This window comes from Cornus florida, unplaced genomic scaffold (genome assembly GCF_030987335.1).
Source record: "Cornus florida cultivar Cherokee Brave unplaced genomic scaffold, ASM3098733v1 CherokeeBrave_3.0.0_Hap2_Chr02, whole genome shotgun sequence".
Lineage (NCBI taxonomy): Eukaryota > Viridiplantae > Streptophyta > Magnoliopsida > Cornales > Cornaceae > Cornus > Cornus florida.
Window position 1 is genome coordinate 77,881,817 of NW_026775572.1, and position 62,972 is coordinate 77,944,788.

Below are 62,972 nucleotides of genomic sequence, written 5' to 3' on the forward strand. Positions count from 1 at the left end.
TGGATCATGATACTGAAGTAAATAATGATGTAATATACTGAATTGAATGGTGTTAATTTAGGTAACCTCGGATTTGGGTAAGGACCTGGTTAACGGTTTGGACTTACGGGTTTTGGTCGTTACAAAATTGGTATCAGAGTCATGGTTCGAATACCATTAGGACGATGGGTAGAGGCCTACCTGGGATTACATGGGGTGTTGAGTTATTTGTAATTGCTTAAGTGCTTATGTGATTGCATGTTTATGTGCTTATGTGTTAAGTTGTTTAATTGTTTAAGAAGCATGCTTGATTGTTTAACTGTTTATGTGATTATATGTTAATCGTTTTAAATTGATATATATTACTAGCATGATCATGCTCATTATTGGTTGGGTGTTATGGGAGTATGGAAAATGTTTACGTGTTATCTTTTCCTATTGAGTTATTTGTGTGAGGACTCTGTTCTCGTGCGCATTCTAGTGTCATTATTTTTAATCCATCCTCTCATTTTATAGCGTCATGCCACCACGAAGGGATCCCGGTTAGAGTTCTAGCTCCAATCCCACGAAGAGGGATCAGGAGCAGGTTGGGGAGGATATTTTGTTGCGAGATTTGATTCTGCCAAGAAGGGAACAATCGAGGGGGACCGTTGATCCACCTCTTCAGATAAATGAGGAGCAGTTAAAGTTGGCCGTTTAGGCAGCTATTTTCGATGCATTTCGGCTGGCAGGGGCGTCATCGTCACAGGTTGTGCCACCACTGGCACCACCTCCAAAGAAAAATGAGTCAGATGATACTCTTTACCACATTGCTAAGTTCGTGAAGTTGATGCCGAATTTGTTTGAGGGCAGTCCAGACCCGTTCGTTGAGGATAGTTTCATGGATAGGGTGGAGAAGCACCTTAATGCTATGAATTTGGCGATGGACAAGTTGAAGATCACTTTAGCAACTTACAACTTTATTGGGGATGCTGAGATTTGGTGGAAGACCATTTCTCACACCCATAATTTGGATACTATGACTTATCACACATTCAAGAAACTGTACTAAGAGAAGTATTTTCTGGCACTTAAGCAGAGACAGCTAAAGAAAGAGTTTGATGGGTTAAAGTAGGGGAATATGACAGTCACTGAGTATGAGAATAAGTTTACATCGCTTTTGAGATTTGCTCCGGGGATTGCCAATGATGAGGAAGGGAAGATAGAGATGTTTGTTGATGGCCTAGATCTTACCATCAGGCTAATTTTAGCTGCCTTAGAACTGACAGAGTATGCAAAAGCGGTGCGAAAAGCCTTAGTGGTTGAGGCTGAAAGTAAGGACAGCAAGGTTATCAGGGAGTCCTGTAAGCACAACAGAAGTATGAGTGCTTTCTCCGAGGGTCAATCAAGTAAAAAGTAGAAGCATGAGTAGTTAGGGTTCAGGGGCAACAGTCAGCCAGATCCATACCTATAGCTTCAGTGTCCATGGGGTCTTCTAGACTGAATGTTATTTGTTTTAGATGCGGTCAATCGGGACATTACAAGTCCCAATGCACTAAAGCTCAGGTGATTTATTTCAAGTGTGGACAGTCAGGGCACCACAAGTCTCAGTGTACTCAGATCCAAGTGGCATCTGATGGGTGTTTTGGGTGTGGCCAGCAGGGCCATAGGGTGAAGGATTGTCCACAGTGGGGCAGCGGTTCAGGCAGAGGTGGAGGTTCATAGCTGAGGCAGACGCAGTCCGCCACAGTTCAGTCAGGATTTCGATCGCCACCACCACCTCAGCTATCACAGCTAGCTATGTCAGCCCAGAGTTCTAGATCGGGAAGAGGAGCTTCTTTGAGTGCACCCACACAACAGTATGGTTATCAGGCAAGTAGTTCTCAAGGGCAGAGGACTCAGGGTCGTGTGTTTGCCCTCACTCCAACCGAGCCACCATCTAGTCCTTCAGTCGTCAAGGGCTCGAGTGTTGTTTGATTCTAGTACTTCCTATTCTTTCATCGCTTCATCATTTGCACAGGCGTTAGGGTTGGAGTTCAGTCAGTTAGATAGATCGCTTTGTGTTGGCATGCCTATTGGGGGTTCAGTCACTCTTGGTAGAGTTTGCTATTGATTTGATGTTTGGTACCGCGCCCATTTCTATGGCACCGTATCGTATAACACTAATTAAATTGGAAGAATTGAAGAAACAACTTGATAAATTGAGGGTGAAAGGCTTCATTCAGCAGAGTGTGTCTCCGTGGGGTGCACCAGTCTTGTTCGCTAAGAAGAAAGATGGTTCTTTGAGGTTGTGCATTGATTACCGGAAGCTGAATCATGCCACCATCAAGAATAAGTACCCTTTACCGAGGATAGATGACCTGTTTGATCAGTTGCGGGGAGCCAGTTATTTTTTTAATAGTGACTTGAGGTCAGGTTACTATCAATTACGGGTTAGGGAAGAGGATATCCCCAAAACCGCTTTCCGCACGCGGTATGGACATTATGAGTTCCTTGTTATATCTTTTGGCCTAACTAATGTGCCAACAACATTCATGGATCTAATGAACCGTGTCTTCCACGATTACTTGGACCAGTTTGTGGTAGTTTTCGTAAATGACATTCTTATGTATTCGCGGACTTAGGAGGAGCATGAAATCCATCCGAGTATAGTGTTGCAGATTTTGCGGGAGCATCGCTTGTACGCTAAATATAATAAATGTGAATTTTGGCTATATGAAGTGAAATTTTTAGGACACGTTGTCTCAGAAGGGGCAGTGTCAGTTGATCTATCGAAGATTGAAGCCGTTTTGAATTCGGAGCAACCCAAGAATGTTTTTCAGATCCGAAGTTTCCTTAGCCTAGCGGGTTATTGTCAGAGATTCATGATAGATTTTTCCCATTTGGCAACTCCTATGACTAGATTGACCCAAAAGGGAATCAAGTTTACATGGAATGAAGCCTGTGAGTCTTCCTTCCAAAAGTTGAAAACAAGGTTGACTACGGCTCCAATGTTGGTGATACCCGAGCGTGGCTTGGGTTATGTGATTTATTGTGATGTATCATGTGATGGTTTGGGTTGTGTGTTAATACAGGAGGGTAGGGTGGTAGCTTATAGGTCGCGACAGTTGAAGACTCACGAGCTTAACTACCCTACTCATGACTTAGAGCTAGTGGCAGTTGTGTTTGCCTTAAAGAGTTGGAGGCACTACTTGTATGGCGAAAGATTTGAGGTATTTTCAGATCATAAAAGTCTCAAGTACGTTTTCTCCCATAAGGACTTGAACAATAGACAAAGGCGATGGGTTGAGTTCTTGGAGGACTATAACTTTGATTTGCAGTATCATTCAGGCAAGGCAAATATGGTAGTTGATGCCCTAAACTAGAAATCTCGGGAGACTTTGGCTAGTTTAGCCATTCGGAAGTGGAAGATGCTTTAGGATTTGGCAGAGATGGGATTGTGTTATATTAATGGTGATGTCTGCCGTGAGTCAGAATTTTTGTTTAGTCTTATGGCTCAGCCTACTCTTGTCAGGCGAGTGATTGAGTCACAGAGGTAGGATCCAGACTTAGATACTTTTCACACTCTAATTTCTAGTGGTGAGACGGTGAAGGATTGGACCTTACATGCTGATGGAGGTTTACAATTCAGAGGTTTATTGGTTGTTCCTACAGTATGTCGTGAGGAAGTCTTACGGGAGTTTCACACTTCCCGCTTTGCTGTTCATCCAAGTGGTATCAAAATTTATCACAATTTGAGACGCCAATACTGGTGCAATGGAATAAAAAAGGACGTTGCACAATTTGTGGCTAAGTGCCTTACCTGTCAGCAGGTGAAGGCCGAGCACCAGAGACCAACGAGTTTATTATAGCCAATGCCGATAGCGCAGTGGAAATGGGAACAAATTGCTATGGATTTTGTGACAGGTCTTCGTAGGTCACAGACGGGAAATGAAACCGTATGGGTCATTATTGACAGATTGACCAAGACGACTCACTTTTTGCCTATTAAGGCGATAGATGATGTAGAGGCACTTGGCATACTGTATGTGAAGGAGATAGTACGGCTACACAGAGTTCTAGTAGCTATTGTTTCAGATAGGGATGCCAAGTTCACTTCAAAGTTTTGGAAAGGACTTTAAGCAGCGTTTGGTTTTTCGCTACATCTTAGTACTGCATTCCATCCACAGACAAACGGCCAATCGAAGCGTACCATCCAGATCTTAGAGGATATGTTTCAGGCCTTTGTTCTTGATTTGGGAGGTAGTTGGGAGGATCACCTTCCACTTATTGAGTTTGCCTATAACAACAGTTATCAGGCGAGCATTCAAATGGCTCTATTTGAGGCGTTGTATGGCAGACCTTGCAGGTCTCCTATTTGTTGGACTGAGGTAGGCAAGACAGCTGCCTTAGGACCTGACATTGTACTTGACACTACTGAGAAGATTAAGCTGATTAAACAGAGGTTGCTCACAGCTCAGAGCCAACAGAAGAGCTATGCGGACAGGCAGAGACGGCCGCTATCCTTTGAGGTGGGAGACTACGTCTTTCTTCGAGTTTCTCCACAGAAGGGTTGATGACGTTCGGGAAGAGTGGCAAGTTATCGCCATGATTCATTGGACCGTTTAAGATTCTAAACCTTGTAGGAGAGGTGGCCTACAGACTTGCATTACCACCACAGTTGGACAGGGTCCACAATGTCTTTCACATGTCGATGTTACGAAAATATGAATCAGATCCGTCCCATATTCTTGATTGGGTTGATGTAGATATTGATGAGGATATCTCCTATGAAGAGGGACCAATTCAAATCCTTGACACACGGTAGAAAGTGTTAAGGGACAAGACGATACCGCTAATGAAGGTTCTTTGGAGACACCACGGAGTTGAGGAGGCTACTTGGGAACTCGAACAGGAGGTTTGCTCCAAGTACCCAGCGTTGTTTTCTCCCTCAGGTATGACTCGATTTTGGGGATGAAATCCTTTTAAATTGGGGAGATTGTGATGTTTCCGTTTTTCATCATTTTCTATTTTTAGAATTTTTCCATGTTGGCAAGGGTATTTTTGTCTTTTTCCCATTTTACGTACCGGACACCATAGGGTGTGCCGGGTAGGTTAGAGAGTTGTTTGGAGTATTTCATTGAGTTCTTGACTCTTGAAAATGCAAGGGTTGCCATTTCGGCATTTTTCAGTTTTTTGGGCCGGACGGTCCCTTGTGGGACCCGCTACCGGAATTGTCGTGTACGGACGTTTTAGTTAGGTCCATTTGCATAACATTTATATTCTTTAATGTGCTTATATAGGTTTTATATGATTGTGTGCATGTATATAATTTGTGGTGGAAAAAGAATAAAAGAAAAGTCAAATTAGGAATTCTTGGTGGGACCCATTTTCCACTAAATGAATTAATGGTCAAGGGGCCAATTTAGCCCCATTCTTTCTCTCTCCTCGTAATCCTCTCTCTCCCTCTCTTGTTCTTCATTTTTCTTTTTCTTCTGCATCAAAAATTCAAGTTTCAATTAATCTCTCATTTCTTGGAGTTTTTGGGAGCTGTTTGCGGCAAAACGGAGAGCACGGCGAGATCTACGTGTGAGTACAAGCAATTTCAGTTTTTGGCCTTCCCTAAGATTTCGAATTTGAGACCCATTTTGAGGGTTTTTCTATAAATCTAAGGTAGGGGTGTTCTAATGCATGATTTCTTGTACTTTTGTGAGTTTTTAGTTAAAATTGATGTCTAACATGTTTAATTGGTATAGATTCGTGCAAAAACTTGTTTAAATGATGAACATGTGATATATGTGATTACCTGTTAGTTGTTTTATGGTAATTGACCATGTTTACACGTTTACATGAAGTTGAATCTACGTCTTATATGCTTGTTATGCAAATTTAATGTTAAATGAGAGCCTTAGTTATGTAGTTTAGAAAAGTGCTTTGTATAGCATGTATGAAAATGTTATGGTTACATTGTTGAGTAGAAGCATGAAGTACTCATGCATTCATTGGGAAAGAAAAAGGGTAAAAAGTGATTTAAAAGCAAATGAAATTGTTTTGGGAAAATATTTTTCTAAAAGTGTTACGAAAGCCGGACGCTTAGGAGGCGCCTAGTGGTCCGCGATGTTGGTGTAGTCTAGAAGGGAATGTAGTTGAGTTAACTAGGCCGGATGCGATGCCTTGGAGGTGCCTTGTGGTCATGGATAGTTAGCCAACCTTTCTTTCGTGACGCCTTAGAGCTGCCTTGAGTCGGATTACAGTAACGGTTTAATTGTTAAAACGGAATTGTTTCAGAGATGGGGAGTGGCATTTGCATAACATTGCACTCCATGGCATTTGTAGTAAACCCGTGATCGGTTAATATTTGCTATATACTTGTTGTTGTGGTTGAAAGCATGTGATACCTATGGCATGATCCCATTTCTTTTTATCTACTCATTGTATGGATTCACAGGGCCATAAGAAATGTGTCTTAGACAATTCCTACCGAGCTTATGCTCACCCCATTATTTAACATTTTTTCAGGCTCAGGTAAGGAAGTAGCGGATGACAACCCACCACCATTTTAGACGAGATTGGGACTTTAGTTGATGTTGTATTTTGTACATGCAACCTAGGCCTTTTTACAAAGTTCTAAATGAAGTTCTTGGATATATATATTTTGTAAACTTTTGTGTTTTTGCTAAGGATTGTAAAGAATCATGTATGAACATGTTGATGTTAATTCTAGACGAATGCTGTAACCTATTTTCATCATTGTTACATATGCAAGGGATGGAATTTCTCAGTTTTAGAGATTCTTAGTAGACTTTTATTATTCTCTGGTTCAAGGCAGTTTTCCAGTAGCAGGGCAGCTCGCTTGACCACTTCGGTCGACCGAAATGGCCACTTCGGTCAATCGATTCTTCTAGTGGCCACCATCATCATCTAGGTCACAACCGGCCGACCGAAATGGCCACTTCGGTCGACCGGTACAGGAGCTGATTCGGTCGACCGAAGCTCTATTTCGGTCTACCGGTTTAGCTGCTGTTTGTGATTCTTGCTCCTTCTTTTGGCTTAACTAATCTTGAGTCTTGGGAAGTCGCTTGGGGTCTTTGTGGATCATGATAATGAAGTAAATAATGATGTAATCTACTGAATTGAATGGTGTTAATTTAGGTAACCTCGGGTTCGGGTAAGGATCCGGTTAACGGTTCGGACCTACGGGTTCGGGTCATTACAGATCAAGCCCAATAAAATCATCAACAGCCCAAAGGTATTAGTGATAACCTCTTGAGCTACCATAAGACCAGTCCAGCCCACTCATATTATAATCCAAAAATGGTCTGGATTAATCAATTCCTGCATAGAAAAGAATCCCATATGGAAAGAAACTCTGCATGGGAAAAGTTCTACATAGAAACAATTGTAGAAGGAAAGAACCCTGTATCTAATAAATTGTATATGGAATGAATTCTTTATGGAAGAAACATAGAGGACAAGCATAGTGAATCTTACCATAATTTTACTTTAATTTGTATATAAATGGAGGCACAGACCTCCAATAAAGATCATCGAGCATTATAAGCTTTTCTCTGAATTGTTCTTGTTATTAATTGTTCTTTTATTTGAGTGTGTTGTATTTATTCTTTTGACTTTTTAGTTAAACGAATTTTTGCGCTTACATCGTAATCCTTTATTTTCCTCAAAATGTATCTTGCATAAAACACGGAGAAATTTTATTTTCAAGTGAAGTCAACATATTGCATTATTTTACACAACTACTTTATCGTATTTTTTTTTTTACTGGGTTTCAAAGAATTTTAGTCCAACAACTTTATCATTGATAGGATTTTCATTAATTGGACTTTCATTTTTAGTTGCTTTCCAACATATATGAATGAAATAAATAGTAATTTACAATGTCTAAATTTATTGAAAACTCCATTATTGTTTTTTTATACATATTACTAATTAATTATTATTATTATTTTAGCATTTTTATAAAATAAGAACAATTTAGGTATATAAACTATAACATGATATTTTCTTACAATTTTCTTGGATAAATTTTCATCATAACCAAATAATACTAGAAATCAATTTTCTTTTCATTCACTTCACTCTTCTTTTCATTTTCCATTTCCTTTCTTTTCTTATTATTTCCATCTATCCATACGGAGTCTTGGAAAATTGATTTCACGAGGACTTGTTTACAATTTTTATTTATTACATTTATATTTAGATAGTTACAATTTTTATATACTTACATTTGATTTTCAGTCTAATTGTTCTTATCTGATTTCAATTTTTAACCGGAAGTTGGTTTCAAATTAGGAAACTGGTTGAAAGTCACGTTAGGTTTGGACTTGAATTCGGGTGCTTAGTTTAAAAGTTAGGTAGGATTTATACTAAATCCTTAGGTTGAATGTTTTATACTTTAGGTTGAGCCTGAGTCAGCCACTCAACTCGTTCTACCCATTTATACCTGTGGAGGCAAATTTTCCCACCAATCACTGCACATCACATGTTCGCAAGATAAGAAAGACCCATAATTGGAATAACCAGCCTAGAAGTCCAATGAAATTAAGAGCTCATCAAAAGAGACACCTAACATTCAAGCCGGCCCAAACAGAGGAATGTGGCCCAGCTCAAGCTCATTCAAACATCCCATAACGCCTGTCGTGAATAGGAAATCGCAGAAAATTAGAGGACATGATTGCCCACAATCAAAACTGCTAATAACGGCCCCAATAAAGTCTCTGTATAAACATATAAATAAGGGATTAATAATCAGAGAAAAGGCATTGATTTTACCAGCTCGTATTTCTTTTGTTGAGCTTGCCTCTATTCAGTCATAGTTCTTTCACTATTATTTTCGTATTTATTTTTAAATGTCCCGGTGTTAAATTTTTGGCACCTACAATACCCAAATAGTTTTCCATCTTGATCCGATGTGGGACAAATGACCCTTATTACATCCTTCCCCACCCAAACTCACAACGCCCTCATCCGAGCCGGGCACTTGGCGTGACACCGGATCAAGGACTGGGTCTAACCCTGATACCAACTGTAACGGGTGGACGGTTGCCTATTTATCTAAAAGCTCAAGTTGTTGGGTAGTGTTGCATGCCCACCCATTTATACCCAATCACTTTCCCATCCAGATTTGACGTGGGACAAATGACCTTATTACACTAGGGCTATTGGTGATCGGAGCGTGAATGTAGTGTGTTCGTGTGTGCTAAAATTCTAATTTAAAAACCTAAATTATAAAATTTAGGGAAGAGTTAGAAAGAAAATAAATTTTAAAATAAAAAGATAAATTAATTTTATTTAAAAAGAATTTATTAAAAATAAATTATAAATAAAAAATAAATAAACATACGCTATGAAACTCATTCACCCTATAGATATAGATATGTAGTGATAGTTCTTCTAAGTCTGCTTTTAGTAAAGTATTCAAGAACTAAAATCTACTACTGCGGGGTCCGGTGTTTCGTGAGAAGACAGGAATCACCTAGCGTATTGGATTTTTTTTTTTTTTTTTTTTTGTGTGTTTATTCACTATACTCCTCCTTACTTCAACTGCTCTCCAAAATATGACACCCTTTGGATTACTCCTCCACATTAGTAGCTTTTCTTTTTCATGCCGTTCCAAAAATGTCCGAACCCCAAGATTCGTTGTCAATAATAATACTACCATATACTACCATGAACTTGGTACAAAATCCTCTCCAATTAAACAATGTCCAATTTTCTCCATTTTAAAATAAGTGGAGAAGAATTGTCCATATCACTTAAAAAATGGGGTTAAACAATTTTAACAACTCCTATTTCAGTTGTATTACATGGGTAAAAAAACTTTAACCATTATATATAAATACGATATAAGTTATAATAATATGGTATATTGTTTGGAATTGTCAATTTAACCCTTACTTCATTTAGCCCTTTACTTCATTTACCACTTATTTCATTTTCAACGAAGAACAAGGGAAGGTATATGCTGCTGTGTCTAAGGCTTAGGTCTGAAGCTTTTCATGGTTGGTCTAAAATTAAGATTGTCTGAGTGTAATTGATGTGGCTGTGTTGGGTTAAGAACAAGGGAAGGTCTCAACGAAGAACAAGGGAAGGTCTATGCTGCTGCGTCTGAAGCTTGGGTCTGAGGCTTTTCGTGGTTGGTCTGAAATTAAGGTTGCCTGAGTTCAATTGTTGTGGCTTTGTTGAGTTCATTAAATTTGTTTGTGGAAATCAAAGAAGTTGGGTCACTGTATTTTTTAGGGTTTGAAAATCACACGGTTAGTGGATGGATACCATAATTGTTGTCTTTCAAATTATGGCTTGTTGGGTTCATTAAATTTGTTGGTGGAAATTGAAGAAGTTGGGTCACAGAATTTTTTAGAGTTTGAAATGGTTAGGATGAAGAATATAGCACATAAGAAAGCAAAAGGACAAAAAGAAAATTGTACCTGTTCGAAAGAAAAAAAAAAAAAATCATCCCTGATCATTCTTCTACTCGGAAATGTAATCATTTGGTTAGTGAGGGTTCTAAAATGGCCTCTGACAATGATTATGATTATGTGCCACCTGAAGAGGCAGATAAAGATAAAGAAGAATTTTATCCCGAGGTAAACACTACGACATCCGCGAAGAGTAAACAAACTGTGCCGCGTCGTCCTGGTGGAGTGTTCATTTTGTTTAAGTAAATATTAATATTCAGTTTCTCATTGAAATCTGGTTTCAATTTAGTTCCCCTTTTCCTATCATTGGAATGAAATATATTATGTTAGCAGGATAGTTAGTTTTTTATAAATCCTAACTTCAAATAATTATATGAATTGGTCATTAATTTGAAATTGTACAATCATGAAAATGTGGGAACAAATTGGGAAGTTATATTAATTTCATAATGGAGAACATAAAAGATAACTTGTGATGTATATGTATAATTTTCAACTTCAAATAAATCTAACAAAAAATAAAGGAGCAGAGCTGGGTTATGTTAGCAAGACAATTAGTATATGTATAATTCTTAACTTTAAATAATTATATGAATTGCCTATTTGAATTGGTGATCAATTTAGAATTCTAAAATCATAAAAATGTTGGAACAAATTGGCAAGTTATATGAATTTTACAATGGAGAACATAAAAAGTAACTTGTGATATATATGTATTTAAATCCTTATGCTTGGTTTATCAGACCTGCATTTATGAAGAAATACCGAGAAGAACATGGTTTCACAGGAAAAATCAAGATGCCTTTAAAAAAAAAAAATAAAGAGTAAAATTAGGGATGCATGGAACTTAATGAGTAGTAAAGAGAAGGCTTCATATTTTGGGGAAAAAAGTCTACTTGAAATGGAATTCCGAAGGTCTATAAATTATGTTGGAAATAAATCGAGAAAAAAAGGTAATGTGTTAAATTAGAGTGTTTGTATTTATTGTATATAATATACATTTGAAAATTCAATGTTAATGTTATTAGTTTTTGAATGGTTTAGAAGAAGCAAGAATACAAGATTAAGGCAGGTTTCCATAGAAGCTCTATTCTGAAATTCATAGAAATAGTTTCGAAACTGAACTCTGAGAAGGGGAAGGTTATGGAGGATATTGGTTTTGGATTATTATTGAACCTCAAGTGTTTACATTTGTCGACTCCTGTAACGATCCTGGATTTTTCAACCTACTAGGAATTGTCCCTCTATATAGTCTAGTGCGCACATAGGGAGGTCACCTGTGGGCTAGTAACCCTAAAGTAACTGTTACCCAAGGAATGACCCTAGAGGGGGGGTGAATAGGGTCATTGGCAAACTATGAAACTTTTTCGGTTTAGCTATTCTAAGATTCTTTTACTTGTCTCTTTCGTTTGGAGCCATATATGATTCTTTGTGATGAATGCTCTTCTAGTGAGTTGTAGTGTAGAAATTGCATAATGTGTAGAATGCAAAGCAATGATCTTACTACACTTGAGTGATTGCTTTAACAAATGAATTATTTTAGCTTCAATGAATTCAATTTCAATTAACCATTTAGAACTAGCATTTGCACAATATTGATGTGAGTAACATTCAAGGTGCAAAAGTTACAAAACACATCATTATAGAGTTTACAACAAATATATCAAACACTTGGTATGCATATAAACTCTAAATGTGAAGGATGTGTTGAATATGCATTTTATCAAACACTTAGCGTGCAACATAATTTTAGCTATATAAAAGGCTAGTAGAGAACATATACTCTAAGCTAAAATCAATCAAACAATTAACCTACTCTAAGCATTCATCCTATCTTCCTCATATATTCAAAATAACATGTCCATCCCATAGCATTCATAAATAAAGTATTAAGATTATGAAATATAAAATGTTAAGGAAATAAAGAGAGTAAGAGTTAGAGAAATTGCAAACCAAGGGACACGCGATGTACATGGTTCGGTACAATCTCGGCCTACATCCATGCCTTGAGAAAACCTCTCAAGGATTCCACTATTACTCCTCCTTACGGGTGGAGAGCAAACATTTACATGTTCTTGCTTGTGGGTGAAGAACCAACCTTGTAATGAAGCCATCTCGTTTCTCCTTCTTTTGATGGATAAGAAGTAACCATTGCTCACTCTTATAGGTGGAGAGCTCTACCAAATCCTCTCATTAGAGAGATAACTTCTTTCTTTTATGGGTTAAGAAAGAGAACCCTTACAATAGCTTAAACAAGCTTTCCCTTGCCAAGAGCACCTCTTGGTCTTCTTCTCTCAAGAATGGATATATAATGAAGCTTACAATGAATGTCTCTCAAATAGACAAATATACAAATCAAAGCTTTCATACTTAGAGTTACAAATGAAATAATCAAATGAAAGCTCAAGTCTAAGTTTGCAAGATGAATCACATGAATGATATGAAATGAATGCTTCAATGGTGATTCCTAGAACATGTTTCTATAAAAAATGATAGACAATTTCCATCCCTAAAGGGAGGTCTCTTTATGGCTCTCTTGCATGCCCACAATGTGCATACAATGTGTATTTATAGGTCCTTGGAAGAATATAGCCGTTTGGGGGCATAATGGTAAAGTCCCATGAAGTCAAATGGTTAAAACGGCCATTGGAAATTTGAATTTGCAGAGCTGCGACCAAACCGGTCCACATATGGATAAACCGGTTGACATCTTGGCTTGAACTGGTTGATGTATTTTGCAAACCAATTGATATCTCTTGCAAACCAGTTGACATCTACTGAGCTCCATTTGGACATTTGCTACTGCCTAGATACCGGTCGACATGTGTGTCAAACCGGTCGACATGTATGAGCTTCAACTTGGATTTTTGCTATTTGGACAGAAAAGAGCATGACTTCAAATGGACATAACTCGGTCCATTATACTCCAAATGAGGTGAAATTTGAGTCTAAATTTATTACCTTGAAGTCAGCTTTCTAATGCCACCGGCCTTACTCAAAAATTCCAACCACAGAAATGGTTATGGCCGTTTTAGTGCAACCTGGTTAGGAATTTCGCAGACCAGAAACATGCATCTTGTAATGCTCATATCTCATTCAATTCAAATCCTTTCTAGGTGAAATTTGAGTCTAAACTTAAGGGCTCGAAGTCATATTTCTAATGAACCTAGCCTTTCTTAAAAAATCCAACTACAAAAATAGTTATAGCAGTTTTAGTACAGGTTGGTCTAAAATTTTTGTGGGCTGAAAATTGCTTCTTTTGAGATATCCATCTTTCTAGCACCTAGGACTTTGATGAATGGTTCAATTTAGTTCAAGACCTGTTTCTAAGAGTCTAGGGACATATGAAGATGATAAATTTCTAGTGCATTGTGTCCTGCAGTCATTTACCAAATTATGGTCACAAGGGCTTTAAAGATGAAAATTTAATTTTAATGCCTTTTCCTTTTCTTTATAGAGACCAAAATAAATATTATGATTAATGTGCATGGTCTTAGCATTTCTAGCACAAGTGATGAGTTCTTTCAAAGCTTATGCAAGCTTGAACTAACTCACTCTTTATCAAAGACTTCATATGTCAATTGTATATGAATAAAGCGCATAGTCAACTGCTAATGGATATTGGAACATATAAATGATGATATGATATGCATGGTCCTATAGAGATGAGCTTTCAAATGAAGTTACTTCAAAAATAACTTTACAATTTAAGCTAGCACTCACCAAGCTATCTACCCCTTTCTTCAAGCTTTGTCCATGATCATTTAGGCTTTGAGGAATTCTTGCTTTGTTCCTTTCTTTGAGTAGCTTTCTTAATCATTGTAATCTAAGTTATCTTTCCTTGCGACTTCAGCTCTTCTTTATATCCATTTCTTTCCTTAATGTGATCTTGAATAATGGAATACTTAGAATGGTTTTTATGATCTTCATTGAGGTTCTTCATTGAATATGAATAATCTATATAACACTCAATGTAAACATTAGTCCTTAAACACCATTAATGGTTTGTTATCATTAAAACCTCTAGATTGTCCTTTGATGGAATCCTTAAGGTCAACAGTAACTATGGTGTCGGTCTGATCCGGCGTGACGTCCAAGTATCCACTTTGTTTGATTTCACATTTCATTTCAAGTTGATAACTAGATGATATCGTAACTTGTTGTTCCTTATATGATTTCCCATTTTGAGTTTCAAGATGTTTACTTTAAGAAATCATGCTTTATGCATTGTATTGGAGGTTCCAATGTTAGTTAATGGAATCGATATTGTGATTTGTGTTTTGATGTTCCTGTCACGCCCCGAATTTTTCTAAATAAAATTCTCGATTTATTTAAATCAAAATGCTTCATAAAAGACACCCAGGATCTCAAAAGAAATAAAATATCCTTTATTGATACAAAATCAATCAAATTTTCTCAAATAAATAAGACAACATCTCAAATTAATTAAATTTATACTAAATCAATTTCCTCAAATAAATACAGAAAATTCTCTAAATAAAATAATTTAATTCCTCAACTCCTGCTCTTCCACCTAATCCCGCAACTAGCAATCCAAGCTTATCCTCGGTACCTGAAACTATAGGGGGGTGAGACGGGGGAAGTCTTAGTAGGAAAAACCATAACAAGAATCTCAAAGAGGTTTCATGAAAATTAGTTCACAAAATATAAATATATTTTTGAACAAAAAATATATATATGCAATTTAACAAAACAACATTAACAAAATATTTGAGATAAAATCACCCAGGCAATTCAAGGTATAAAGAACCCTACTCTTTAAAAGAATAAATCAATACTGGATCATCATGCCTCAAGTCCATCTCGGCTCTCTGCTCAAATAAAATCTCGGCCCTTTGCCCTTTAATTTTTCTCTTCTGTTTACTCACCAAAATAGACCAATATATATAGGCAAATGACATAGCACAACAGGTCACCATACAACAAAATCAAAACAATTGCAAACTTATCACTAAGTGGACCCTGCGCGACACCATCATCACAGTTCTTGCTTTCTGCAGACACTTGCTGCCACTTTCTTTCTCTAATTTCTCTTTACATTAATTGTACACACGATACCCATGTGCACAAAGCAATATTTTACCAAAATATCAACTAATAGGCCCACCACTAACACCATTTCAAAATTTTCTTTCTTTTCTTGCATTTTCGGATGGGTGAAGTCCTTCAGCAGACATCACAAATGAAACTATATATATACATACTATATATATTCAATGTAACAAATCAAGACCCATAATATCTCATTTAATGGGGCCCATTATCACTATCAATTTCGCCCCCTTTTCCCTCCTACTTCGGCAGCCACAAATTCATCTGACAAAAACAAACACACAATGTCTCTCTAAAATATCATTCTGTAAAAACCTTTGGGCCAAAAGTCATTAGTGGGACCCAAAAAAAAAAAAAAAAAAAACCATCACAATCCTTTCTTCATTTCTAATTTCGCTGGCAGTGTATGTTCTTTGCACAAAATAAATATAATATATATATATATAATTGTAACTAATTCAATTCCTTAAAATGGGACCCGCAAGCAAGCAAACCATATCCTTCTTTCCATTTCTCACTTCCCACTTCGGCAGCCCACCATTTTCCTTCCATCATATATTTATATTTATATTTATATATATAATTGTGTAACCAAATCGCATTAATTCGGCTGCCTCCAGCAGATGATACAAAATATAAATTGCAAATCTCCAATTAAAACCAAATAATCAATTTACAATTGATAAGCCTTAAATCATAATTAATCAAATTAATTATGACAACAATAATTAAACCCATTAAATCTTTTAATTGGGTAAATTTCCAATTCAATAATCAATAATCAATAATCCAACCTCCAATTGGTAAATCTCTAATTAAAACAAAATAATCAATTTTGTTGACAACTAAAAATCAGGAGTATAAAATTTAAAATCTTTAGAAAAAAATTCGGGGCGTTACAGTTCTAATATAGCTTAGGAATGATCCTATAGATTCAATTGGAACATAGACGTTAGGTGGCATGACCCACTTCTGTTGTTTTCATGCATTAGATTTCAAGTCGATGGCTTTGAGGAATTGTATTTTTGTTACCTTGTATAACATGCTTTTATGTTGTTCAATTACATTGATAATGTGATTCATGTTAACTATAAACTTGTCGTATTCCTTGGATTATCCCTACCTTGAGTCATTTCATATACATAGATGTATCATGATTCTTGTTGTTTATACTCCATGGTAGCTTAAGATGATCCCTGAGTCTAATCTTTGACATAGACGTTAGGTGGCATGATCCCTTTTGAACTATATCAGTAATAAAAATCTCTAAAGAAATCGAGTCAATGCATGCTCATTCTCTACGAGTAAACTTGTTTACTCACCCGAAGTTACTGGGGGATTTGATCAGGTATGAAGACTTGGGGTCGTGGTGCTTGCTTTTTAGTGGGATAGCTTCTAGCTTTTCAGTTTCTATTTCATGCAAGTGTTAGCATGAAAATTCCATTGTCATAGCCTTTTGTATAAAACTTGTATTCTTTGATTCCATATATGTAATGTGTACATAAGTACACCCTTTTATTGTATTCAACATGTATAAGATGAGGCCAGAGGCCAACAACATGTAACTTGTATTCTATGCACTTTTACTTTCAAAGTCATTATGAAAATGTTGAAAAATTCTAAGTCTTTACTTCATAACTTTTGCATCGGGTGTGGGACTTCGATTCCTTCTTTTTCACAGGGATTCTATGATCATGTATGAGGTGTGGCCAAAGGCCAAACACCATTTCATTCTAGGTTTTGCATTGTGGTTCCATTTATTCCATTTTTTTAGCATTTTTGGCTGTTGAGAGGTCATATTTTGCATTGAGGCCATTTTGAGGCTGCAGACCATTGGGACGCGTCTTAAATGTCTTTTTACATTCGCGTGCATGTCCACATTTCACAAAAACCTTGAGTTTTAACTTTTGACCTATTTTTTGGAAGTTTTAATGAATTTTTATGAACAACTGCTCCATAGGGTGTCATTTGAGTTCCTCCTTGTTTCGGTATGTTTTAGATGCTTCAATGATGTTAGAAAATGTTTTCAAATGTGTTCGGATCAAGTAGAAAGCTTAGAGAGCCTTAGAAATGGACCTAGCATCACACACACACATTGGAGCAGCTTTTCTGAGCTGCAGCAGATGTGTCAGTCGGCTGATGGAGCATCATTAGTTGGCTGACAAGCCTCGAGACCATTCCAGCAACCAAAATCTTGTTTCGGCCGGCTGATCATTGGGGTTCGGCTGACCGAAGGTTGAGGTTCAGCCGGTTGATCCTTGCCGTCGGTCGACCGATCCTCCCCGGAGCTTTCTCCTTCCAATTTTCCTTGGACAGTTTTCTTATTCTAACTTCAGAAGGTCATATCTTGTTCGTTTTTAATCCAAATCTAGCCATTCTTGATTCTAAATTCAAAAGCTCGAAGTTAGCTTTTCATTGGTACTAACCACTCATCAAAAATCCACCCATAGTGAGAGTTATTCCAGTTTTAGTGAGATAGGCTCGTGGTAACCTTTAAACGGTGAAGGCCATTTGGTTTTAAATTCGTATCTTTTCCGTCCGGACTCAGAATCAAGTAATTCTTGATTCCGACCTTGTTCATTTTTTGTTGTCTTTCCAATGGTGTGTACGGTGGTACCCATTTTAGTGTGGAATGACCATTTTGCCCTTTGGCTCATTCTTGTCCGTTTGTGAACTGTTGCCTCCGTACTTATTTTGTTTGAGTTCCATGGCTTCATGGGGAGTCATCTTGGTGACTTAGGGATGATGTACATCTCTTGAGGCCATTTTGCTCTTTCTGCTTCCTGGATCCGGTTCGGGTCATCACAGAAGGCACGTATTAGAACCAAGTCCTAACTGTAGCCAAACAACGACATCCCCAAGTTTCCAAATCAACAAGTTGTGCAACAACGTATATATCAACATGCATATACAAGATATCAACTATCTACCAAGCACAACCAAATTTGAAAACACATACAATACATGCTCTAAGTCCACAATTACTATGGCATGACAAATGTCGAATCTTCAGTGTGCGATTCGTAACACGCTATAACAAAATCATTCAATATTGAAAGCATAAACTCATGAATTTAAATATAACAACAATGTCATCAATTGCTCAAATATAACTAAGTGGATATGCAACAACTCCAAGTCCATGATTTAAGCATAGAAACAACTTCCAAGACGCAATTAAATTCCATGGAGCAATTAGATAGAATTTAATTAAATAAACACAATTAAATTCTCTAGATTCCAATTCAATTCCAAATAACCTCAAATTAATACATATTAAAGGACATAGCATGGTCATCACCTATATCCATTCTAAAACTCAATTAGGTTGTTGGAACAATAAAGTAGAATTTTAATTAAATCATGCTAATTTAAATCCTAAAGTTCTAAAACAATTTCAAATAATCCCAAATTAATATATGCTAGTAAACAAATCATGGTCATTACAAATATCAAGTTAAAAACTTAATTAAGCCAAGGGAACCATTAGATAGATTTTAATTAATCCTTTTAATTAAAATCTCTAGATTTTCAAACTCATCTAAATATTCTCAAATTAATATATGTTAGGGAACATGTCAAGGCCTATTGTAATATTACATCACAAGTTTATTTCATTCAAGTTATAACCATGTGAATTAAACTTTCACAAAAGAAAAATATTAAATAAAATTTGCAATTCTTATTCAAATGATTCCAATTTAATATATGTTAACAAGTATATCAAGGCCTAAATTACTACCATGCCACACTTTAATTCCAAGTTGTATATCATCATGAGGATTAAATCTCAAACAAAGAAATTAATTAAATGATATGTTTCAAAACCTAATCAAATATTCTAGATTTAATATATGTGAAAGTATATGGCAAGCACATCAAGAATATCAAGTTGAAAATCCAACGGGATGAATAGTACACTTGGAGCAATTTAATTAATCTTATTAATTAAATATTACTAGATTTCAAAACACTTCCAATTTCTCTCAAATTCACGTATGTTGAAGAGCATGCCAAGGCCTAATATAATATGCTAACACATATTGATTTCAAGCAAGTTAAGGCCACATGATTTAATATTTTATTCAAAATAAATATTAAATAAAAACTTCAATACTTGTCCAAATAATCTAGATTTAATATGTGTCAATGAACATGTCAAAGGGTAATATTCTATCATGCCACATGTTTAAGCAAAGTTATGGACTACCGGGAAAATTAAATCCTTTACAAGAAAAATAAATAATAAAATCTCTAGATTTTGTAATTCAAACATGCAATCAAGTTGTATAAGCATCACAAACATGTAATATAACAAGAAAATAAATCATAACACCCTCTACCTCAATTTGAGATAAAAATCTCAATTCCCCACTAGAAGAAAAGTGTTCTGAATCCACCAAAATCAAAGGGTATTGTCGGGGACAACACGATCTACATGGATTCTAATAAGGGGGAATGGTAGAGCACGTCGAATGGAACGATAAACGTGAAGGCCGAAGAAATATCACTTAGGAAAAGTATATCAAAGGAGTAGAGAGAAGGTGGCAGCTCCATGGGCATCCATGGCTGCTTCAGGTCGTGCAAGGAGAGTGGGGAAGATGAAAAATGAAATATCTCATTCCCCTTTTATAGAAATCTCAAAAAGTGCCCCGAACGGGCCCTGCCGAGTCTGGAAAAGTGGATTTTGAGCAAACGCTTTCAAACGGAAAAATTCTGTGAATAAAAAAAATTCAAAATGAGAAAATATGAACAACGGAAGAAACGGCATCAAAAACCGAGTCCCGAGCAGAGAGATATACCCCGAACAAGTTCGGCAGCAACCGGGTCCGAAAACTCTGAAACTGGAGAAAAACGATCAATAGGAAATTCTAAGAGTCCACGACTCGACAAAATGTGAAAATGAATCCCGTACTAGGATCCAGGCTCCAGACGAGGCATTTTGCAATAACTTTCGTTAGTTGCACAATGGCCCCTACAAAAAGGGTTAACTGAGAAACTGCCCCAGAATGAAAATATCTTCCAAAAGATATTTTCTTAGATACCCCGGAAATAAAATATCTTCAAAAGATATTTATGAAAAATACCCTAAGAAAAGAAAAAAATTCTGAAGAATTGTGCATCCATGCCCCTATGGACACCGGGAGCAACCAGAGTACTTTCTTGTAAAAGTGAAGATACGTATTTCGAGGAAACCACTGAAGATGAAGACACGTGAAGTCAAAAACCAACTCCGAGCATGAAAAGTGAGGTTGTGCCAAAAACTGACAAACGGATATAAGACTGAATACGAAAAAGGACGAAATAGCGCATAATGTTCGAAAAGTGAAAATGCAGAAATGACTCGGTCCTCAAAGACAGTTGTCAATCCACGGAAAAGTGCCTTGGAAACCAATTTTGAGCACTCGAGACAACACTAAGCGACAAGAAACAGAGCTCATAAAAGAAAATTAAACGAAAAAAATTTATCCGTAAAATTTTCAAGAAAAAAGGAAGAGAGGTAAATGACCAGGTCGTTACAATTCCACTCTTCAACTACTTGATAGAACATTTTGAGGTTTACAAATGTCGCATAAAACTATAAAACAATCAGTTTCTGTCCATAAATGCACTTGATGTGCATAACATTTTTGGGTTATGTGTCGGTATTGTGCCAGTGCTTACATCTCATCATTATTACGTGGACTGGATAGACGAAGGTGAATATCGGGATGCCTTGTCTATAGGCGATTTGATGAAGAGGGTTCAAGAATATGAAGCTGGAGATGATTTTAAAAAATCCTTTGTATTATTTTCATGTGCAGCTGTACTAACCCCAAATGATCGTTATCATGTGCAAGTACAAGAATTACTGGCAGTTGACAATGTGAAAGCAATTAGGTCTTACAACTGGTGCACGTATGTGACGACATAAGTTTTTCAACCTGGTGCGTCAGTGATGAACTGAAAGATGACCCGAAAATGGATCCAAAATGCGGAAGCAAAAGACAAAACAACAGTCTCTAGAGACACAACACATCCCTAAGACACCAATGTGACACTCAATGAGATCACGGAACCCAAGGGAAACAAATGCGGAAGAAACATTTCAAAAACGGACAAGCATGGACCTAGGGGTAAAAACATCATTTTCAGCATAAAAGTGGGAGCCACCGAGCACACCATTAGAAAGACAACAAAAAATTAATGAATTTAGACTCAAGAATCACTTAATTCGGAGTCCGGATGAAGAAGATATGGCTAACGGAAGAAGAAGGGGCAAAACGGTAAAAAAGTCAACCCAAGACCATCTAATCGATTAAGAGATCCTTCTAATCGATTAGAAGACCAAAAATCAGTGACCAACTCACTGCCCATGCTCATCTAACCGGTTACAAGATTCACCACCCGTACACTTGACCAGTACACTTGTACTACAACTCAGCAAAAACCTGGCAGAAGGGGTTTTTCCGGAAAAAAAATGGGATTTTAAGGCTCTAGATGACATTTACTGGAAAAACACAAAGGAGAAAACCGACTCAAAATTGATTTTTCTACGTGATTCTTAAGAAAAATCAAAAAATACTCACTGTGAAATGCCCAAAATGCCCTCCTAAGAAATCTGGTTCAGAGGGTCGAAAAAGCTGCTAAATCGAAAACAAAAGGCTGAACTTTGTGATCGATTTTCGATACCAAGATGGCATTTTATGGAAAACCACAAAGAATAAACCCCCCCTAAAATCAAATTTTCTAAGTGACTATGTAGAGACCGGAATTTATTTCCCAAAGAAAATTCCCAAAATACCCTTAGGTTAGATTATGCAACAAAAGTGTAAAATGAGTCCATAGGAGGCTCATTTCACAAAAGAAGAAGCTTTGCCTGGAAACGACCATGCACGCAAACGTAACTTACCTAATAATATGTGCTACAATGGTCCATGGCTCAAAAATATGGCCGATACAAAATATGACCCCCAAACGGCCAAAATGCCAAAAACGAAGTTTGGAATGAAAACTTGGAATTCAAAATCATGAAATGGTTTCAAAATACCGTTTGGCCTTTGGCCACACCTCATACATGTTAAATGAATTCTAGATAACGAATTTCATACACAATACACGCTCCGGTGCAAAATAGCATACTTAAACGCATGAATTTTCATATAATCTCATTAAAGGCAAAAATCAACATCCATGACATAAATGTGATTCTAAAAGAACTTTGGCCCTTGGCCTCATGTCATATATATAAAATGAGAATCAAAAGTGTGCTTAGGTACACATTACAAGTTTAGAATCAAATATACACATTTGACAAATAAGACTACAATTGGCATTCCGAGCCAACCTTCACAAAAATGGAAGTCTTCAAGTCCACAAGTCATCCAAGCATAATGGGAGTCTCAACTTTAATTCTTGTACCTGAAATATGCCCCAGTATCATAGGGGTGAGTAACATAAAGCTATTCGTAGGAAATGAGCATGCATCAACCTACGTTTTACAAGTTTGCATGATTTAATTATTGTGGTTCATTCCACCTAACGTCTATGTCAAAGGTGAGACTCAAGGAGCATCCTAGCTACCTAAGATCATTTCTAGCATTAATCACCTCATTCATGCAATTTTAGCAACATAGGGTCATGCTTACACAAAGCAACAACATAGGAGCATGCTTACACAAAGTAACAACATATAGATTCTCGAGCTTATTAACTTGAAGTCTAAAATGTAACATCAACTAAATATAACAATTTAGCATAATTAGAATATCTAATACCATACATCAAGACATAGATTCTCTACGTTATCAACTAGAAATCTAAAAGTGTGAAATCAACTAAATATAACAATTTAGTATGGATGTACTTAACAACATCAAAATTGCCAATAGCCAAAACCACAAGTTAACAAGGTAACCATGATTGTCAACTTGGAATTGAATGCGAAAACAAATAGTGGAAGACTTGGACATCACCTCTCGGATTTCCGCCGAGAACAAAATGGTTATTCTGGTACTAACCCGCAAGGAAAACCACCCTAAGTGCGCACTATCTCAATTGGGGAGAACTCATACCTCCCGCACTAAAGCCGAACTTTAGCCATATCACATGTAACAACAATGTCCCAAGACTCAAAAATAAACCAAATAATTTCATAACTTATACATATTACTACTACATAGTAACAAGTTAGCAATATAACTCTCAATTGTGCATAATAAGCATTTCATATCCATAATCCTATGAAATCACAAGCCAACAATATATTCATATTAGAAACATACTCTCATGAATATAAATTTAACAACAATGCTCTTTAATGCATATAACACAATCAAGTGAATACATCACAAGTCTAAATACATGCTCTTAAAATAGAAATAACTTTTAAAACATGATTAGATCCGTGGATAAACAAGATAGAATTTAATTACATCAAAATAATTAAACTTTCTAGATTTCAAATCATTTTCAAATGGCCTCAATTTAATATATGCTAATAGACATATCCTGGTCATTACATTTATTCACACAAAAGCTTAATTAGGCCCATGAAACCACAAAAAAAAAAAGATTTTAATTAATTCTCTTAATTAAAGTCTCTAAATTTTCAAACTCAACCAAATGCTCTCAAATTAAAGTATGTTAACAAACATGCCAAAACTCAATTTAGAAGCATAATACAACTCAATTTCATGCAAGGTACGGCCATGAACTTTAATCTTCCACAAAAGATAATTATTAATTAAAAAGAGCAATTCTTATTTAATTAATCCCAATTTAATATATGTTAACAAACATATTAAAACAAGATTTTCTACCATGCCACAATTCAAAACCAAGTTACACATCATCATGATTTTTAAATCTTATACAAAGAAATAAAAATTACTAACTTTCTAGATTTGATACAAGGCATACATATATGTTATATAATCATGGCAAACACACAATACAACACACAAATAATCCTAAAACATTCCCTACCTCCATTTGAGATGAAATCCCAAATCCCCACCAAAATAAATCAGCTCCGAATACGATGAAACTCCTAGGTTTTGTCGGGGACAACACCATGAACATGAATCCCAAGAAAGCCCCATCAAAAACGCAACTTGACTTTAAACCCGAACTCAAGAAATAGCCAAAATGAGATTCCAATCGGTTGGAATCGAAGGCCTCGCCGAGGGGAATAATAAACATAAAGGCATCACCACTTTTTAGTGAGGGGAGGAAGCTCAAAAGAAGAGAGAGAAGATGGCTGCTATGGCTGCCATGAGATCCGGCCAAGAGAGGGGAAAGAGAGAGTGAAATCTGATTTTTTCACTAAAGACCACCTATTTATAGAAAAACTCAAAAAGTGCCCCGAACGGGCCCCGCCAGGTCCGAAAAAGTGAAATTCAAGCAGACATGCTCAAACGGCAAAACTCCGTGAATGAAAAAGATTCCAAATGAGAAAATATAAACAACGGAAGAAACGGCATCAAAAATCGAGTCCCGACGAGAGAGTTATGCCCAAAACAAGTTTGGCGCAAACTAGGGCCAAAAACCCTGAAACTGGAAAATATCGTCCAGGAGGAAACTCTAAGAGTTCACAACTTGACGAAATGTGAAAATGAATCCCATACGAGGATCCAGGCTCAAAACAAGGCATTGAGCAATAACTTTCATTAATTGCACAATGGCCCTTCTAAAAAGTGAAAACTGCGAAACTGCGCCAGAATAAAAATATCTTCCAAAAGATATTTTCTTAGATACCCCTGAAATAAAATATTTTCAAAAGATATTTACAAAAAACACCCCAAGAAAAGGAAATGTTTCCAAAAAACTTTGCATTTATGCCCCTATGGGCACCGGGAGCAACCAGAGTACTTTATCACGAAAGTAAAGATACGTATCTCATAGAAATCATTGAGAATGAAGATACGTGAAGTCTAAAATCAACTCTGAACACAAGAAGTGTGGTTACGCAAACAGAGTGACAAACGAGGAAAAGACAAAATAGGGAAAAAGACAAAATAGGGAAAAGACAAAAAGTGAATAGTGTCGAAAACGAAAAATACGGAATTGACTCGGTCCTCAAAGGAAGTTGTCAATCCATAGAAAAAAATCTCGGAAATCACTCCAGAGCACTCGAGATGACACTAATCGACAATAAACCAAACTCAGAAGGGAAAAGACAACGGAAAAAAATTTGTCCGAAAAATCCGGGTTATTACAACCTTCCCACCTTAAAGGGATTTCGTCCCCAAAATCCAGCCCAAACAACAAAAGGCAAAACCAGGATAACGACGGAGTACATCTCCGAGTACCCCACACAACACGCCACACCAGCGACCTCAAAGCTGAAAAGAACACACAAACCATTGTCAATTGCACCCGCGTGCTCATGACAAAACAACCCCTCAAGGGAAAAGTGACCACATGGCCACACGACAAGTCTGAACTCACACACAGAACCCAAAGTCAGACAAAAGAACGGAAAACAACAACCGTAAGCGTCCCTCCTGACAAACCATCATAAGGAATCACAAACAACCACCAAAAGAACTCCAAGATAACCACATATCAAATCAGGGTACAGAACAAACACAACGTGGCAGTACGAATAGTGACCAAAATCCGCCCACGACGTACTCAAATGTGTGGTAACAATGACAGTACCTAGTGCTCGCCCACACTTACTCGTCAGTAAGGTAGCATCGACAGCAACTAGTACTCGCCCATAACACACAACTTTGTACGGTAGCATGACAATATAAGGCACTAGTTCATAACCTGCGCCCCACTAGGTTTACCCATGAAACCTCTCGATACCAATGACATCAATGTCAAAAATGATCATTACCAAAAGCATTACGGAGACCAACATTTCGTGAGAGTTGAGATATGGTCCAAAGATGTCCGGCCGGACCATCCTGGCCAATCCCAAAACTCTGACAATAATGTTATAGGTACCGCTATGCTTAAGGCCCCAAATCCTCAATACAGTAAAACCAACATCTCCAATGTCTCAAAATACCCCTATTAACAACATTAATCAAGAATCCAAAACCTGACAAGCAAATCAACGCCTACAGAAATCAAAATGAACCTCACAATAAGACATTTCATCGAAAGTCCTTCACATTACTCCCTGAAACAGATCAACTACAAGACCAATCACCATGATCAAACATCAGATCCACATCCTTATCACGGATAACTAAATCCTCAAAATACAAATCCACCAAGTGGCACATACATCAAAATGCCAACAACCAAGGTCACAAAATGAATCTCTCAAAACCGTACTTGGAAACACCAAGTTAAATCAAAATTCCTCAATTTCTATCAATCCATAAACAACCACTGGAACTACGATTCCTCAAGACCATGCCTAGTTACAACTAGGATGAGAAGACTCCATAGACAAGCCATATCTAACAGCGATCCTTCAAAACTCCTCATAAAAGTCAACAACATCAAGATTTCCAAAACTGAAACAAGTCTCCAAAAGACGTTCTCAAAAGAGCATCGAGCTCACCTCACGAATCAAACAAATCCTCAATGGTATGGACATATGTCCCCACAAAATGATCTCACACCAATCAACTCACTCTGAGCACCACAACCGTCAACAACCACGGCAAAAACTCCCCAAGGGAAGACACGAAAGAAAGGGAACCACCAGTCCTAAAAAGGACAACACCACGACTCCATCTCTGAAATGAAAGACAACAAGGTCAAAGACTTCACCCCCTACATGGAAGTAAGTCGACCAAAATCCATCGAATCCTCACTAAGGACTCAAGACAATGATAGTGATCCTCACGGACCAACCAACCCCAAAACTGTGCACAATGCAACGAAGAGAAGAGACTCACTCCTTGTGAAGTCCCTAACACGAACCAACACAAAACCCTTGTGGAAACCCGCATACACACTACGTGCGACCGAGGGAAACGAATGGGAAAACCAAACCTGGAAGTTATGCATATGACAAGGAAATGCAACTACCAAGAAGTGAATCTACTCACATAGATAAAAATCAAAGGTACACGCAACACGTCTCCACATAAGTACAAAAGCATCTCACAAAAGTACAGTAACAACATGGCATCTCTAAGCATATACAGAAGGCATGCTAATGCCACATAACAAGAAGGCAAATGTGGATAGACCTCCACTTACTCATGCATCACAATAACATAAATCATACTACTAACATGGTAGTAAACGAAACTGCATAAGACAAAATGATGCAACAATGAACCCTATAGACATCGTGTCCTAGAGTGTCTAGGTAAAAGGAAGGACAATTCCTAGCCATAAACTGACTCCAAAACCAATGCGACAACAACCTGTCTCCAAATAAACGTGAGCCCTTACCACAACGGTAAGACTCTAACAATCTAACTCCGAATCTAAAGGTGACACTACAAGTGACACTAACAGTGCAGTGCTCTCACTACCCGAAACATCAATCAATCGACTTGATCCCAAAAGCGTCATCACGCAAGAACTCCTCAAGGAAAATGGTAACTACAGCCATACCAACAATAACTAAATCAATCACCACGACTGATCCCCAAAACAACCATCATCATCATCGATCAAAGGACAACGCCTATCAAAACAAAACCAACACTGATTCCAACCGAACTGCGCTTGTAGCTAGCCGGCACGGTAGCATGACAGTGCCATGCACCCGCCCACAAACGTACCCACCCACGAAAAATGCAAGTTCTAAAGGAATCTTCCTGTATAAGCAAGGATCCTAAGAGGTCCATAACCTCATAATGGCCCAAAACCAACAAATCCACCACTACGGTAACGCCAAATGACTCATCTCACAAGAGCCTAAACAAAAGGTGACCATCCACCTACCTCAAAGCCGATACTAGGTCGACAACAACCTATACTACCACGAAACTGTGACTACAAGCACCATCAACCTCAACTAGTGCCTCAATGACCAAGCCCGTGTCATGCCAAATATGCAATACAGTTATGCATATACAAATCTAATCTAGCAAACATCATATGTCATGTTCTTTACGACAAATTTAAATCATGCTAAACAAATAGCATATAACATGTAGAACGTAAGCACATAAACATGTTATCAAACCAAAACATGTTATCATGAAACATATAAGCACATAAAGCATGGCAACATAAGCATGATATGCACCCAAAACCCATCGTCCAAGGTATTCAAACCAAGGAGCTCTAATACCACTTGTGACGGCCCAAGTTTTTCAACCCGGTGCGTCAGTGATGAACTGAAAGATGACCCAAAAATGGATCCAAAATGCAGAAGCAAAAGACAAAACAATGGTCTTTAGAGACACAACACATCCCTAAGACAACAACTCAATGAGGTCACGGAACCCAAGGGAAACAAATGCGAAAGCAACATTTCAAAAACGAACAAGAATTGACCTAGGGGTAAAAATGTCATTTCTAGCTTAAAATTGGATGCCACCGAGCACACCATTGGAAAAACAACGAAAAATTAATGAATTTAGACTCAAGAATCACTTGATTCGGAGTCCGGATGAAGAAGATATGGCTAACGGAATAAGAAGGGGCAAAATGGTCAAAAAGTCAACCCAAGACCATCTAATTGATTAGGAGATCCTTCTAATAGATTAGAAGACCAAATTTCAGTGACCAAGTCACTGCCCACGCTCATCTAACCGGTTACGAGATTTACCACCCGTACACTTGACCCGTACACTTGTACTATAACTCAACAAAAACCTGGCATCAAGGGTTTTTCTGGAAAAAATGGGATTTTGAGGCTCTAGATGACATTTACTGGAAAAACACAAAGAAGAAACCCCTCTCAAAATTGAGTTTTCTACTTGAATCTTGAGAAAAATCAAAAAATACTCACTGTAAAATGCCCAAAATGCCCTCCCAAGAAATCTGGTTCAGAGGGTCGAAAAAGCTGCTAAATGGAAAACAAAAAGCTGAACTTTGCGATCGATTTTCGATACCAAAATGGCATTTTCTGGAAAAACACAAACAAGAAACCCCTCCCCTAAAATCACAATTTCTAAGTGAGTATGTAGAGACTGGAATTTATTTCCCAAACCCCTCCCCTAAAATCACAATTTCTAAGTGAGTATGTAGAGACTGGAATTTATTTCCCAAAGGAATTCTCAAAATACCCTTAGGTCAGATTATGCAACAAAAGTATAAAATAAGTCCGTAGGAGGCTCATTTCACAAAAGAAGAAGCTTTGCCCGGAAATGACCATGCACACAAACGTAACATACCTAATAAGATGTGCTACAATGGTCTATGGCTCAAAAATATGGCCGATACAAAATATGACCTCCCAACGGCCAAAATGCCAAAAACGAAGTTTGGAATGAAAACTTGGAATTCAAAATCATGAAATGGTTTCAAAATACCGTTTGGCCTTTGGCCACACCTCATACATGTTAAATGAATTCTAGATAATGAATTTCATACACAATACACGCTTCGGTGCAAAATAGCATACTTCAACGCATGAATTTTCATATAATCTCATTAAGGCAAAAATCAACATCCATAACATAAATGTGATTCTAAAAGAACTTTGGCTCTTGGCCTCATGTCATATACATAAATGAGAATCAAAAGTGTGCTTAGGCACACATTACAAGTTTAGAATCAAATATACACATTTGACAAATAAGACTACAATTGGCATTCCGAGCCAACCTTCACAAAAATGGAAGTTTTCAAGTCCACAAGTCATTCAAGCATAATGGGAATCTCAACTTTAATTCTTGTACCTGAAATATGCCCCAGTATCATAGGGGTGAGTAACAAAAAGCTACTCGTAGGAAATGAGCATGCATCGACCTACGTTTTATAAGTTTGCATGATTTAATTATTGTGGTTCATTCCACCTAACGTCTATGTTAAAGGTAAGACTCAAGGAGCATCCTAGCTACCTAAGATCATTTCTAGCATCAATCACCTCATTCATGCAATTTTAACAACATAAGGTCATGCTTACACAAAGCAACAATATAGGAGCATGCTTACACAAAGTAACAACATATAGATTCTCAAGCTTATCAACTTGAAGTCTAAAATGCAACACCAACTAAATATAACAATTTAGCATAATTAGAATATCTAATACCACACATCAAGACATAGATTCTCTAGGTTATCAACTAGAAATCTAAAAGTGTGAAATCAACTAAATATAGCAATTTAGTATGGATGTACTTAACAACATCAAAATCACCAATAGCAAAAACCACAAGTCAACAAGGTAACCATGATTGTCAACTTGGAATTGAATGCGAAAACAAATAGTGGAAGACTTGGACATCACATCTCGGATTTCCGCCGAGAATAAAATGGTTGTTCCGGGCACTAACCCGCAGGGAAAACCACCCTAAGTGCGCACTATCTCAATTTGGGAGAACTCATACCTCCCGAACTAAAGCCGAACTTTAGCCATATCACATATAACAACAATGTCCCAAGACTCCAAAATAAACCAAATAAGTTCATAACTTATACATATTACTACTACATAGTAACAAGTTAGCAATATAACTCTCAATTGTGCATAATAAGCATTTCATATCCATAATGCTATGAAATCACAAGCCAACAATATATTCATATTAGAAACATACTCTTATGAATATAAATTTAACAACAATACTCTTCAATGCATATAACATAATCAAGTGAATACATCACAAGTCTAAATCCATGCTCTTAAAATAGAAACAACTTCTAAAACATGATTAGATCCATGGATAAACAAGATATAATTTAATTACATCAAAATAATTAAACTTTCTAGATTTCAAATCATTTCCAAATGGCTTCAATTTAATATTTGCTAATAGACATATCATGGTCATTACATATATTCACACAAAAGCTTAATTAGGCCCATGAAACCACAAAAAAAAAAAAAAAAAAAAAAAAAAAGATTTTAATTAATTCTCTTAATTAAAGTCTCTAAATTTTCAAACTCAACCAAATGCTCTCAAATTAAAGTATGTTAACAAACATGCCAAAACTCAATTTAGAAGCATAATACAACTCAATTTCATGCAAGGTACGGCTATGAACTTTAATCTTCCACAAAAGATAATTATTAATTAAAAAGAGCAATTCTTATTTAATTGATCCCAATTTAATATATGTTAACAAACATATTAAAACAAGATTTTCTACCATGCCACAATTCAAAACCAAGTTACACATCATCATGAATTTTAAATCTTATACAAAGAAATAAAAATTACTAACTTTTTAGATTTGAAATAACGCATACATGTATGTTATATAATCATGGAAAACACACAATACAACACACAAATAATCCTAAAACATTCCTTACCTTCATTTGAGATGAAATCTCAAATCCCCACCAAAATAAATCGGCTCCGAATCCGACAAAACTCCTAGGTTTTGTCAGGGACAACACCACGAGCATGAATCCCAAGGAAGCCCCATCAAAAACACAACTTGACTTTAAACCCGAACTCAAGAAATGGCCAAAACAAGATTCCAATCGGTTTAAATCGAAGGCCTCGCCGAGGGGAACAATAAACATAAAGGCATCACCACTTTTTAGTGAGGGGAGGAAGCTCAAAAGAAGAGAGAGAAGATGGCAGCCATGGCTGCCATGAGATCCGGCCAAGAGAGGGGAGAGAGAGAGTGAAATCTGATTTTTTCACGAAAGACCTCCTATTTATAGAAAAACTCAAAAAGTGCCCCGAACGGGCCCCGCCGGGTCTGAAAAAGTGAAATTTGATCAGACGTGCTCAAACGACAAAACTCCGTGAATGAAAAAGATTCTAAATGAGAGAATATGAACAAAGGAAGAAACAGAATCAAAAACCGAGTCCCGACCGGAGAGTTATGCCCAAAACAAGTTTGGCGCAAACCGGGGCCAAAAACCCTGAAACTGGAAAACATTGTCCAGGAGGAAATTCTAAGAGTTCACGACTCGACGAAATGTGAAAATGAATCCCATACGAGGATCCAGGCTCAAAACAAGGTATTGAGCAATAACTTTCATTAATTGCACAATGGCCCCTCCAAAAAGTGAAAACTGCGAAACTGCCCCAGAATGAAAATATCTTCCAAAAGATATTTTCTTAGATACCCCTGAAATAAAATATCTTCAAAAGATATTTACGAAAAACACCCCAAGAAAAGGAAATGTTTCCAAAGAATTTTGCATTTATGCACCTATGGGCACCGGGAGTGACCAGAGTTCTTTCTCACGAAAGTAAAGATACGTATCTCATAGCAATCATTGAGAATGAAGATACGTGAAGTCTGAAACCAACTCCGAACACAAGAAGTGTGGTTACGCAAACAGAGTAACAAACGAGGAAAAGACGAAATAGGAAAAAAGACGAAATAGGAAAAAAGACAAAAAATGAATAGTGTCGAAAAACGAAAAATGCGGAATTGACTCAGTCCTCAAAGGAAGTTGTCAATCCACAAAAAAAATCTCAGAAATAACTCCAGAGCACTCGAGATGACACTAATCGACAAGAAACCAAACTCAGAAGGGAAAAGACAACGGAAAAAAATTTATCCGAAAAATCCGGGTCATTACAACGTATGTGCTGGACTATTTAGTAGATAATTTGGGTGATAGGAAGCTAAAAATAGAGTATATTGGTTGCTTGTTTTTCTTGCAAGTATATAAGTTTAAATTTAACTCTATTTGCAAATTGAAACTTATAAATTTATTTTGTTTCCTATATAATATGTATCATGTTTACTTTATTATTTTGTTTCATACAAAATGGCTAATTTATTTGGTGAGATGTCAGGTGAAGTACCCATGCTATCCTACTAGAGATACAAACAACCTAGGTTATTGGGAGGATAGCCTCATACGTGATTGTTTATAGTGGGAGGAACATATGGGAGGTTTTGGAAATGGTCAGGTATTGTACTTTAGCTACGTTGCAAATTTAAGTGGTTGAGTATCTTTATTTTGTCATTCCAATATCATCTATAAGGATAGTTACACATTATGTATAATTTGAAATTGGAACAGTTGATCACACTTTAGGGTAAAGAATATTCAAGCAATACCAATGTTGGCCCAACTGAATGTGGTCCGTCCCAATCTCCGCCAGGGTCATCCAATGCTGAAGAAGGGAATGGTAGTTATTCTGACAATGAAGTGGAGATAAATATATATATTTTAATACTGGAGATGATTATGTATGTATGAATAGGCTGGCTTGTAATTGTATTTTAATTAATGTTCACCAATTATTACATGTGTATGTAGCGTTGCATAAAAGATATTCACAGGGAAATAAGAAAAGACGAAGAAAATACAAAAATGTTGAAGAAAAAGGTGAAGGAAGTAGAGAGTTTAATAAAGAAGAAGTTAAAAAAATGAGGTGGGAAATCAAGAGCATCTGGAACCCAGCAATGATTGTAGAGGTGAGGGGCAACCCTCTACTCAGGCAAGAGATGCATGAAAAAATATCGATGATGAAGAGGATATAGAGGATAGGGAAACATTTGGTTACGGGGAAGCATTTGATGGTAAGCTATTCGATAGAGATGTTGGCCACCTTACTCCTACCACCAACCCTAAAATAAATGACAAACAAAGGGAAGAGGTCATACGGTAGTCAGTATGGCTATTGAACATGACTTAAGTGCAGCAGTTACATCTTCCAATAGTTAAATAGACATAAATGGTGCAGGCCTAAAAAATGCCATTAATGTTCCAGACACAGGAGTTGAGAAAGTGGTGGTAAATCTTAGACGAAGTCAGAGAATAAAAAAGCAGACAAAATTTTACTTATTTCCGTTTGTTTATAAGGGAGATAAGAAGATTCGATTGGGCATTAAGGAGAAGAAATTGTTGAGTTATGTGGTATCGTGTGAGCTTTCTGAAGAGTAATTGTAACACACACTTGTTAAAATCCTTTGCAATTGTATTTGTGTTCTAATATTTTCATTTTCATTTAGTAATAATTAATAAAGTATTGCATTGAGATTAATATAATATTTATAATTATTGTGTCTAGTGAAATATTGGTTGAAATGTATGGTTGACCCCTTTCTCGGATGGAGGTAGAAATAAGATAACACCATTCCCAGAATCCACAACGTTCATCTTGTGGTTTTGAACATACATAATATAACTTTCCTTTGTTGGAATTTTCTTTTTTTGTAATTTTAACATCTGCCGTCTCTTGACACCAACAAAGTGTATTCATATACCTTATGTCAAGTAAGTCGTTAGGCCTGTGCGTGAAAATGCAACCTGAATAAAGCGAAATCAACACATTAAAGAAGGCTTGACTAAACCTTCTTCCCAAAAAAAAAAGGAAAAACCCAATTTCATCATGGAGGAAGTAAAAATTATTTGAATTAAGTAAATATATTTAATAATTTAACAGAGTGAATTCACTTACCTTGTTCTGAACATTTGAGGCATGGACTGATCTGCGATTTCCACGACTGTTGGTGTAGGTGGTCATTGATGATTGTCAGTTATGGGATTTTGAACACCTACTGCTTTTATGAAACATAGAAGAACAATATAACCCTAATTGATATTTGCTAAATTTGAAAATTTATGATTTATAGGACTCCATAAATACTAATACCAATAAAAGGACGAAAACGGTAACAATTTTTGAAATGGTCTTTACAACAGTTGTTGTTTGAATTTCAATCTTAATCTAATATTTTTCAATAAAACATTTAGAAATAAATAGGATGGTTAAATTGAAGCATCTATAATAGAAAAATATAATATTTGTGGTTCACATACGATACGTCTCAAAATAATCCAGTACTTTATCATTGAATCCATGTTCATAAATACCAAGTTATTCGTATGTGGTTTTAAAGTACCATATATATTTAAGTGCCTTATATAAACACTTAAATATGTAAGTGTTAAATAAATTATATAATATTCATATGTATGATGTATAATTACGTGGTTTAAGTGCCTTATATAAACACTTAAATATGTAAGTGTTAAATAAATTATATAATATTCATATGTATGATGTATAATTACGTGGTTTTAAGTACCATATATATTTAATACGCATTTCCTGATTTATTTAAATAAATCCTAAGTACTTAATATCCCAACTTTATTATACATAAAGTCATTAATGATTTGCACAAAAAATCCCATCATTTAGAATGAAATGAAATTTATTATTTCATAAGGTAGTCATACCATACTTAAACAAAAATATATTAAGCTATTAACTAATGTGAGAAACCAAATGTATAGTTATGTGACAACCAAATACAATAAAACTACTTATTCCCCAACCAAACCATACTACTACCGAACTAACCGAATAAGCCATTAATGTACTTTGTTGAAACTTTTCTTTGCAACAACATCACATTTAAATCACACCAATAGCGATGGCAAGTTATGACATCCTCGTTCAAAATCTAGCATGGCCAGTTAATGTGGTTGCCTTGCTTAATTAATGTAAGAATTTTTTTTGGGCACTCTTCAATGCTGTCCATAAATGCTCATTTATCCATAACAAATTTAATACATGAATTCTGGCCTCCTTGTTATCATCATGAGAAAATAGTAATGCAATGCATGTGGCATATAATGACTCAACTCCATTTCCACGCAGGAATGCTAAGCCTCTACTTTTGTTGAAGACAATCCAATCCACCTGTGATAAAGCAAATATAAGTTGCCATGAATAAATTGTACCTAACTTTGTTTTTAAAACATTATATCACATTACAATCTTATAACACGTACCACCCCTCTTATAAACCTTACATCATAATTCTTGGACTGAAAGCTATGTTGTAAGTACGTATGCCTATCTCTGATTACATTTTATGGCCCCTCAGTTCCAAGTACATGCTCTGCTACACCATAACCTTCCCATGTTGTCATCCACATTGCATTCCCAAGTTCTTCCATTTCCCTCCAACATGATATGTAATTTCAGTGTGGGTACATGTACTGTATTGAAAATTATATTCTGTAATGCATAGGTAGTGAAACATAAGAAGATTATTAATACTAACCACTCATGTTTATCGTTGTAATGCTTGAAACATAAAGCATTAACTCTACGAATGACATCGCCAATCCAATATTGTGTATGTATATCCATTGTTACACCAATCTGTAAATGCAAGAGTTTCCAATTCTTATCCAATCTAGTGGGTGGGTTGTTATTAATAGGACTCATATTTAAATACGTTTTTAAACAACGTTTCATAAAGGTATGAATCAACATATAAAATAAGTTGAACAAAAAGGACATAACCCCAAATAATTTCAGTTTTAACCCTAAATACTTGTGCAGTTTATAACTTCAAATTAAGGTAACCCTAATAATTAATTATAACCTTAAATGCTCGTGTTGTTTACAACTTCAAATTAAAGTAACCCTAATAATTAATTATAACCCTAAAATAAGGTAACACTAAATCTTTCTAACCCTACAACAAGTAACAGATAATGAGCTTAATGCTTCTATACCAACGTTTAACTTATATTTATTTTATAGTGATATGTTAAATAACCATTAGCATTTAATTTTATTTATCATTATTCACCTACTAAATTACTTGTACATAAATTTCTCGTTAAATAAATCAATTACATTCCCCCATGAACATTAATTGGGGTAAAAAACAGTCATGTCTGTAAGATATACATATAAATTATGTTAATATTATCAATATAACAGTAACCCTCAAATAAGTAAACCCTAAAATAAGAAAACCCTCTATTATTTCGCATGCTTAACTTGGTAGGTGTAAAATGAGTTCATAGTATTTAATACTTCAATAATATCAACCAAAACGTAGTAGCTGTAACTGGTATATTGTCCTTTTAAACCCTAGGGTTCTCCAACGAAACCCATGGACTAATATTTTTTTAGGTACAAATATATATTCTTCCAAATCAATGGCACATCGTCGATATTACATTGTTTTTGTTGGTTGGAAAGTAGGGATATACACAAACGTGGAAAAAAAACTAAATCACAGATGCGAGGGTTTCCTAATGGCAAGTATTATCCTTACCATAGCCAAGCAGAGGACATTCAAGCAGTTCATCGATAGAACATGCACTACCACGGGTCCATGTCAAACTTTCAAGGCAAAGCACTAGACGTCATCCAACCAGTCCATCTGAATCTTGTATTCAACATCAACAAAGGTATAAAGAGTTAACGTATTCAAGGAGTGTCATTGTGGTAGAGTGCAGACTAGTAAAAGTTATCATTCATAGAGCATGTCATCTTCAAATGCAAAAGTCGAATGTCACATATATGGAATCCATCATTGTTCAACTTAAACGTGAGATCCGTAAATTAAATGTAAGATGGCGTAAAATAAACAAACTGACAAAGGCGAAGAATACATACGAGGATTCGGATGAAGAGTTTGAAAAAATTATGAATGACCCGGACCTAACATCGGATTCCGATTTGATAGATTTTCGGGACTTTAGAGATGATGACTTGAAATTCCACCCCCAAGGAGTTGTTCCAAAAAAAATTGAAATGTTATTGGGAATTATTGTGGAAATTATAATTTATTAAGCATACTTGTTATGTCTGCAGTTTTCATTTGCCTTTAATGTATTAATTATACTTGTCTATTTAACATAATACTCTTTATTTGCCAATGGCACGCCAACTTTTAAAGTAATGAAAACAGATGTAACCTTATCCACACTATGTTACTAGCTTATGTTGCTTAGGATAGAATACGATTAAGACAGGGAAGTTAATGGGATTTGGAATGCAAAATGACCGCCATCTTCTATCAATTTAAGTTACCTTTTATGGTAGTTTAGTTAAGCCTAAATAAGCCATTCACGAAGTTAAATGCCCCTACACTTAAATTGAATCTACACATGCATTTTTCAAAATATTATTTTCCTCTTTCTCTCTTTAAATTTCATTAATTTCCTTTAAAAACTAAAATTCCTTTACTTTTATCATTCTCTAGTACTAAAATTATGTAATTTTTCTTTACTTTTTCTTCTTTTACTACCTAAAATTATTATTATTATTCATTTTTTTTTCACACTATGCCCCACCTTAATTAAAATCCTTGCTTTGCCCCCATGTATATATGTACAAAAATATATATAAATAAAATGTGAATTTTTAAATATGGCTTCATATATCATTCAACAAAATACATCATCAGACACACATATTTCATACAAAAATATAAAAACATAATATAAAATCTACAGGTCCATATAAGCTTCCACCCAGCAAAACAAAATATAAACTTTTCAAAAAGTCCTTCACAAGTAACTTCCCCAATTAGCAAAAGGGTCCTTCACAAGCAGCCTCCAAATCCTTCCTCAAGGAGCGTAGTCGCTTGAGGTAGTAGAGACAGAATTGTCTAGAACTTCAATGACCATGGAGTTGTCATCGTTTGAGACATGTTCGAGCCTCCTCAAGCGGCGTTGTAAGCTCCTCGTCAACTTCCAAAGCCGAGCCACGTCAATGCCCAGGTTGTCAATTCTAGGGGTGAGCAAATAATCCGGCAATTCGATCCGAACCAATCCGATCCGTGTGGTTCGGTTCAGTTTTCAGATCTCATGGTTCGGTGATGGTTTGTAAAATTTAGAATTCGGTATTCGCGGTTCGGTTAACAGATTGGATTCATAAAAAACTGATCCGAACTGTTAACCGATCCGAACCGAACTGTTGCTTATTAATATATTATATATATATATATATATATATATATATATATACACAATATTAAATATACTTATTACTTACCACCGTATTTTGTTTTTTCTTTTATTCATTATTCTTTTAAGTTAACCCTATCTTACTCTCATCTCATTTCATTACACTTCAGCCGCGCCTCCGTCTCTCAGCCTCTTCTCTTCAGTCTTCTCTCTGTACCCTCTTCTCTTCGCCTCTGTGACTCTCTCTTCAATCATCACTCTTTGCCTCTGTCTTTCTCCTCTTGTATATATATATCATCGTTGAGATCTATATCTGTGTACAATAAGCCGATGTTCTGGAATATAAGAATGAAGGAAGCATGGTAAAGTGCACAGAGAACGAAGGGTCATCATGTCTGCCCCCTCTGATGCTTCTAGCCTTTTGATTTGGCGGCCTGGATCAGACCTACATCTATATTTATTTTTTTTGTTTTGCTATAAATCTCTTTTACTTTCCGGGAAAAAAATTATATATGCTGGTAAATTCTTATTATATCATTCTTTGTATTTTCTTGTATCATGTTCCTTGGTTAATTAATTTTGTTTTGTTCGTTTGATATAGATTTTTTGTTAACAAGCACTGTTGGGTGTCCTAAATCTTTATCATCTTGGTGACTCTTGTTATTCCTTGTTTTGATTTTTCCAGATCTGAATTCCCTTCTTTGGTATATTTAGTTCCTTGTTTAAATTTTTCCAGATCTAACTTGTTTTGATTTTTCTAGATCAGAATTCCTTTATTCGGTATATTTAGTTTTTACTTTGGGTTCAGATATAATATTGTTTTGGAGATCTAATATCGAAGTAAGTTAAATGATTAGATTTTAGTTTGTTTTATGCCCAATCCGTGGAAACCGATCCGGATCTAAGGCCTCCACGGATCGGTTTAGTTTCAGATATAATATTGTTTTGGAGATCTAAGGCCTCTACAGATCGGTTTAGTTTCAATTTTCACCAATCTATGGGAACCGGTTCAGCTTGAACTTTATCCCCAAACCGATCCGATCCGAACTGTGATCAGGCTTAGTCAATACGCATCAGTAGGTATTGGAGGGTTAAAGAAGGATCCAGAATGGGTGATGTTGGACAAGGAGCAAAAGGACTGTGAGTGGGGTCTCTCAATATGCGTCCTCCTTGGTTGGGTCGTCCACCATTCGTTGCCCTAGAGGACGACATGTTAGTGGGTGGTTGTAAGACTTCTCATAAAGGTTGGCACTGTAACTGGGAGTAGCAGTTGAATCTATTTATGACTATTTAAGTAATCCATTTATGATTCTGTTAGGATGTTTAATACAAATTATATTGACGATATGTACTTACTTCTTGGGATGTTATGTAAGTAATTATTGTGATGTTATGTAAGTAATTATTGTGATGTTATGTACGTATTTCTTGGGATGTTATGTATAATAAATACGTATATGTTGGTACGATTATATTGGGACATTTAATACGAATTATATTCACGATATATACGTATTTATTGGGATGTTATGTACAATACATAAGTATATGTTGGTACGATCATGTTGGATGTTCAATACTAATTCTATTGACGATATGTACGTACTTCTTAGGATGTTGTGCACAATACATATGTATATGTTAATACGATTATGTTTGGGTGTTTGATACAAATTATATTGGCGATATGTACGTACTACTTGGGATGTGATTTACAATATATACGTATATGTTGGTTCAACTTATATTGATGACAGGGAAGTTAATGGGAATTGGACTGCGAAATGACCGTCATCTTCTATCGATTTAAGTCACCATTTAAGTCCCCTTTTATGGTAGTTTAGTTTAGTTAATACATAGGGGGCAACATTGACATAAACTTTGTATAAGAAGTCCAAAAGGTTACAAGGGTGCACACGTAAATTGGCAGCTAAATGAATGAAAAGTCAATTACATGACAACTTGTTTCTCAATATTCGAAGAGTCAATTTACAAAACATGGTGATAGTCAAAATAAGACATACATTTTCTATTATCCCCAAATTAAACCATAAACTTTGTAATAGAAATCCAAAACAATGACACCCGAAATAAGCCAAAAACTTTGTACAAAAAGTCCAAAAGGTTACAAGGGTGCATACGTAAATTGGCAGCTAAATGAATGAAAAGTCAATTACGTGACAACTTCCTTCTCAATATTCGAAGAGTCGATGCTGAATTGGATGATTCATCACCGATATTGCCATTTAAGATGTTAGCGTCACATTCGTTTGCCCGGTGTTTAGAATAGGTGTTTTCAAATATGATAACAGCAACAAATGTAATCCAATTAATTTTAATCACCACATACGCATTAATATAGTCAGAACAATTTAATAAATTAGTGGAGAAGGAAGAAATATTAACCCATCACCTCCCAAACGATGAGCACTTGATTCATCATATGAAGAGGGAGTATTGAATAGTTGAGATGAAAAGATAGCTTGATCGCCAATATAAGTCTGAAAAATTTATAATGTTCATATTATATATTAAAGTAGGAAGTAAAAAATACATCTGAATGAACACACTTACCTGGTTAGTTGATGAAGTACAGGGTTCACCAATATTAAGCTGTCTGTTGTGAAATACAGCTGGTGGTGTTACGTAAGATTCATCATTCAGAAATTGTACTGGAATTTCACAACCCTAAAATGTAATATGAACACTATAAATGAACTTTTAAACATAATCAACATGTTAACCAAATGTCATGAATACTAAGTTCTTATATTTATTATACTTGCAATAATACTCACATTGACTAACACGTAATACGGGATTAACGGACTATCACTGCCACCGACCTCTCCCAAAACAATGGTTTCATTTGATATCTAAAACATAAAAAATATTATTTACTTCCACTAACAAGTGTTTTATGGAGAATGATATAATGTTATGAAATCGAAATTATTTTCTTAGCATGTTTAAATACTGTAACACTCTACAAGTAGTGAGTGACATAATAACGTATACCTTGCCTGCTGCTTTCATTGATTTCCTTCTTGTACCACTGTTTACCTCTATGGCTGGTTTTAGCCTCTGAAATAGTCCTTTAGAGGTATCTTTAATTTTCAGGGACATGGGCATTGTTCCATTGTTGATTTTAACCTTTTTTTCCCATTACCACTTGCAATTTTATTTGCAAACCTACGACCACAACTTATTTGTATTGTTTTTTTCCACTCGAGTGCTTTTACTAATTGATCATTATATCTTTCGGGATCATGCGATGCAATGGAAGATATTTCTTTCAGTATACGGAAAAGTTTCATATGTCGTCACCTTATCTCAAATTGAGGATCCGGATTCATTTCGGTGGAAAGAATTTCGTCCAAGCTATCATCTCTAGCATTTCTAGTCCACCTTTTTAATATATATCGAGAAGGCAACTCATTCATAAACATGTTGTCTTCAAGGATTTTCAAAGTGGGCCTGCGCAAAAAAAAACCCTCTGTTTCAAATTTACAACATGAGCATGACAATTCATTTTTCTTGTCACACGATGTTGCATCCCGTCCTCACCAGCAACTTTATAAATACGATGTCTATTGTTATCCATGTCACTGGTACTAAAAATAGCCTGGCTCGCAATAGTAGCTAAAAACTTCTCCTGGAAAAGCTAAAATATAACCTTGGTGTACACCTTTCCCACTTGAACTAATATGTGGCACTTTATTTTTTTTTTTGTTGCGGTTGCCTCTCCAGCAAGCTATACTCGGCTTCATACTCCTTGTAATGCTTGTCAGACAACAATCTATCAAAGTGTGTGAAGAATTCTGGTAGAATAAGTTGTTTGGAAAGGTAATACTTCAATCGACCATTGAAGCTTTCACTCAATTGTGTGCTATGCATTCTTGCAGACCAGTCGTGTTTGACAAATGCCAGTGCCCCATTTATGTCTCAAACCTAACAAAGTGGAAAGCCACTTGTTACCAGCAGCACCATACTCAGTAATCATTAAACCCCATTCCCTTATAAAATCTTCCTCCTCCTCAATTTGGAACATTAATTTTGAGATGACCTTCTTTATTCCTTCAACGCGTTTAAACAAAAACAGTAGATGCTTCTGTGCATTATGTATTAGGTGCCAAACACATAAATGATGTTTCGTCATGGACATGACCTGTAACATTAATGAACTTCATACCCGTGTTGCACTAATGCAAATAGAAATAATACAACTGTTTCAGCATCTACCAACATCCATAATAATGGATTTATATAATGTACATTCTTATTCACACTAATATATATTACATAGTTTACTACAAAATAGTGATTAAAACTACACATTACAAAAATAATAATACGAAGTGATAAGAATGGAGATGCATGAAAGTTATTCACTTGCTTTAATGCCTTCGCCATTGCAACATCTTGATCTGTAAGAATTATCTTTGGCACTTTTTTGCCCATCGCTTTCAAGAACGTTTCAAATAACCAGACAAATGAATCCGCTGTCTCATCATACATTAAGGCTGCTCCAAACACAGCGGTCTCCCGGTGATGATTCATACCCAAGAAAATTACAAATAGACGATTGTCGTGTACCACTTTGTACGTTATGTTGAAACTGATAACATCTCTAAAATGGCCATAATCAATGATCATTCTAGAATCTAACCAGAATATGTTCGTAATAATTTGATCAGTATCCAATTGCAAGGAATAAAAGAACGAAGGATCTTCATAAGCATGCGTCTTAAAATAATCCACAAGTCATCCCGCCTTTCCATAAATAAGCTCTTTTTGTCTTCGGGTCTTTAGATAATTTTTAAGATCCACTTTCAAGTACCCAATTGATTCTTTGCCACCAGCTTGCCTTCCTATCAGCTCATATGCATTACGAGCCGCAACTCCTGAATCTGAAGCCAATTCAACATAATCCGTCACTAAGAGGGTATTATGTGGCTGCATTTATGAATGGATGGTTGTAAGTTTCTACAAAATTAGAAATTACGTACTTTGCCTTAGTGTGATCATATCTAATAAGCATTCATGCATTGCAATTGGTTCGTGTTTCAACCCGGGGAGTCTTTCTAAATACATCCCGTTTGTCAGACCCCTTAACACCCTCCTTGCTACAAACTAACAACCTTGATGTGATTCTTCCATTAACTTTATTACCATACTTCTTCCGGATGCTAAAACCAACTCGACCACCATATGTATTGTAAAAATTCTATGCTTCTTCTTCACTATCAAACTCCATAGCAAACCTTAGTTTCCATTTAATGACTTCAGGCTTTACAACAAGAACGTTTGGTCCATTTGTTGTGTCTTGAATATTATTTACTTCACCTTCTATTTGAACGGCTCAAATACAAAACCTTTTCACATATGCACAATATTGAACTAACAAAAAAAAAATTAAAGTGGTATATCCCAAGAATGTTCTAACATGTGTCACCAATTAAATTTGATATGTATATCTCACTCATTTCTTAGCACGTATCAATCAAGTATGTCACAAATTAGGATAAAAATCCTCTATGCCACAACAGAACATACGTCGAAGCAAGTGAGAATAATTTGAGATACACATTATGAAAATGTTGGGATGCATGTTAGGAGAAAGTTGGGATGCACCTTAGAAAAATGTTGTGATGTAAGGCCAACGTCGAAACAAATAAAGATAATTTGAAATACACGTTATGAAAATGTTGGGATGCACTTTACAAAAATGTTGGGATGCATGTTAGGAGAAAGTTGGGATGCACCTTAGGAAAATATTGTAATACAAGGCCAACGTCCTAACATTTTCTTAACATATATCCCAAACTTTTCTCACTGGCTGTGACACATATACTCTTGCGACATAGAGAATTTTGATCCCACAAACAGAAGCTAACTTTCTTCCCATAAAAGATAATTAAATTAAATCACACTCCAATACCCACAACAATGAATGAATGGTAAGACATTGTACTCTGGAATACTCTATTCCATCTTATCACATTCATTTTTTGGCCACTCATGTACTCTACAAATTCTCTGATTTTTTCTCCTCACAAACAAACATTAAAACCCACAAATAAGTGCACAATAAAACCCTCCACTCCAGCATATCGAAAATCTAAAGAGACCTCTGGAGATGTTTGTATCTGCTTTAAACCAAATAAGTTTACGCATTAACCAGCGATCAATTAAAATAGAACATTAATTTACTATTTTTGGGTTTTTTCCACTTATGTCCCTTTCTTCTTACTAATTATTTTTGTTTCTACCATTCATTTCTTATGAATAAAATATAAAAATTAAAAATCGTACCTCTTCTGCCTCATTGCTCTAGTGTTCCACTTTAAATTTGGACAAAAATGACCTACTATACGAAAAAATAGAGTCCTGCTTCTATTTGGAAACACAGGTAAGGAGAAATAGAGTCCTGCTTTTATTTGGAAATAAATCGAAATCTGAATATTTTGGAACAGAAGAAACGTTGCTTCCATTTGCTTCCATTTAGAAACAAATCGAAGCATGAAAATTTTAGGAAAGAATAAAGACTACTTCTATTTTTATTTGGGGAGAATATTGGGAGAGAACAAAGGCTGAATGGATATTTTGGGAGAGCAGAAAGATGGGCGGGATTTGTTTTTTGAAATGGGTTGCTGAAAATAAGAGAGGGAATGAGAATACATATTTGTCAACAATGTTTATATATATACGAAAATTGTGTATAAAACTTATACAGATTTTTACCCTCCTTAGTTAATACTGTTCATTTACTAAAATGGAAAAAACTGGACACTGTTGTACTGAAGAGGATCCCACGAACTTAGCCAATAACAAAGTGTTAAACCATATCATTTGGTTCTTAACCCTAACACTGAAATGGAGTCAACACCACCCATCTACAGCCTCAAGCTCCTCCTCTTCCTCTCCGTCCTCCACCACCACTTCCCAACCATATCATCAGCCACTTCAACCCCCTCCTCCCCTAAGATGCCCTCCCCCCAAAATTCGGTTATCTCCCGGTCAATTCGTCTTTCTAGGGTGAAAAATGCTTAATAAGTATGGTTTTAAATAAGGAGTGAGAATCACTTAAGAAAGGAAGCTCAAGCTCCAAGCTAGAGCATGATCAGATTATAAAAAAATAAATAAATAAATAGTTGGATGAAGAGTTCTGAAAGTATAAAATTTATTCTATCATCCACGAAACCAATTTGGAAATGATTCATTTTGTGCACTTACTCTTTTTACTACCTTAACTCTTGGTTGACAAGTATAGGTCCAAATGGAAAGAAAATGTTACAGCCTTATGCTAATTCATTCGCACAAGGTGCCTATTTGAATGTTGTTGATCGACTTGTGAGAGATCCTCAAGATGCAACTTTAATTCGGCAACAACTTAGTGATTTCACAAGTGTGAAGGTGTTTTTGCTCAACCTCAATCAATGAAGATAAAGAAGTGATGAGTGCAGCAGCTTGGAGGAACTTATATGGTGTTGCCATTCTTGGACTTTATGCTTTAGCAATTAAGGTGTTATATTAAAGTATAAACACATCATGTGCACAGAGAGTATAAAGTACTTATGGGTATATCCCAAGTGTCTAAAGAAATAAATTGAGATCATTAATTTAAGTTCATTACAATAATAGATTGTTGACAAGTTAGAGGGAAGAGTATGAGAAGTCTTACAAGAACTGGGATGATATTGCCTATGAAAATGATTTGAAAGACATGGATAAAAGAGAGAAGGTTGCATACCAATGAGAATGACGCTTCAAGTTCTTCTCTAAATAATGCAACATCTAATACTTATTTGCCATCTACTCAAGGGGTTAACATGTCTCAAGCAAGCAACAAAAGTAGAAATTTCATGAGGCAAAAGGCTACAGATCAGATTGCTTGCATCAAAACAATCTCTGTTGGAAATTATGTCTTAAATTCCTATTCTAATTAGGTCTCTATTCTAGAGTTGTATTCTATTAGGAAATTTCTTGTTGAGTAAGCTTTAAGAAATTGTAATCCTTGTCTAACAAGGAATGGGGTTTGGAACTCTATGAATAGATATCTAGGTTTTGGGTTTAAACTTATGAGATTGAGAGAGATGTCATCTCATGAGGGAGTTGATGGGTAGATGTAGTATTGGTAAAGTAGGAGAAACACCAGGTAGCGAGGAGATAGGCTGTTGGAGTGGTACATGGTGAAAAGACATCTACGTGGTGTTGGTACTCTATTGTTAGAATATCTCTACGATTCAGAGTAGAATCTCTTCTCATCCGTGGATGTAAGCCGATTTTGGCTGAACTACGTTATACTTGTTTTTGTGTATGACTGTTTTGTTGGCATTCCTTGGATCTTATTTGTCCATGCATTTCCGCTGCCTCAACAAATCAAAGCCAAAGGTGAAGGAGATCCAGAAAATCGGCTTGGTTGATCATGATGGTCAGAAAATCGTGATGGGTTACATAGCATAGAAATCTAGCAGTCCATGTGGAGCCTTGGAGGTTTAACGAATCGAGTAACGTACATTATAGACAATGATAGTTTTTGCAAAAGGATCGTCATGATTAAAGCTGCAATGAATTGTCATGATCAATGTCATAAGAAGTGATGATTGGCTGGATGGAATTTGAATCAAGGTGGAGATTGTTATAAATTGTGTCTCAAATTCTTATTCTAATTAGGTTTCTATTTTGGAGTTGTATTCTATTATGAAATTTCTTATTAAGCAAGCTTTAAGAAATTGAAATCCTTGTCCAATAAAGAATTGGGTTTGGAACTCTATAAATACATATCTAGGTTATAGGTTGAGACTTATGAGATTGAGAGAGATGTAGTCTCATAAGGGAGTTGATGGGTAGAGGTAGTATGTGAGTTGGTAGAGTAGCAGAAAACACTGGTAGTGAGGAGATATGCTCGTGGAGTGGTATATGGTGAAAAGACATGTACGTGGTGTTGGAACTCTATTGTTGTAATATCTTTACGAATCATAGTGGAATCTCTTCCCATCCGTGTATGTAAGCCTGTTTTGGTTGAACCACGTTATATGCTTGTGTGTGATTGCTTTGCTGGCATTCCCTGGATCTTATTTGTTCATGCATTTCCACTACCTCAACAATCTCTCTAGCATTTCTTTTTTTTTTTTTTTTTTAGTAGTCTCATTTTGCTTTTGAGTAAAAAAGTTGGAATAGATTCATGTTTGCTTTAAATGGAATTTATAAAGTGAACTCCTCTTGTACTTTTCTTTTGTTTTTTGAAGATTGTTATTTCATAGTCGATTATTATCATTTTCAGAATTAATTCTCCTTTTGGTAGGAGTGATTAAAAAATTGATTGAAGGGAGAGGGGGAGGGAGGGATGAGGCATCCCTAGGGAAGGGAAGGTGTCTCCCTCATTTTTTATTTGGTTGAATGGGAAGGATAGTGGAATGAATGAATGAGGTGCCATATTTTTTTGTTCAATTGGAAGGAAGGGGAGGAAATATTTTATGTTCTTTTACAAGTACACCCTCATTATATAGACTAATAAAATATATATATATTTATATCCTAAGAAGAATTATTGAACTTCTTGTCCCACAAAAACTCGTAAATCAATTTGCTACTATGTTTTAAGTAAAATTTGATTTAACAAAGTAATTTTGCAAATAATTGAAGGGTAAAAATGGAATTCCATATTTATGCAGTAGTTTTTCTTTCTTTCCCTCCTCTCTTCCATATAATTTTGGAGGGATGAAAAAACATGAGTCACAAAGAATGTTTCATTTCTTCTTGATTCCTCCCTTTCTTACCTTCCTTCCAACCAATGGAAGCATCTTTTATCCGTCTTTTCCTCCATTGTTCCTCATTCCTTCTTTCTAACCAAACAAAGCATAAAGCATGTATCTAATTGATGAAAGAAGGCTAGTTATTTTATTATCTTCATGTCTAATCATTTCTATTATTTAGATTCACTACTATATTTTTTGTGCATGAACTGTTTTTTTTTTTTCCCCAAAAAATAAAATACTTGCTATCTTACATGAATACTTATAGCATGGCGCTCTTGCGGCACTCCCGCTCTAATAGTTCTTTCGGAATAAGCCATTCCCGATCTAGGTCACTTAGCTACGTACGATCTAGGTGACTTAGCTACGTATTAGAGCGGGAGTGCCGCAAGAGCGCCATGCTATAAGTATTCATGTAAGCTAGCAAGTATCTTATTTTTAGGGGGGAAAAAAATAGTCCATAAATTCAAAAGCCCTTAAATGCATAAACAAAAACACAAACCAGTTGAAATTTGACCTGAACAATTAATTTACACAAACAGTTCTGTCAACAAACATATTGAAAAACCAAACAAATGTACAATACCTTATCCAAATAAACCTAGAGAGACATGGAACTTTTATATGATCAAAGCAAATACAAAAGTCTACTCAAGTTCATACCCTATTGAAGTTTAGAAATATTAACTAAGTAACTTAAACTTCAAATATTCGAGTTCATATATTGAGAGAGCCATAAAATGTGACAATGTTCATAATGTGATCAGAGAACCACCGATTGATATTTGAGAGAGAATTAAAAAGTGGATGTAGCCAAAAGTTTTAGGAGTCGTAAGGCCAATGGGCAAAATTAGGGTTAGGGTGTTGAATAAGTCCATAAACAAGTATGCTAAAGCTGAATGATGTATATATATATATATATATATATATATATATATAGGGGGGTGTAACGACCCGGTCATTTGCCTTCCTTTCCTTTTTCCTGAAATTTTATGAATGAATTTTTTTCGTTTAATTTTCTTTTCTGAGCTCTATTTCGTGTCGCTTAGTGTCACCTCGAGTGCTCGGAATTGGTTTCTGAGACTCATTCATGTGAATTGACAACTTCCTTTGAGGACTGAGTCATTTTCACATTTTTCGTTTTTCAGACACTATGCGTTATTTCGTCTTTTCCCTATTCTATCATTTTCCCTATTTTGTCTTATCTCCGTTTGTCAGTTTTTGGCACAACCTCACTTCTCATGCTCGGAGTTGGTTTTTGACTTCACGTGCCTTCATCTTGAGTGGTTTTCTCGAAATACGTATCTTTACTTTTGTAAGAAAGTACTCTGGTTGCTCCCGGTGCCCACAGGGGCATGGATGCACAATTCTTTATAATCTTTTTCATTTCTTGGGGTGTTTTTCATAAATATCTTTTGAAGATATTTTATTTCAGGGGTTTTAAGAAAATATTTTAAGAAGATATTTTCATTCTGGGCCATAAGTGCAGTTTTCACTTTTTGAAGGGGCCATTGTGCAATTAATGAAAGTTATTGCAAAATGTCTTGTTTTGAGCTTGGATCCTCGTACAGGATTCATTTTCACATTTCGTCGAGTTTTGTACTCTTGGAATTTCCTCCTGGTCGATGTTTTCCAGTTTCAGGGTTTCTGGCCCCAGTTTGCGCCAAACTTGTCTTGGGCATAACTTTCTGCTTGGGACTTGGTTTTTGACACCGCTTCTTCCATTGTTCATATTTTATCATTTTGAATCTTTTTTGTTCACAAAGTTTTGCCATTTGAGCGCGTTTGCTCAAATTTTACTTTTTCGGACCCGACGGGGCCCGTTCGGGGCACTTTTTGAGATTTCTATAAAAGGGGGGTGAGATATTTCATTTTTCATCTTCTCCCCTCTTCATGCACGACCTGGAGCTCCCATGGCAGCCTAAGGGGTGCTGCCATCTTCTCTCTCCTCTTTTGGTTCACTTTTCCTTGATGGAAAATCTTTGGCCTTAACGTTTGTTGTTCCCCTCGCCGTGCTTTACCTTTCCCCTAATTAGAATTCAGTTTTGACCATTTCTTGAGTTTGTTTTTGAGGTCAAGTTATGATATTCATGGGGCTTCTTGCGGATTCTTGTTCACGGTGTTGTCCCTGACAAAACCTCTCGGTATCGTCGAATTCGGAACACTTTTTTTTCGATGGGCCTTTGAGGTTTTCATCTCAAATTGAGGTAGGAGATGTTCTAAGTTTAAATTCTTGTTATATAGCATGCTTGTGATGCTTATACTACTTGTTTGCATGATTAAATATAAAATTTAGAGATTTTATTATTTATTTTTCTTGTACGGGATCTAATTTTCCCGGTTGCTCATGACTTGGTTTAAACATGTAGCATGATTTTATATTGCCCCTTGATATGCTCATTGTCGTGTATTAAAATTGGAACATTTGAATAAGTATTAAAGATTTTATTTAATATTTATCTTAGGTGAAAGATTAATTCAAATGGCCTTAACTAGCTTGAAATTAATATGTGTTAGTATATTATATTAGGCCTTAGCATGCTCTTCAACATAGTTGAATTTGAAAGTAATTGGAGGTGTTTTGAAAATTAGTAATTATTAATTAATTTGCCCCGAGTGCACTATTCACTCTATTTAAATTCTGACTTGATATTCTTGATTTACATGCCATATAGCTTCACATATATTTGATTTAGAATATTCGGTTAGGTTTTGAAACCTTTTATTTAATTAAATTCCATGTTTAAGATTTAATCCTCATGGTGATATACAACTTGGAATTGTATTGTGGCATGCTAGAAAATTAAGCTTAGGTTTAGTTGTTCACATATATTAAATTGGGATTAATTACATGAGAATTGTAACTTTTAATTTATATTTAACTTTAGTGAAAGTTTAATTCGCATGGTCGTAAATTGCATGAAATAAGCTTGTAATATGATATTACATTAGTCCTTGGCATGTTCTCTAAGATATGTTAAATTGAGAGCATTTGGTGAAGTTTGAAAATCTAGAGATTTTAATTAAAACAATTAATTAAAATCTATTTTGTGGTCCCATTAGCTTAATTAAGATTTTAACTTGATATTTGTATTGGCCATGATTTGTTTACTAGTATATATTAATTGTGGACCATTTGAAGTTGCTTTAGAACCTTGGTAATTAAATTGGCATAATTTAATTAGAGTTCTACTTTATTGTTCCAATAACCTAATTGAGTTTTAGAATGGATATAGGTGATGACCTTGCCATGCCCTTTAACATGTATTAAATTGAGGTTAATTGAAATTGAATCGGAAATCTAGAGAATTTAATTGTGTTTATCTATTTAAATTCTATCAATTTGCTCCATGATCTAGTTGTGTTTTAGAAGTGGTTTCTATATTCAAATCATGGACTTAGACTTGTTGTATATTCATTTGATTATGTTTTGAACATTGGATAACATAGTTGCTATGTTTGTACTTATGAGAATATGTTTTTCTTATTCAATATATTGTTGCCTTGTGTAATGATTTGCACACTTCGCATTTAACATCATTCATGCATATCGTGTAACGAATCGCACACTGAAGATTCAACATTCATCACATCATATTAGTTATGGACTTAGAGCATGTATTGTATAGGTTTCCAAATTTGGTTGTGCTTGGTAGATAGTTGATTATCTTGCATATTCCTGTTGATATATGCGTTGTTGCACAACTTGTTGATTTTGGAAACTTGGGGATGTCGTTGTTTGACTATGGCTAGGACGTGGTTCTAGTACGGGGGATAGTCCCTCTATATGGTCTAGTGCGCACGTAGGGAGGTTACCCATGGGCTAGTAACCCTAAAGTAACTATGTTGTCGGTTTGATCCGGCGTGACGTCCGAGTATCCACTTTGTTTGATTTCGCATTTCATTTTTAAGTTGATAACTAGATGATGTTGTAATTTGTTGTTTCTTATTTGTCGTTCCATTTTAAGTTACAGGATGTTAACTTTGCGAAATTGTGCTTTATGCGTTGTATTGGAAGTTCCAATGCTGGTTAAATTGCATCGATATTGAAAATCGTGTTTTGACGTTCTAATAAAGCTTAGGATTGATCCTATTATTTCATTTATAACATAGACGTTAGGTAGCATGAACCACTATTGTTATTTTGTGCTTTAGATTCTAAGATGATGGCTTTGAGAACTTAAACCTTGTTGCATTGTATAACATGCTCTTTTGTTGTTGAATTGCATGGATAATGTGATTCTTGTTAACTTGTACTCAAATATGCTTTTGTCATGTTGTATGGATTACTCTAGACCTAGTTCAATTGTATTGAAAATGCAATTCATGTTAATCTATGTTCAAGCGTTCTTCTTGTCGTGTTCTTTGGATTATCCCAACCATGATTCATTTCATACACGTATGTATATCATGATTCTTGTTGCTTAGACTCTAAGGTAGCTTAGGATGCTCCCCGAGTCTCACTTGGACATAGACGTTAGGTGGCATGAGCCCCTTTAACATGTTTCACCTTAAGGTGATAAATTTGTAAAATGCAAGGTCGATGCATACTCATCTCCTACGAGTAGCTTTATGTTACTCACCCCTACGTTACTAGGGCATATTTCAGGTACGAAGACTTGGTTCGTGACGCCTAGCATTCCTTGGATGCAGCTTTCAAGTTCCCATTTCATGCAAATGTTAGCATGAAATGTTATTTTGTAGACTTATATGTAAAATTTGTATTCCTTGATTCCATGTATGTAATGTGTACATAATTGCACTCCTTTCAATGTATTTGACATGTATGAGATGAGGCCGGAGGCCAATTACATGTGTATTGTATTCTATACAACTTTTTAACTTCATGAAATATTGTGAAAATCTTAAAAAATCGCAAGTCATTGCTTTACCGTGGTTGCATCGGGTGTGAGAATTCCATTTTCATTCTTTCATAGGGTCTTATAAATCATGTTTGAAGTGTGGCCAAGGGCCAAACGGTCATTTGACCCCGTTTTGTACTTTTGGATTCCGAGTTTTCATTCCAAGTTTCATTTTTGCCTTTTTGCCCGTTGGGGGGTTGAATTTTGTATCGGTGGTATATTTAAGTCGTGGACCATTGTAGCACATCCAAATAAGTAAGTTACATTTACGTGCATGGTCGTTTCCGGGCAAAACCTTATCGTTTGTGTTTTGAGCCTCTTATGAATTCATTTCGCATTTTTTTTGCATATTCTGATCTAGGGGCATTATGGACTTTTCACGATGGTTTTATTTTCTTCTTTCAACATGGTCGAATAGAAAACATGATTTTAGGGAGGGTTTCTTTTCCGTGTTTTTCCAGAAAATGTCATCTTGGCATCGGAAATCGTATCCGAAGTTCAGCTCTCAGTTTTTAAATTTAGCAGCTTTTTGGACCCTCTGGACCAGTTTTCTTGGGAGGGCATTTTGGGCATTTCATAGTGATTTTTTTTCGATTTTCCTTGCGAGTCACGTAGAAAACTCGATTTTGAGGGGGGTTTCTTCTTTGTGTTTTTGCAAAAAAATTCATCTAGGCCTCCAAATTCAGCCTCTGATCTAGATTTTTCTGGAAAATAACCCCATAGCAGCTTTTGGGCTGCTGCTGCCAGCCATGGTGCACTAAACGCGCGCGCGGCGTGCATGGGCGCGCGCATGGGCGTGCGCATGGGGCTGTCATGGCCCCTCGTCGGGCCGCCGCGACGTCAATTCTTCTTTTGGGCTTTTCTCCTTCGTCCAGACTCCGATTCAAGTGAATTTTTTTTTGAACTTGACTAATTTTTCGTTGTCTTTCCAACGGTGTGCTCAGTTGTACCCGGTTCTTCCTGAATAATTACCAGTTTACCCTTTTTGCCTTAAGTAATCGTTTTTATTCGTCATGCCGTTTCTCCTTCGTCTGGACTCCGAATCATGCGATTCTTGAGTCCATCTTGATTAGTTTTTCGTTTTCCTTCCAGCGGTATGCACGGTGGCACCCGAATCTACAGTTTTCAGAAATGACCATTTTGCCCTTGGGGCCCTGTTCGGTCTTTTTCTGATCATTCATTCCCGCATTAGTTCTTATTGAGTTCCACGACCTCATGGAAGGTCACTTTGACTTCTTAGATTCTTGTTTTCTATTTTCGCTTCCGCATTCGGATCCGTTATCGGGTCAACCTTCGATTCATCACAGGACACGCTGGCCTAAAGACCAGGGTCGTTACAGAGGGGGGAGAGAGAGTACCTGAAGAGAGCTGAGTTGAGAGTGGAGGTGGAACCGAACAAGCCGATCGCAAGGTCAATAGCCGAAGAGGGTGATTGGAGATTCGGAGTGATGCATGACTCATGAAATACAACGAAGCTTTATTTCGGATCCACAGTTTTAGGCCACTGAGTCCACAAAAGAATTTGGGCATTCGGATTTCGTGGGCCCTAAAGTTATCAATATATGTATTCTGCATATGCATACCTTCGCATACATCATCAAATCACATTGTAAATGCACTCCAAAACATCACATGCATCATATTGCATTCATTAATGTGTGTGTGTGTGTGTGTGTGTGTATATATATATATATATGGGTTAAGTGTAAAAAACATCCTTATAGTATGCTTACAGTGCATATTGCACCCCTCCCGCTCAAAAAACACTCATAAACTATGATATTTGTGCAAATAGGTCCTATTTATAAAAATTGGACTAAAATACCCTTAGCAACAAATTTTATATAATATATATATATAAAAATATTTTATGAAATGACTAAAATATCCCTCAATTTATTATAAATTTACAAAATATATATATATACAGATACATATATACAGAGGCATATATATAATAGGTCTCGGTAGAGCCGGCGGGATGGAGAACTCATCGAGCATATAGAGAGTTACATAGTGAGTCACTTTTCGGTCAATGAGCTCAGCGGGATGGAGAACTCGTTGAGCATGGTGAGACGTATGGCGCCAAATATATCCCTGGGACGATGAACCATCCACGATAAGCCCTCCTTCTTCCCATCATCTTCCCACAAAATATCTTCAAGGGTATAGTAAAAATTGGGTGCATCTAGCCTAGGAAGATCCTCATGAAATGGAGGGTCATGGGGTTGAAAATTGCCCCACAGTTCAAACGGACCCGCGTAACGCTTTCGACCCCTTTGAAGGCAAATGTGCTGCAAATTTGGGGAATTAGGTATCCTTGCATTGAGCACATTTCTCAACATTTTTCTATTCACTTCGCAACTTTCGATTTCAGTGGATTGATTGGCCCAAGTTACATAGAAGATGTGAGTGATGTCTTGGAGGGTTGAGAGCTTAGATTGGGTTTCTTCGGGGTCCGAGACATCACACTGGATATATTCGACGGGGTGATTGGCGTTCCAAGACGGGCGTAGGCGGCGGGTGATACCGTAGACCTTCCATGGGTTGCCAGGGGTTTCAGAGAAGGGGAGGATCTCGGCGAGGCTATTGCCAACGATGCCGATCACGTCCATGATTAGACCAACGCTTTGGTACCCTAGTGTCGCATCGTTGTCTTCTAATTTCTTCTGTAATTATATGATTGGAATGTGGTAATTGATTAGATCGATTTGTTAGTATGAAAAACAATATTGGATTTGTTAGTATGAAAAATAATATTGGCGAGACGATGGCTGAGTCGAATTTGTTTGGGTTTATTAGTTGTGCTTCCAGGTGCGGCACTCCACAGCAATTTGAGAATCCCACGTCCTTCTTCTTCTTCCCCGACCACAAGCTCCAAAACGCCATCAACCTTGTGAACACATACCTCTCTGGCAGCCTCTTCTCGACCGTCTACAACCTCCACCTCTGTGACCTTGGCATCAGCAAGATCTGTTTGGTAGGGATATTTTTGGAAGAGTAAAAAAGTAAAATGGGAATTATATTATTTGAGGGGTATTTTCGCACAAATTGAAAAGAATAGGGGTGTTTTTTGCATACCTTTTTAAATAGGGGTAAAAGTACTATGAAAGGTATACTTCAGGTGTTTATTACACTTACCCCATATATATATATATATATATATATATATATATATATATATATATATATATATATATACAGACAAATCACTTATCCGAACCGAAAAGGAGATCGAAACCCCCCACCTTTTAGAGAGCGTTCAATATATCACAATTTCATTGAGCAGCCGCGTTTAGTCGCTTTCTAATACAGGTTTGGGGTAAGTATCCATGCAATGTCCCGTTTAACCTAAATGTTTGACCAATAAAGGTTTAGATGAAAATCATGATTTTTTTTTTCTTGATTTAAATATAAAAATATTGCATTATTGGATATTAATTTAGGTTTTGGAAATCTATCATAAAGAGTTTATACTATCATAAAGAGTATATACTATGCTTCTAGGATTGGTCTTGTTTTTAAAGTCTTACTTCTATAGATAAAATATTTTGTTCTTTTATTATTATTTTTTTCATCTAAATTGATTAATACTTCACATATTAGTTGGTATCCACGAGGACTTTGTGACCCAATGGTATCTCTTTTACTTTTCAAAATAGATGGTTAAGGTTCAATTAAGTTTTCAAAGTAACAAAATGGGTCTGTGGAGAAATTTTCTTTAAAATTAATTGTGATATTAATTTTTTTTTAGGTATGTTATGAATTCATTTTTATTATTTATGATTTGTAAGATTAAATGATCCACAATATTAGTCAAGTCATTTTTTTCACAATGATTTTTAACCACGTGCATTTGCATGTGCTTTTTATCGTTCTATAAAAAAGTTAGTGTCTAGGTATAACGGATGAGCGCTTGCCCATTTATTCAAAAACTCAAACTATTGGGTAGTGCTACATACCCACCCATTTATACCAAAATACTTTCCCATCCGAATTCGATGTAGGACAAATGACCCTTGTTAACGAGGGTCACACTACCTATCCAGGCTGTAAACCCGGACGCCCTCCGGGCGGGACGCTTGGTGTGGCATCGAATCAAAGATTGGATCTGCCTCTGATACCAACTGTAATGGGTGGACGCTTGCCTATTTATCCAAAAGTTCAAATTATTAAATAGTGTTGCATACCCACCCATTTATACCCAATCATTTTCTTTTTTATCTTAATCCAATGTGGAACAAATGATCCTTGTTACACTAGGGCTATTGTTGATCGGAGCGTGAATTTAGTGTGTTTGTGTGTGCTAAAATTCTAATTTAAAAACCTAAATTATATAATTTAGGGAAGAGTTAGAAAGAAAATACAATTTTCTTTAATAAAAAGATAAATTAATTAAGAAACATTATAAATAAAAAATAAATAAACATATGGTATGAAACTCATTCACCCTATAGGTGAGATTGGAATCACCTAGCGTGGATGCGCGTGTAGGATTTTTTAAAATTTTGTTTACTGTTCACTGTACTCCTCCTCACTTCAACCTCCAAGATGTGACACCCCTTGGATTTCTCCTCCACATGATAGCGTCTCTTTTTCATGCCGTTCAAAAAAGTCCGACCCCAAGATTCTTTGTCAATAATAATACTACCATAAACTACCATGAACTTAGCCAATTACAAGGTGTTAAACCATATCATTTGTTCCTTCACCCCAACACTGGAATGGAGTCAACGCCACCCATCTACTGCCTCAAGCTCCTCCTCTTCCTCTCCGTCCTCCACCACCACCACCACCACCACCACTTCCCAACCATATCATCAGCCACTTCAACCCCCCTCCTCCCCCAAGATGCCCTCCCCACAAATTCCGGTTACCTCCCGGTCAATTCGACAACCGGTTCAGCCATTTTCTACACCTTCTATGAAGCCCAAACGCCCAATTCACCTCTCTCTAAAACCCCACTTCTCATTTGGCTCCAAGGAGGCCCTGGCTGCTCCTCCATGCTAGGCAACTTCTACGGGCTCGGCCCGTGGCGTCTCTCTTCTTACAAGCAAAACGTCGAACACCTTGCGCTTGAACCCAATTCGGGCTCTTGGAACCGATTGTTCGGCCTCCTTTTCCTTGATAATCCAATTGGGACCGGTTTTAGCATCGCATCGACACCTGAAGAAATCCCAAGAGACCAACACGGTGTTGCCAAGCATCTTTTCACCGCGATCACGTCGTTTGTCGCCTTAGACCCATCGTTCAAACTGCGTCCGATATACATTACCGGAGAGAGTTATGCCGGAAAATATGTTCCGGCAATTGGGTACTACATTCTAAAGAAGAACGCACAATTGCCGGCATTGAAGTAGGTGAATTTGGCCGGTGTCGCCATAGGGAACGGATTGACTGACCCGGTGACACAAGTGCCCACTCATGCTGTGAATGCTTACTTTTCTGGATTGATCAATCAGAAGCAGAAGACCCAGTTGGAGGAACTTCAAAATGAAGCTGTTAAACTGACCAAAATGGGTAATTGGAGTGTGGCAAGAAATGCAAAAAACAGAATGTTGAATATGTTGCAAAACATGACAGGACTGGCCACTTTGTTCGACTTCAGAAGGCTTGTTCCTTATGAAACTAGTATAGTCAGCAAATTTTTGGCCAATGTGGAGGTGAAGAAGGCCTTGGGGGTCAACACATCGATGGTATACGAGGAATGCAGTGATGTCGTAGGGGCGGCATTGCATGAAGATGTGATGAAGAGTGTGAAATACATGGTGGAGTTTTTGGTCAGGAACAGTAAGGTGTTGTTGTACCAAGGGCATTGTGATTTGACAGATGGTGTGGTGTCGACTGAGGCTTGGGTGAAGAAAATGAAATGGGAGGGAATTGGGAAGTTTAAGGAAGCCGAGCGAAAGGTATGGAAAGTGAATGGATTGCTTGCTGGGTATGTGCAGAAATGGGGGAGCTTGAGCCATGTTGTGGTCTTGGGAGCTGGACATCTTGTGCCTACCGACCAGGCGGTCAATTCTCAGGCAATGATAGAAGATTGGGTTCTGGAGAGAGGATTGTTTGCTGGTGAACAGATTGGGAATCCGTCTGCAAAATTCCACGGTGCACGTTGAAATTTGACTACTTCTTGTATTTGTTCTTCTTCTTGTTTTAACTTGTTAGCAATTTTAAGTCATGGGCAGGCCAAGAAAAAGTGGAGGTAATGAACTTTCGCTTTTAGTAACTGGAAATGGAATTGCTTAGGAAGATTCAGTCTGCTTCCATTTATCATCCACCATGATAAATTGCTTTCATAGCATTCATTTTTTATTTTATTTTTTCACTTTTATGATTGCGAAAACCAGATTCATTATGATTTTAGAAGTGGTGACAGTTCACACAATTCTGTCTGTTTCTCTTCATCATCCATGCTGATAAACCACTTTCTTAGCATTCTTTTCTCACTTTTCATTGGCAGGAGACTCGATGTAAATCTTAACAGGCATCAAAAATGTCCCGGAAATCGCGAAAATCAAATCCATCTCAATAGGAATATGTTTCTGTCTGATAACAGATTCAAGTCTTCCATCCATATTTCCTATCTCGTTTTAGGGAGTCTCTCTGAGACAATGTTTATGATTGTTGGTAATTTTGTCTTCGTTTATTTGTTCTCTGCATCTGCTGCTATTGCAAGAACTGATATACTCACTGCAAAAAAGAAAATGAAGCTACTTTGGTGTCAACAATGTGTTTTACACTTTGAGGATTTGGGCTAATCTTAGCATCAGTTGATATGTATGTGTTCGCACCAAAACTTGGCAGCCACCTCAGCGGTGACGTGGACCAGCGATGGGCCGACACTTGTTTAGTATGGTTTCAAGAAAAGTCGGCCAATTGAGAAACAAGAGGAGAAAATCTAGAAATTTAGCCACCTTATCCAATAAGGTTGTTGCTGAAATTTGGTAATTAATATTTGAGTTAATTCAAATATATTATTTCAGTTTGGATAGAAGAGATTTAGTTGGAATGAAATTCCTATGAAATAGGAATTTCGTTGCAAAGGAATAAGGAATTCAAAGGAGAGGCCGTCACGTGAGGGATAATTTGGGCAAAAGTTATGAATGGTCTTCCAGCCATTTAAGGGAAGGTTTCAGCCTAACTTAAGGAAAGGAGTTGCTAAAAGTTAGCAACTTTCCAGCAACTTTTCAGCATATTTCTTGACAACTTGCATTTGACTGGATCAAGGAGAGATTTCAGCAAGGACTTTCCTATTGAAGCAAGAAGAGAAGAGACGCAAAAGACTACTGGAACGTGGTTTAGTTTGAGTAATAAAGTGAAGAAAATCAAGGAGCAAAGAGATTTTCTAGCAATTAATTAGGAAAATAAGTTGAGATAGAACTTCTATAAATAGAAGTATTGTATTCCATTTCCAATTCGTTCAGCACCACCACAAAACATGCATTTCAACTAAAAATGTTTTCAATTGACTCTACGTCATTTTCCTATCAATTTCTTTATTTCAATTTAATGGCAATTGATTAGATCCTCGTCAATTATTTCGATTCAGCCATTTACTTTCTTTCAATTTCAATTATGCCAATTTTAATTACGCAATTTTAGTTAGGCTTTCAATTCAATGGCAATTGATTAAATTCTTGCCATTGAATCGTAGTGACAATTGATTAAATTCTTGTCATTACTTGGCTGATGGCAATTGATTAAATTCTTGCTATCACGTTTCAGTGGCGATCGATTAAATTCTTGCCATTGTGTTTGGCTGGTGGCGATCGATTAAATTCTTGCCATTGTGTTTGGCTGATGGCGATTGATTAAGTTCTTGCCACCTGTCTTCACTCGGCCATTCCATCCATTCAAACATTCATCAGCCATTGCATTTATTTAGACACTCTAAAAAGTCCTTGCTACAAACAAGGCATAAAAGAACCTTGCTGGGAGTTCTTACTAGTCTCTCTTCCACACAATCGCCTGAGAGTCAGTCATCGGAAAAAGGGATAGGCTGGTGTTCAATTACATATTTTGGGTATTTTGTACAAATACTCTGGCACGCCCGCGAAGAGTCCATCGACCGGCGTAGGGAACAAAAAACCGCGCGAACACGTTTTGGCACGCCCGGTGGGACCACTACTAGAGTGTTATAAAAGAGGCAAATATGCCGCGGCCCACAAAAAATTCTAAGGCCGTGGCTAGTGATGAAGATTTGGAGGAAGGCGATCAGCTAGTACAGGCTGAGAACTCTGCAGCAGGTCCTACTGATGAGTTAGCCGTACTTTAAGCACAGGTTAGCTCCTTGGTAGATGCAATGGGAAGGATGGGAGCACGCTACAACGACTTGCATGAAAATATGTCCCAACTCTCAACCTTTATTTTGAACAAGCCGACTCAAGCTAGCAGCTCCAACAATCAGGAATCGGCTTCTCAGCCGAATCTATCACAAGCTGTTCGGCCAGAGAGGGCCATTGAAACATCACAGCCATGGCCGCCAGTAGTGACACTCCAACCAGGTGTAACATCAAGTCAGCCGGTTCATACGCTACTCACCTGGGCAGAAAGCTATCCTCAGCCTACGTTGGCAGGTTCTAATCAGCCACCAGTAGCAGGTTCGCGGCCACAGGTAATTCCACCAAACCCTCCTCGGATGCCTTTGAACTCGGGGGGCAATCAGATCAGGTGGAGGCCACCGAACCCACTGTATACTCATGTGCCGCCACAGGTAGGGCTCGGGGGGCAGAATATGGCTAATCAGCCACATGATTGGCCAAATTGCTATCAACCAGCGGCTAATCAGCCGCCAGTTTTTAATCAAGTACCTCAAGTCATGTTAGATAGAAGACAATTAGCTGATTTACTCACAGAAGAATATGGCCTGGAACTTAGAGGTGCCGGCCGACCAATTTATAGAACTCCTTATCCAGAAGTGGTAGACCAAGTTGAGTTCCCTAGAGGATATAAAGTCCCTGACTTTGTAACCTTTAGTGGAGAGGGGAATCAATCGACCGTGGAACACATTGGCCGATTCACGGTTCAATGTGGAGAGGCCAGTGTTAGCCCGTGGTTGAAATTGAGACTTTTTCCCAACTCTTTGACAGGGGCAGCTTTTTCATGGTATATTCGTCTACCTCCTAACTCTGTTTTTAATTGGCCGCAGATGGAGGAATTATTCCACAATTAGTTCTACCGTACGGAGACAGAACCTACTCTGGCCGATTTATCCAAGCTAAGTCAATTGCCT

The 62,972-nt window shown here is 36.6% G+C and overlaps 3 protein-coding genes, 1 long non-coding RNA gene and 2 pseudogenes across 4 annotated transcripts; 3 read left to right on the top strand and 3 right to left on the bottom strand.

Moving 5' to 3' along the window:
* The first annotated feature begins 1,099 nt into the window (after positions 1–1,099).
* On the top strand, positions 1,100–1,683 carry LOC132296447 (cold shock protein 1-like). The gene is made up of 2 exons (XM_059794649.1): positions 1,100–1,374; positions 1,479–1,683. The coding sequence occupies exons 1-2, from the start codon at positions 1,100–1,102 to the stop codon at positions 1,681–1,683; spliced, it is 480 nt and encodes a 159-aa protein (XP_059650632.1).
* A 13,057-nt stretch (positions 1,684–14,740) lies between these two features.
* Positions 14,741–15,339, bottom strand: LOC132287796 (uncharacterized). Its single transcript, XR_009473171.1, has 2 exons — positions 15,150–15,339; positions 14,741–14,952 (listed from the first exon to the last, which is right to left on the bottom strand). It is a non-coding gene; the product is annotated as an uncharacterized LOC132287796 (long non-coding RNA).
* A 24,127-nt stretch (positions 15,340–39,466) lies between these two features.
* LOC132298109 (small nucleolar RNA snoR100) lies at positions 39,467–39,573 on the top strand (annotated as a pseudogene).
* Positions 39,574–43,009: 3,436 nt separating this feature from the next.
* Positions 43,010–44,082, bottom strand: LOC132296448 (protein FAR-RED IMPAIRED RESPONSE 1-like). The gene is made up of 3 exons (XM_059794651.1): positions 43,961–44,082; positions 43,513–43,750; positions 43,010–43,288 (listed from the first exon to the last, which is right to left on the bottom strand). The coding sequence occupies exons 1-3, from the start codon at positions 44,080–44,082 to the stop codon at positions 43,010–43,012; spliced, it is 639 nt and encodes a 212-aa protein (XP_059650634.1).
* Positions 44,083–55,761: 11,679 nt separating this feature from the next.
* On the bottom strand, positions 55,762–58,404 carry LOC132296449 ((S)-8-oxocitronellyl enol synthase CYC2-like). Its single transcript, XM_059794652.1, has 3 exons — positions 58,257–58,404; positions 56,649–56,713; positions 55,762–56,409 (listed from the first exon to the last, which is right to left on the bottom strand). Exons 1-3 carry the CDS (start codon positions 58,402–58,404, stop codon positions 55,762–55,764), a joined length of 861 nt encoding a protein of 286 aa, XP_059650635.1.
* LOC132295355 (serine carboxypeptidase-like 50) lies at positions 58,367–60,445 on the top strand (annotated as a pseudogene).
* The last annotated feature ends 2,527 nt before the right edge of the window (positions 60,446–62,972 follow it).

Bases quoted from the DNA above. Each gene is read 5' to 3' on its own strand.
- LOC132296447 (XM_059794649.1), top strand. From the start codon at position 1,100: ATGACAGTCACTGAGTATGAGAATAAGTTTACATCGCTTTTGAGATTT. The intron at 1,375-1,478 runs GTAGAAGCATGA...TATTTGTTTTAG, and splicing joins GAGGGTCAATCAAGTAAAAA to ATGCGGTCAATCGGGACATT.
- LOC132296448 (XM_059794651.1), bottom strand. From the start codon at position 44,082: ATGCAGCCACATAATACCCTCTTAGTGACGGATTATGTTGAATTGGCT. The intron at 43,751-43,960 runs GTACTTGAAAGT...TGGCCATTTTAG, and splicing joins GGTGGCAAAGAATCAATTGG to AGATGTTATCAGTTTCAACA. The intron at 43,289-43,512 runs GTGAATAACTTT...TTAATGTTACAG, and splicing joins TGGCGAAGGCATTAAAGCAA to GTCATGTCCATGACGAAACA.
- LOC132296449 (XM_059794652.1), bottom strand. From the start codon at position 58,404: ATGGTAGTTTATGGTAGTATTATTATTGACAAAGAATCTTGGGGTCGG. The intron at 56,714-58,256 runs GTAAACAAAATT...CCTACCAAACAG, and splicing joins GAGGAGGAGTACAGTGAACA to ATCTTGCTGATGCCAAGGTC. The intron at 56,410-56,648 runs GTATGTGTTCAC...ATATAATTACAG, and splicing joins GAGAAGAGGCTGCCAGAGAG to AAGAAATTAGAAGACAACGA.